Below are 72,089 nucleotides of genomic sequence, written 5' to 3'. Positions count from 1 at the left end.
AAACATATCAATATTATCCTGTCATAATATCACAATACATGAAGAAAAAAAATCACTTGGTCACAAGCTGTGTTCAGATAGTGAAGTATATTGAAAATAATTATTCTGAAGTTTTGCATGAATCAGAGATCTTATTTGTAACTGTGACACAGTTTTTACAGAACTAAACAAACTGAGACAACAGTGCTGAAAAACACAGTATTTCACAGGTCTTCACAAAACGCAGAATCACAGAAGCAGTATCAGCCTGATAGAAGTAACTAAACAGCAGAACTGGGAAGTCTGTTTTTCAGTACAGTTGACAGCAACTTTGATAACAGCAAGAGAAGAGGCAACATCCATCTTGGAGATGGATATCAGAACAAGAGGAGAGGAACTAAACATTTTCATGACAGTCATAATTCTCCTTGGCCTTATCACCCCTATTCTGCTATGGTAAAACAAACAAACAAAAAAAAATCAAAAAAGTTCTTCAAAAGGGACTTAATGTTATTCTACATGTGAAAGGCTGTAAACACCAAGACTACTAAGAAGTTTTCATCCAATTCCAAAAGTAGACAAGTGGTTTTAAAAATTCCTTCTGAGTACTCTGTAGGATGCTTGCAACAACTCCAATTTACATGCAACCCTTGGCTATTTTAGAGCTACAATCATAGAATCATAGAATCGTTAGGGTTGGACAGGACCTTAAGATCCTCTGGTTCCACCCCCCCCGCCGTGGGCAGGGGCACCTTACGCTAAATCATATCACCCCAAGGCCTCATCCAACCTGGTCTTGAACACTGCCAGGGATGGAGCATTCACAACCTCCCTGGGCAACCTATTCCAGTGCCTCACCACCCTAACAGGAAAGAATTTCCTTCTTATATCCAATCTAAACTTCCCCTGTTTAAGTTTTAACCCATTACCCCTTGTCCCCTCACTACAGTCCCAAATGAAGAGTCCTTCTCCAGCATCCCTATAGGCCCCCTTCAGATACTGGAAGGCTGCTAGGAGGTCTCCACGCAGCCTTCTCTTCTCCAGGCTGAACAGCCCCAACTTCCTCAGCCTGTCTTCATCTGGGAGGTGCTCCAGTCCCCTGATCATCCTCGTGGCCCTTCTCTGGACTTGTTCCAACAGTTCCATGTGCTTTTTATGTTGAGGACACCAGAACTGCACACAATACTTCAGGTGAGATCTCACAAGAGCAGAGCAAAAGGGCAGGATCACCTCCTTCGACCTGCTAGTCACACTCCTTTTGATGCAGCCAAGGATACAGCTGGCTTTCTGGGCTGCAAGTACACACTGCCTGCTCATGTTCATTTTCTCATCAACCAACACCCCCAAGTCCTTCTCCACAGGGCTGCTTTGAATCTCTTCTCTGCCCAACCTGTAGCTGTGCCTGGGATTGCTCTGACCCAGGTGTAGGACCTTGCACTTGGCATGGTTAAACTTCATGAGGTTGGCAATCAGCACACCTCACAAATGTGTCAAGGTCCCTCTGGATGGCATTCCTTCCCTTCAACGTATCAACTGAACCACACAGCTTGGTATCATCGGCAAACTTGTTGAGGGTGCACTCAATCCCACTGTCCATGTCAGCGACAAAGATGTTGAACAAGACCGGTCCCAACACCCATCCCTGAGGGACACCACACGTTACTGGTCTCCAGCCGGACATTGAGCCATTGACCACAACTCTTTGTGTGCGGCCATCCAGCCAGTTCTTTATCCACCCAGTGGTCCATCCATCAAATTGATATCTCTCCAATTTAGAGACAAGGATGTCGTGTGGGACAGTGTTGAATACTTTACACAAGTCCAGGTAGATGACATCAACTGCTCTACCCCTGTCCATCAGTTCCCTAGCCCCATCATAGAAGGCCACCAAATTGGTCAGGCAGGAGTTCCCCTTAGTGAAGCCATGCTGGCTGTCACCAACCACCTTGTTGATCTTCATGTGCCTTAGCATGCCTTCCAGGAGAATCTGCTCCAAGATTTTGCCAGGCACAGAGGTGAGACTGATTGGTCTGTAATTCCTTGGGTCATCCATTTTCCCCTTCTTGAAAATGGGGGTTATATTTCCCTTTTTCCAGTCATTGGGAACTTCACCTGACTGCCATGATTTCTCAAATATGATGGCCAGCGGCTTTGCAACTTCATTTGCCAGCTACTTCAGGACCCACAAATGGATCCCATCAGGACCCATGGACTTGTGCACGTTCTGATTTTTAAGATGGTCTCGAACCAGTTCCTCTCCTACAGTGGGCGCAAGGTCTTCATTCTCACAGTCCCTGTGTCTGCCTTCCAAGACCTGGGTGGTGCAGTCAGAGCCTTTGCCAGTGAAGACCGAGGCAAAGAAGTCACTCAGAACCTCAGCCTTCTCCAAATCCTGTGTAGCCAGTTCTCCCAAGAGCTTCCTGAGAGGGCTACGTTCTCCCTAGTCTGTTTTTTATTTGCTATGTACCTGTAGAATCCCTTCCTGCTATCCTTTATATCCCTAGCCAAGTTTAATTCTAACTGGGCCTTAGCTTTCCTAACCTGGTCCCTAGCTTCCTGGACAACATCCCTGTACTCTTCCCAGGTCGCCTGTCCTTGCTTCCTTGCTTTTTATAAGCCTCTTTTTTTCATTTGAATTTTCCTCAGGAGCTCCTTATCTATCCAAGGAGGTCTCCTGGCCCTGCTGCACTTCCTTCTAGTCAGGACACAACACTCCTGAGCTTGTAGTAGGTGATCCTTGAATATTAACCAAGAGTCTTGGGCCCCTCTGCCCTCTAGGGCTGTATCCCATGGAATCTTACTAAGCAGGTTCCTGAAGAGGCCAAAGTCTGCTCTTTTGAAGTCCAGGGCAGTGAGCTTGCTGCACGCTCTTCTCACTGTCCTGAGGATCTCAAATTTGAGCATCTCATGTCACTGCATCCAAGGCTGCTCTGGAGTGTCACATTTCCAACTAGCCCTTCCCTGTTGGTGAGCACGAGGTCAAGCATGATACCTCTCCTTGTCTGCTCCTCTATTACTTGCAGAAGGAAGTTGTCTTCCACACAATTGAGGAACCTCCTGAATTGCTTTTGCTGGGCTGTACCTTCCTTCCAACAGATGTCAGGGTGGTTGAAGTCACCCATGAGAACAAGGGCCTGTGAGCGTGAGGCTTTTCCTATCTGTCTATAGAGTGCTTCATCTGCAGGTTCTCCTTGATCAGGGGGTCTGTAACAGATCCCCACACTAATGTCTCCTATAGCTATATTCCCTTTAACCCTGACCCACAAACTCTCTGTTGACTGCTCACCTGTCCCCAGACAGAGTTCCATACTCTCCAGCCTATCCCTAACATAAAGGGCAACTCCCCCTCCCCATCTGCCAGGCCTGTAAAGAGCCTGTAACCTTCCATTCCAACACTCCAGTCATAGGAGCAATCCCACCATGTTTCTGTGATGCCTATTATATCATACCCCCGTAGACGTGCACACATCTCTAATTCCTCTTGTTTGTTCCCCATGCTACGGGCATTTGTATAGAGGCATCTGAGCCGAGCTCCAACTGAAGCTGGCTCATTGGCTGGAGCGGCTGGGATATCTCTACATTGCTCCAAGCATTTACTATAGGTTCTGGCAACTGACTGGGTGTGTTGGAATGGAATGTTGCCCCCCCCCCCCCCCCTCAACACATCTAGTTTAAAGCCTCCTTGACTAGTCTGGCAAGCCTTCTACCAAAACTGCTCTTTCCCTTCTTTATCAGACCAGCTCCACCAGCCCCCACTAGACCTGGCCTACAAGCCTGGGTCCCGTGTTCAAGGCACCCAAACCCCTGACTATGACACCACCCTTTTAACCAGTTATTAACCTGCCTAATCCTCCTAGCTTTTTTTAGGTCCTCCCCTGTACCTTGGAGAATTGGTGAAAAGACCACCTGAGCTCCAGAGCCCCTAATCACCTCTGCCAGGGCTCTGTAGTACTTCTTTATGTTCCCCAGGCTACTACTATCTATATCCCTAGCCCCCACATGTATCACCAGGAGTGGATAATAGTCCATGGGACTTACTAGAGCAGGCAGCCTCTCTGCCACATCCCTGATCCATGCCCCTGGTAGGCAACACACCTCCCTTGAGATGGGGTCTGGCCAACAGATGAGTGCTTCTGCCCCTTTCAGCGTAGAATCCCCTACTACTACAACCCACGTCTTTTTCCTAGAGACACCAGTAGAGATCTTCTTTAGCAGTGCATCAGCTGGCTATTTCTGGTGCAAGTGCGTTTCCTCATTAGCCCCCTGCAAAATGAGGACAGCAAAGCGGTTCTGGGTGGGGACAACAGATTTAGGAGGAAGCTCCTTGCTTTTGGTTGTCCTTTTCCTTCTTTTTTTTTGTTGTTTTTTTTTTTTGTCACTAATTCCCAGCTTCCCAGGTTAACGGCCTCTTTCTTTCCTGCATGAGGTAGAGGTGAAGCTCGAGGCCCCTGCACAGTCTGGGCCAGGAGCAAGCATTCCTGCTTCCTCTCAGCTTCCCTGACATCTTGCAGCCTATTGACAGCATCCCACAGCTCAGCTCCTGCTGAAGGAGGACCTCCACCAGGGAGCACCGAGTGCAGCCCTGCCCATTTCACACCCTCCCCTCACCAGACCAGTGCAGGCACTCTCTACACCCCGAGCTCTGCACTGCAGCCTCCCCTCTCATCGGCTCTGTCTGGGTGCCTACGCTGGCCACTGCCGGGGCAGCCAGAGCAGAGCTCCCGGACCGGGCCCTGATCATATGATGAGTGCTCACCATCCCGCTCGCCTGCCCCCACAAACTGCCTCGCGGCACTCCCTGGGGCAGGTTTTTACCCAGTCAGGACTGGTGCCGCTGCTGCCGGCTCCTGGGCAGGTCCTGTCGAGGACTTGAGGCTCCCTCGGTGGCTCTTATCACTCTGAGTTGAGGCTCCTGGATGCTGATCTCCCCCCCGCTCCGGTGTTGAAAGCTTCCTCTCTTGAGCTACTCACCTCAGCAATTGACCCAAATCACTCACAAAACAGTTTATCATGTTCATGCTACTCAGTAAAATGTTCTACTTATTTTTCTAGGGTCACTATGATTCTCAAAGGAGCTCGTTAAAGGACACTTCAATACAGAAGTATCAAGATACATTGAAGACAGAAGTTTCATACTAGAATTTGTAAAACCCATTTCATGAGCTTTATCTGGATTCTCTTGACTAAGCATCATTGATTTCATCCTGATGAAGCTCAACAGTGTTGTAGCATGTTAAGGCAATTCCTCATAAATATTGCGCAAATACTTCTAAGCTCTTTTCTGGATTTTCAATGGTAAAAAAAAAAAAAAATACGGTGTCTATTTAAAAGGCTCCTTTATTAAATAAGCCAACACTTTCAAGAGAGGCACATGTGAGTACACTGTAAGGTGTGTTGCAGAAAAATCTAAAAGACCTTTTAGGAAAAAGCCTGAAGAGGTAAAGTTTATGAGGTAATGTTGAGATTCAATTTCCAAATGATAGTTTGTAATACAGTCAAATTACCTCTTCCACAAATTAATTTCATATTTTGAAGCACAGCCTACCAGTTTTTGCTGACCACTGGTGTACTGATAAAGACAGAAGGATGAAATATTTTCTCATATAATGGGAACCTAAACACAGTTCTCCTACACTGACAACATGAATCACATCAACTTGCTAATACCTCAAAGGAAAAGAGTCATTCTGTATTAATTTACATATACTGTATTATTCAAAATATGTTCTAGATCAGATAATTGAATAGTGTAAACCTGATGATGTCTATTTTAATATACATATTTCTGTAATATCTGGAATACCATTTTACTTAAACCAGCTCAGTTTATATTAAAAAATAAATTAAAAAAAAAAAAGTTGGGTAGATTTATGTGCTAGGAGCATTGACAAGAGTCAAAAATAAGCCCCAAAATACAGAGCACCATTTTGCCTCAAAACAAATAGTTCATGAATTTGACACAACAGCAAAATGAGGGTTCCCAATACCTGACACAAAAAAATTTGCATTTTCTTCTGGTGGCACTCAAGTTTAATAAGTGAATAATAAGAATAAAAAAGGTGCAATTTCACATACTACACAGTATGCAAAACTGCCCCCCAACCAAACCATGTCGTGGTTTAAACCAAACCAGACAACTCGTTCACTCACTTCCCCTCGGTTCTTGCCCTCCTTCTACTCCTGGAGGGACGGAGAGTCAATAAAAAATGCAACTCCCAGTTACGTCCTGGCCATGACGTGCTGTGGTATGGAATACCTCTTTGGCTAGTTTGGGTTAGGTGTCCTGTCTCTGCTTCCTCCCGGCTTCCCCTCCTCCCTGGCAGAGCATGAGGCTCACAAAGTCCTTGGCCAAACCAAAACATCCTTGTTATCAGCTCTATTCTCAAGCCAAAAGTCAAAACACTGCACTGCACCAGCTACCAAGAAGGAGAAAATGACTGCTACTCCTGAACTTAGGACACCATACCAGCCCAAACCTGCACATCTACTGTTGCCTTGGCTCTCATCCGCTTTGCTCCAGGGTACATGGCCAGGCAGGTGTTTAGCCATTCCAGATACGAAGTGTAGAGAATGTTGGAAACTGGCTGTGACCCTCCTGAACACATTATAGCACTTCTTCTGTACAAAGTGAGGTGAATTGACTCAGTGCAAGCAGAGGGAGACAATCACAGGGCAGGTGAAACTGGGTGAACTAGTAGTGAATAAGTGTCCCCTTATGGGAACCAGGGCTAATTCTGTTTCAGCATGCAGAAAGAATTCTATCTGAGAGAACAATTGCCAGTGAAAAATATTCTAAAAATTATTTCACTTCATCCTAAGGCAATTTCCCAGGCACCCAAGCAAGTTCTATATTGTTCCCAATGCCTCTAGTGATTGCACTGGATCAAAAGATTCAGTGAAAAATATTCTTTCTTTACTGTTCAAAATATACATCCAAAGGGTAAAATGTAATAGATATTATTAATTTCAACTGTAACGGTGAATATCATCATGGAAAGCCAGTCTTCCAAAAGATACTACAGCATATGCCTCTGTTCATTCAAAGTCTTCAGCCACTTCACCATCATGAAATAATTAGGTATTAATTATATGTCATGTTTCTAAGTCAAATATGTTATGCCATGTTGAGTACGATACATTTAGATTCAGGATACCTAAATGAATGCAAGAAAACCTACATGGTAATCTCAAAGTAGCCAGAAAAATACCTTTTATGAGGCAGTCTTCCAGACAGGTGAAATATCAATGAATTGTCTTCCTGGTTCACATAATCAAATCTTCCTTGATCAATATTCCTGCATGATTTTAATGCTCCTCATTAAAGAGATAATACAAATCATACTTGTCCAAAGGCCTTCACAAAGCTGGTACAACACAGAAAGTCAAATGTTTAAGATCAGTGCTCTGTTTCACCTTCGCATTCTTGCTTTTGAGGGATTACCATTTCTTTTTCCAACACAAATTGATTGAGGGTTTTCCTTGTTTGGTTTGGGTTGTTTTTTGGTTTTTTTGTTTGTTTGTTTGTTTTTTTACTGGGGAGGGAGGGGGTGCGTGGGTTTTTTGTTTGTTTTGTTTTGTTTTTTCCCACCCATACAGAAGCTATTAGAACCAAACTTTCCCCAAAGCAAAATCGAATTTGCCAGTGTTTTTCCTCCAGGTTCTACCCTTCCCTGCACTAGTGCATTTGAGTTCCTCTTGCTTTTTTTCTTATTGTCCCAAATGTAAGATTTTTTTTTTAATTTATTTAATAATTGCCAAAGTATAATTTCCTATAACTGCATGACAATGTATAAACATACACTTTATCTAAGGTACGGTAGTTATGTGCTTTATGTTACATTTAATTCTTTATCACACAAGTAAGAGGGTCCAGGTATCTCCTGAAGATAAATATCTTGTAAAGCATGTTATACTATATGTCTTGCTATACTAGAAGATATTAACTAAAGCATGATATATATCTTTGAAACCAATCACGACTTTAATATAAAACAGACTATGCTGAATAGGATGGACGCTAATCAAGTAACATTTTTATTTGTATAGTCAGTTCCTTAAGGAATCACTGAGGTTTAAAGTTGTTTTTCCTAATATTGAAGACCTTCTAGTATTGTCACGGTGTTAATAGTTTTACTGGCAAATAACACTGTCATAAAATATCTCTGCACATGTCTCATATGTCAGATAGTATTGCTTTATTTTAGGTTCATATAGGCTGATGTCAATCTTTGATGATCCTGTTTCTTTAACTGCCTGTATATATGCTCAAACACTTGTCTGTGAATATTGCTAACTTTTTCAGACAGAAAAAATAATCATACACATTGATCTCAATTATTTTCAAAATTTAAAAAAAATAACAAACTTTAAAAAATGCTATTGAAAGGGAAGAAACTTGTTTCTCTACGTTTTCCATACCCATACATTTTTGAACCCTCATTACTATAATAACTAAATTTTGTTAAATACATTTTTAGAAAACAGATAAATTATGTTAAAAAGATTTTAACAGTAGAAGCGGAAGCCAGTATGCAGCAGGGAAATCATTACATAATTGCAATCACAGAAACACAGTATAATGATTCACATGGTTGGAGTGCTGTAATGAATGGCTACAGGCTCTTCAGAAAGGATAGACAAGGCAAAAGAGGTGGAAAGGCTGAGTTGTATGTCAGGGAGTGCATCAACTGCCTTGAACTCAATGTTGTGGGTGAGAAGGCTGAATGTGGCTGAAGATCAGGGGGAAGGTCAACCAAGTAGATACCCTGGTAGGAGTATGCTATAGACCAGGTAGTCTAGGTAACCAGGATCAAGCTACAGATGAGGTGTTCTTCAAACAACTGGGAGAAGTTTTGTGATAGCTAACCCTTGTTCTTGTGGGGGACTTCAACCTATCAGATGTCTGCTGGAAGTACAACACAGCAGAGAAGAGATACCCAGGAGGCTCTTGAAGGGTGTGGAAGGAAGCTTCCTAACCCAGCTGGTTACTGACGCAACTATGGGAGGTGCCTGGTTATATTTGCTATTCACAAAGAGAGAAGAACTGGTGGGTGATGTGATGGTTGGAGGCCATCTTCAGCAAAACAATCAGGAAATGAATGAATTTTCAATCCTTGGAGAAGTCAGGAAGAAGGTCAGCAAAACCTCCACCTTAGACTTCCAGAAGGCTGATTTTGGCCTGTTTAACACACTGGTTGGCAACATTCCTTTGGAAACATTACTGAAGGACAAAGGGGTCCGGGAAGGCCAGACACTCTTTAAGAATGAAATCCTAAAGGTGCAGGAGCAGGCAGTCCCTATGTGCCAAAAATCAAACTAGCGGGGAAGACCAGCTTGGATGAACAAGTAGATATTGCTTGAACTCATGAAAAAATAAAAGAGAATTTATTACCTGTGGAAGAAGGGACTGTCACCCCATGAAAAGTACAAAGATATTGGTAGGTTATATAGAGAGAAAGTTAGAAAGGCAAAGGCATGGATGGAACTAAACCTGGCCACTCTCAGAAAAGGTGTCAAAAAGTTCTTTTACAATGGTATTAGCAATAAAAGGAGGACCAAGGAGAACCTCCATCCTCTACTGGATACTAGGGGAAACCTAGGGAATGAGGATGAGGAAAAGGCTGAGGTACTTAATGGTGCCTTAATGCCTCAGTCTTTAATAGTCACACCAGCTAGCCTCAGTGTATAAAATGGATGAGTTGGATGGCAGAGCAGGGGAGCCGACTGAAGTTCCCATAATTCAGGAAGAAATGGTTAGTGACCTCCTGCTCCACTTAGATGTATACAAGTCTATGGGACCTGAAGGGTTACACCCAAGAGTGCTGAAGGAGCTGGCAGAGGAGCTTGCTAAGCCACACTCCATCATTTATTAACAGGTCTGGTCTAGTGGGCAGGTTCCAGAGGTCTGGAAGTTGGCCAACATGGTGCTTCTCTACAAAAAGACCAGGAAGATGACCCTGCAAACTACAGTTGTCAGCCTGATCTCAGTGCAGGGTAAGGTCATGGAGCACATGATCCAAAGAGAGATCATAAAGCATGGGCAGAAAAATGGAGGGATCAGTCTCAGTCAGCATCGGCCTGCAGGTCATGCTTGACCAACCTGATCTTCTACAATAAGGTGACCCACCTGGCTTATGAAGGACAGGGTGTGGACATTGTCTATTTGGACTTCAGTAAAGCATTTGACACTCTCCCATAGCATTCTCCTGGAGAAATTGGCTGCTTATGGTCTGGATAGGTGTATTCTTCACTGGAGTAGAAACTGATGGATAGCTAAGCCCAAAGAGTGGTGGCAAATGTTATCACATCTAGCTGGCAACTGGAAACTAGTGGTGTCCCTCAGGTCTTGATGGTGGTGTCCCTCAGGTCTTGATGGTAGGGCTAGTGTTGTTTAACATCTTTGTTGATGGTCTGGATGAGGGGATTGAGTGCACTCAGTTGTCTTCCACACAATCGAGGAACCTCCTGGATTGCTTGTGTCGAGCCATGCCGTCCCTCCAATAGATATCAGGGTTGTTGAAGTCACCCATAAGAACAAGGGCCTGTGAGCATGAGGCTTTTCCTATCTGTCTATAGAGTGTTTCATCTGCAGGTTCTCCTTGATCAGGCAGTCTGCAACAGATCTCCACAATAATGTCTCCCATAGCTATTTTCCCTTTAACCCTGACCCACAAACTCTCTGTTGACTGCTCACCTGTCCCCAGACAGAGTTCCATACTCTCCAGCCTATCCCTAACATAAAGGGCAACTCCCCCTCCCCACCTGCCAGGCCTGTCTTTTCTAAAAAGCCTGTAACCTTCCATTCCAACACTCCAGTCATAGGAGCCATCTCACCATGTTTCTGCGATGCCTATTATATCATACCCCCATAGACGTGCACACATCTCTAATTCCTCTTGTTTGTTCCCCATGCTATGGGCATTTTCCCAAATAACAAGTGATGGGACAAGTGGTAAAGACCTCAGGTTGCACAAGGGGATCTTTAGACTGGATATTGGGAAAAAATTCTTCACTGAGAGGGTGATCAGTTATTGGAACAGGCCTCCCAGGGAAGTGGTGGAATCACTATCCCTGGAAATGTTGAAAAACCCTGTAGATAAGGCCCTCAGTTATATCACAGTATCACAGTATCACAGTATCACAGTATGCTAGAGATTGGAAGGGACCTCGAAAGATCATCTAGTCCAATCCCCCTGCCGGAGCAGGAACACCTAGATAATGTTACACAGGAATGCATCCAGGCGGGTTTTGAATGTCTCCAGGGAAGGAGACTCCACAACCTCCCTGGGCAGCCTGTTCCAGTGTTCCGTCACTCTCACTGAGAAGAAGTTTCTTCTCAAGTTTAAGTGGAACCTCTTGTGTTCCAGTTTGTACCCATTACCCCTTGTCCTATCATTGTTTGCCACTGAGTAGAGCCTGGCTCCATCCTCCTGACACTCCCCCTTTATATATTTATAGGCACTTATAAGGTCACCCCTCAGTCTCCTCTTCTCCAAACTATAGAGACCCAGCTCCCTCAGTCTTTCCTCATAAGGGAGATGCTCCACTCCCTTAATCATCTTCGTTGCCCTGCGCTGGACTCTCTCCAGCAGGTCCCTGACCTTGAACTGAGGGGCCCAGAACTGGACACAATATTCCAGATGCGGTCTCACCAGGGCAGAGTAGAGGGGAAGGAGGACCTCTCTCGACCTACTAACCACCCCCCTTCTAATACACCCCAGGATGCCATTGGCCTTCTTGGCCACAAGGGCACAGTGTTGGCTCATGGTCATCCTGTCGTCCACTAGGACCCCCAGGTCCCTCTCCCCTACACTGCTCTCTAACAGGTCGTTCCCCAACCTATACTGGAACCTGGGGTTGCTCCTGCCCAGATGCAGGACTCTACACTTTCCCTTGTTACATTTCATCAAGTTATTCCCTGCCCAACTCTCCAGCCTGTCCAGGTCTCGCTGGATGGCAGCACAGCCTTCTGGCGTGTCAGCCACTCCTCCCAGCTTAGTGTCATCAGCAAACTTGCTGATAGTACACTCAATTCCCTCATCTAAATCACTGATGAATATATTAAATAATACCGGTCCCAGTACTGACCCTTGAGGCACTCCACTAGTTACAGGCCTCCAACTAGACTCAGCCCCATAGACTACAACTCTCTGGCTTCTCTCCTTCAGCCAGTTCGCAGTCCACCTCACTACCTGATCATCCAGGCCACATTTCCTCAATTTAGCTGTGAGGATGCTGTGGGAGACTGTCAAATGCTTTGCTGAAGTCAAGGTAGACCACATCCACCGCTCTGCCATCATCCATCCACCATGTTATTTCCTCATAAAAGGCTAAGAGATTGGTCAAGCATGATTTCCCCTTGGTGAAGCCATGTTGACTGCCCCTCATCACCCTCTTATCCTTGATATGCCTTAAGATGGCACCAAGGATAAGGTTTTCCATCACTTTCCCAGGGATGGAGGTGAGGCTGACCGGTCTATAGTTACCCGGGTCCTCCTTCTTGCCCTTTTTGAAGACTGGAGTGACATTTGCTTTCCTGCAGTCCTCAGGCACCTCTCCCGTTTCCCAAGACTTGGTAAAGATGATGGAGAGTGGTCTAGCAATGACTTCCGCCAGTTCCCTCAGCACCCGCGGGTGCATCCCATCTGGACCCATGGATTTATGGATGTCCAGATTGCTCAACTGGTCTCTAACCCATTCCTCATCGACTAAGGCAAACCGTTGACCTGACTTCATCTAAGGTCTCAGGGGTACAGGGCTCTTCAGGACTGCCTGCAGCAGAGTAGACAGAGACAAAGAAGGCATTCAGTAACTCTGCCATCTCTGTATCTTCTGTCACCAGGGCACCCATCCCTTTCATCAGTGGGCCTACATTGCCTCTGGTGTTAGTTTTGTCTGCCATGTATTTGAAAAAGCTCTTTTTGCTGTCCTTGACCCTTCTCGCCAGGTTTAATTCTAAGGAGGCCTTAGTCATCCTAGCTGCCTTCCTAAATCCTCTAGCAGCAGCCTTATATTCCTCCCAAGTGGCCAGCGCCTCCTTCCATGACCTGTAAACTCTCCTCTTCCACTTGAGCATACCCATCAATTCCCTATTTAGCGATGCAGGTCTCCTGGCCCTCTTCCTTGACTTCCTACGTGTCGGGATGCTCCGATCTTGAGCTCGGAAAAAGCAGTCCTTGAATGCCAACCAACTATCTTGGGCCCCTTTACCTTCAAACAACCTTGCCCATGGGATTTCCCCTAGCAATTGCTTGAAAAGGCCAAAGTTTGCCCTGCTAAAGTCCAGGGTTGCAATTCTACTTGCTATTCTTCTGGTCCTACCACACAAGATCCTGAACTCCACCATCTCGTGGTCGCTGCAACCAAGGCAGCCCTCAACCCTTACTGCTTCGACCAGATCCTCCTTGTTAGTGAGGATGAGATCCAGCAGCACTCCTCTCCTGGTTGGTTCATCCACCATTTGCAGGAGGAAGTTGTCATCCATACACTGGAGGAACCTCCTGGACTGTGGCTGGGTTGCTAAGCGGTCCTTCCAGCAAACATCAGGGAAGTTAAAATCCCCCACGACGACCACAGCCTGTGACTGTGAGGCCGCTCTCAGCTGCCTGTAGAAGGCCTCGTCAACTTCCTCACCCTGATCTGGTGGTCTGTAACAGACACCTACAACAGTATCGCCCCTGCCAGCCTGCCCCTTAATTCTCACCCACAGACTCTCAACTCGCTCGTCATCTGTCCCTGGACAGAACTCGGTGCATTGTAGTTCCTCCCGCACATAAAGAGCAACCCCACCACCCCGCCTGGCTGGCCTGTCTTTCCTGAAAAGGACATAGCCCTCCATGACTATATTCCAGTCATGTGAGCTGTCCCACCACGTCTCTGTAATTGCCACCAGATCATAGTCTCCTGACTTAACAGAGGTTTCCAACTCCTCCTGTTTATTTCCCATGCTGCGCGCATTGGTGTACAGACATTTCAGGGAACGAGCTGAGCACACCGATTTCACCCTAGGATTGTAGGAGGCCTCCCAGTCTTCATTAATTCTGGAGCGCTGCCCCACTGAGGCAAGCCCAGCTACAATCCCATCCCCCTTCGACTCTAGTTTAAAGCTCTCCAAATGAGCCCTGCTAATTCGTGCCCCAGCATCCTTTTGCCTCTGTGAGACAAACCTTTCTCACTTGTCATTGTCCAGACTGGTGCTCTATAAAACCAGCTGTTATCAAAGAATCCAAAGCCCTGCCTGTAGCACCAGTCTCGAAGCCAATTGTTCATGAACTGAATCTTCCCATTCCTTCCCACATCATCAGTGGAAGGTGGAAGGAGTGAGGAAAAGATCACTTGAGCCCCAGACTCTTTCACCATCCGCCCCAAGGCCCTGTAGTCTTTCTTCATCCCCCTCAGACTGCGGGAAGCAGCTTCCTCCCCACCTGTCTGGAAGACCAGCAGCGGGTAGTAGTCTGTTGGGTACACCAGGCTGGGGAGCGCCCTAGTGATATCCCTGATCCGGGCTCCAGGCAGACTACACACTTCCCTATGATGAGGGTCAACTCTGCATATCGGGCCCTCTGTTCCTCTCAGAAGGGAATCTCTTACTACAATGACCCTTCTTTCTTTCTTATCAGAGGCAGTCTTGAGGTGTAAAGTCGATCGCCTTTTCCTATGTGGCCTTGTGGGCTGGCCTTGCCCCACATTCTCACCTACCCCTCCTTCAAGATCCAGGGCCTCGAACCTATTACGGAGGGACACCTGGGGAAGCAGGGCAGGAAGGGGGGAGGGTTTCCCACAACGTCGAACTGGAACTCGCTTCCAACCCTCGTCGTCTTTTTGATCCCCTACCTCTGCGCAACAGCTACAGGGCAGGGGCTGTCTCGGGCCATCCGCCTCTGTGTGAGAAGGCAGGGGGTCCTTCCCATTTTGAGGGGGTATCTCCCTGGAACCGTTCCGACTGGCCCACCAGGGAGTTACTCCACCAGTCGATCTCCCTTTCACATTCCCTGATGGTCCTCAGTGTCTCAACCTCCTCCTTAAGTCTTGCCACCAGGCTAAGCAGATCTTCTACCTGCTCACACCTCACACAGGTGGAATGCTGTCCTCCCTCCCCCAGCAGCAGCAGGCTCTGGCACTCCCTGCATCCAGAGACCTGAACAGCCGCGGTTTGGGACGGGGTCTCTGAGTTGCTGCAGTCACCTTACTGCAAGCTCTCTTTCTGGAGGCAACCATATTGGTCCGCAGTCGGACACCAGCAACAGGTCAGCAACACAACCTGCTTGTTCCTCCCTGCCCAGTTGGCAGCGTTGCTGCCCTCTCAAAGGCTCTTTCAAGGCAAGGGGCAGGGGGGTGGTCACCGTCATCGTGGGAACGCCCCCCGCCACGTCAGCCTCTCTCTCGCAAGGGCTGCTGGGGCTTCGGGGATCGGGAGATGTCGGGAATCGCAATGTCTCTGCGCTCTCCCCTCTGATTTTCCTAATCTCCGTTGACCCTCACGGTCGCTGAAGCTTGCCGGCTGTGGCTCTAGCTAGGCTAGCTCCAATCAGCTGACTGAATCATATGCTTTAACGGTAGTCTTGGCAATCCTGGGGTAATGGTTGTACTGGATGATGTTAAAGGTCTCTTCCAGCCTAGATGGTTCTACGATTCTATGATTCTGTTAGTCTTTACAACACCAATCTAAAGTAAAACAATGATATAATTTCTGTTTTACAGCTGGGAAACCAGGGCACAGAATATCTACACAACTTTGCTGTACCACTGGGTCAGATTAAGAGAGGACTCAAGTCTTCATAGCCATGGGTAAGCCCTCTCCTGGATTTCTAGCAAACCAGTAATTTGCCTTACCAAATAGCAACACAAGCAAGTGGGTGAAATCTCAAAGCAAAACCATTTGTCAGAGAATGACAAATGAGAACTGAAACTTTGCACATATAAATATTAGCTTTACACCAAAAGCTTTCTGAAGACATATTTTATCCACATGGCTCCACAACTCTTACAAAAGAATCTGTAGATGTATTACGCAAGCCAAAGAACAAACTTCTATTTTAATACACATCTAGTTTCTCTCATACACCTGTCTTCTTTTCCTGCATCTTTAATGTATAAAGGAAACATGGGGAAGACTGGGAAAAGTGCAGTTTTTAAAGACATCAAGAGCACACCAAATGCAGGAAATTTTGTATCTCAATGTCAGTCACAAATAACCACATACACCACAGGAACTGCTCTGTGTACAGATGGCCCTGAAGGCCTGATAAATGTCACTGAAGAAAAAAGAAAAAAAAAGAGAAAGGTAAAAATTTCTTTCTGGTAGCATGAAGAAATAAAAAGAACTAGAAAATTATCCTGCACTGTAATATAGCATGCAATCAACACCATCTTCCACTTACACGTGGTCAGGAGACACTCAATATGGCTGTTGCAACACTGTTTTCAAGACTGAGAACAGGACTGAAAAAGCTGCAATTGGTTCAAAACGCGTCACCTCACTTATCTTCCCTGTGTAATCTAGGATATTTTCAGCATCCCTCCCATGACATTTTAAATGCTAAACGTCTCTTCACTGAACACCAGATAATATTTAGACTTTTTACCCATAATTTTCAGCCTTGTAACTGCTAAAATTTTCACGAGTAATTCTTCAGTATTAATACACACACTCGGAGAAGAGATACTACTTCATTTTACTCTTTTATAAGTCAATGGAACAGAGAATGAATGCATCTGAAGAGTAAAAAAAAAATCTCTTCTTCACTTAGAAAATTCTTTTAGCAAACACTTCAAGAGGTTTCCAATGAACTAAATACTTCCTACCAAAACCAACTTAGTAGAAAATCCAAATTTCTTCTGAAAGAAAAGACTTGATTGGTAAATACTGCCATTTTCAATCTATTTTATATGAATATGCTTTCATGTGTAAACAATTTAAACCTTAAAGATTGAGAATGATTTCTGAATGGTATTAGTGATACCTACCCTGGAAATGGCTGAGTCTGATATATCTTTCTGTCTGGCCTGACTTATTTTTAGGTAGCACATAAAGGTATCTTCATTCTGATTTTGGGGACTTTGTTCTAGAATGGGACAAATTAAAGAGTAAATCAAAGGAGAAATTTGAAAGTGAGCTGAGGAGAAAATAAAAAAATAAAAAAATAAAAGAGTGAGAAGCTATGCTAACACCTCAGCTCCTGAAGGAAAACCCTTCTCTACAGGCCCATGTTTCACCCAGAAGGGCATAGGCTTGTATGCAAGCAGCAAAGACTATAGCTTCTGTCTCTTCCTAGGTAACACTTACCTCAAAGGGAGCTTGCATGAGCAGTAGTTGAAAAGATTAGCATATCCAAAGTCAGCCCTTGAGCTGGACACTTAAAAACAAAACAAATTTCTTTTGCCTGCTTTCTTTCTTACCTCCCATGAGCCTACAGAACGCAGAATCACAATCCGCTGTTCTTTTGAGAAGAGGGAGCTTAAAAGTCAGCTTCAAAATTCAATGGTAAGCACCTGCTGTGTGTTTGCTCTAAAATACTTATCACATGAAACCAGTTTCAGTGGACTGAGGTTTAAGGTATAAGCACACTGAGTGGAAACAGATTGCTCACAGCTTATTTCTACCTAAACATCTTTTGATTACTTTTGCTTAATATAGAATTAGAGACCACATTGCTCTTTGCAACAGTACCCTCAGGACCTGTTCTTTTATTCTTACTTTATTAGTCCAATTTGTTCTTTGAACCAGTTAAAAGCCTAACCTTTCAGTTTGTGCCAAATTACTAGCAAGATACATTTCTTTTACCCATTATTGGGAAGCATGTTTTTTGCTTCTGATTCTAAAAAAGTCCTAAACTCCAAAGCAGATGCTTCATTATATGACGACTTTATAATAGTACCCATGTTGCTATAGGAAACTCAGCTTCTTACACCTTTGAAGTAATTAGGGCTAAAGCAATTATTGTTGCTTATCGTAAGACCTGGTTGTATAATGTTTGTCAAACAATTTGATGAATTAATCCATAATAATCATTCGCATGAGCTTAGGGTTGCTGGATTTCTTATTTGTTGAAGTGTGACAAGAAATTCAGTATCATACAACAAACAATTATGACAGTCTCTGGTGCAGAAGTTTAGATCAGAGAGAGATCAAAACTGGGAGAAGACACAATAATGCTGAGGGAGTGAGATAGCTTGCTTTATGAAACAGAAATGATCATGATAACTTTAATTTTTATGCTATATTTACTATTTTTAAGATTACAATATTAGAATAAAAGATTGCTACAAAAGGAAAGATTCAAATATATAAAGAAAAATATATGCTGAAAACAGAAAGCAGTGCTTTTTCCAAAAGGTCTACAGGACTTAATCCATTCTGAAGGTAAGTCAGAGTGAATACATGCCTAGTTACCTTTGTCTTTGAAAACACCACCTATACCTCAAACACAAAATTAAGAGTTTCATTGTCATGCAGTCACAAATCTGACCATTGCTGTGGTTTGTCTTCTCACTCTAGGATCGCTGAACCTTCTCTTATAAAATCAGAAATTCCTGAATGCATTCTTTGGATTTTTGTTTTTTCATTGGTGAGTATTTGCTTCACTAATCATTAACTTGATCAACATCCACTGTAATTTTTTACCACCGATTCTATGAAGATGATCCTTTACCTTTGGTTGCAGACACTGTACTTTGCATCGATACAGCAAGTTACCTCTCCGTAAATTAATGCAGCATTGTCAGTGTAGGAGCAATATGTGCTCAGTTGCCTAAATAATGCTTCAGGATACCAGTAAGAATTTGTCACCTGGATCAATTCCAACTGGATTCCAAGTCAAGATACAGGTTCAGGTCCTGGATTTCCTAAAGATTTCTTCTGTGAAACCAAGAAAATAGTTTCATTTTCTCTGTTCAAAAGTTCTTCATAAGCAAATGGTAGGGATAATATCCTCCTCTTACCAGTTGTCTGTCTGCTTCTCATTAAAGTTATCCTACAACTAGACCAACTGAATGTACAAATTGGCTGATACACAGTTAATCTTACAACGATATTTATGGCATTATTACCATTATTAGAACACCTGCATTGGAGGATTTCATTCTCTGGAATTGTAAACATTAAATTCATGTTGAACAAAAGCCCTAAATATAGCAAGAATGCTGACTTTGTTCCCAGAGGAAACATGAATCTAGGTTCTTTTCTTTCACTGGAACTACTGAAAGTAGCACAGACATTTGTCATTAACCCTGACACTATCTCAGAGAAAATCAGCGTATCTGTAGTCTTACTTTTGAACAACTGAGATTGCCTTTTATGAAAAACAAATGGTGGACATGCTTCAAACCTTAAAAGATTTCCAGACATGACAACACTAGATTATTTACTACTCAGGTAATTGATTTGATGTAAGGGCTCTAAATGAACCTAAAACTAATGTTGACGTCCAGTATAAATGGAGGAAAGAGAGGTAGATTAAAACATAAAAATCACTGGAGAAATACAGAGGCTCAGGAAGCCTTATGCTACCAATATCATAGAAGACAAAACCTCCAAGACCCCCCAACATTAAAGAAACACCTAAGGGACCCTTCTGAGACTACATTTTGTAGCCAGTTATATGGGTTGACAGATGTAGGAGAGGAATACTGAACACTTATTGCATTGAATACAGCAATACTATACAGGTAGTTCACCCTTCTTCCTCTTGATCAGTACAAGAAATAAGTCTCCCTCATTCTGACTTTAAAATTTGGGTGGGCTGTGCAGATTGTTGTCCCTCTCATACTAGGCTGCAGCAAAAAAAAAAAAAATGCTCCTGGGCTGCATCAAAAGGAGTGTGACCAGCAGGTCGAAGGAGGTGATCCTGCGCCTTTACTCTGCTCTTGTGAGACCTCACCTGGAGTATTGTGTGCAGTTCTGGTGTCCTCAACATAAAAAGGACATGGAACTGTTGGAACATGTCCAGAGAAGGGCCACGAGGATGATCAGGGGGCTGGTGCACCTCCCATATAAAGACAGGCTGAGGAAGTGGGGCTGTTCAGCCTGGAGAAGAGAAGGCTGCGTGGAGACCTCCTAGCAGCCTTCCAGTATCTGAAGGGGGCCTATAGGGTTGCTGGGGAGGGACTCTTCATTTGGGACTGTAGTGATAGGACAAGGGCTAATGGGTTCAAACTTAAACAGGGGAAGTTTAGATTGGATATAAGGAGGAAATTCTTTCCTGTTAGGGTGGTGAGGCACTGGAATAGGTTGCCCAGGGAGGTTGTGAATGCTCCATCCCTGGCAGCGTTCAAGACCAGGTTGGATGAGGCCTTGGGTGATATGGTTTAGTGTGATGTGTCCCTGCCCATGTCAGGGGGGTTGGAACTAGATGATCTTCAGGTCCTTTCCAACCCTAACTATTCTATGATTCTATGATTCTATGAATGTTTGAAGTCAGATTTTTGTTCTAGATACAGCTGAAAATTAATCCTGGATGTTAAAGTGCTTGGTTCTGCAGTTTAAAAATTTCCACTGGTATTTACTGATGCAAAGTACAAAGATAAAAAATACTTAGGCTTCACAATTCTATGTTTTTACGCGTAATATTCATAGACTCACAGAAACATGGAATGGTTTGAGTTGGAAGGGATGTCATCTAGTTTCAACACCCCTGCTACAGGCAGGGACACCTTCCACTAGAACAGGTTGCTCAAAACCCCAGCCAACCTTGTCATTGAACACTTCCAGGGATGGGGCATCCAACTTCTCACGGCAACCTGTTCCACTATTTCACAACGCTCATATTAAAGAATTTTTTCATAATGCCTAATTTAAATGTACCTTCTTTGAGTTCCCTTCTCACTACATGGCTTTGCAAGAAGTCCCTCTCCAGATTTCTTGTAGGCCTCCTTTGGGTACTAGAAGGCTTCTCTAAGGTCTCCTGTGAGCCTTCTTTTCTTCAGGCTAAATAAGCCCTCCTCTCTCAGCCTGTGTTGGTAAGTGAGGTTCTGCAGCCCTCTGATCATCTTTGTGGCTCTCCTCTGAACTCACTTGAGTAAGTCCATGTCCCTCTTATGTTAGGGACTCCAGAACTGAATACACTGTGGGTGGAGTCTCATAAGAGCTGAGTAGAAGGGGAGAATCAACTCCCTTGACCTGCTGGTCACACTCCCATTGATGCAGCCCTACATACGGCTGGCTTTCTGGGCTGCAAGCGTACACTGCCAGGTCAAGTTGAGCTTCTCATCAATTAGCACCCCCCAGGTCCTTCTCCTCAGGGCTACTCTCAATCCAGTCTCTGCCCAGCCTGTATTTGTGCTTGGGATTGCCCCAACCCAAGTGCAGGACCTTGCACTTGGCCTTGTTGAACTTCTTGAGGTTTGCAGTGGCAGAGCTCAAGCGTGTCAAGGTTCCTCTGGTTGGCAGCTCTTCCCCCCAGTGTCTTGGGGCACCACACAGCTTGGTGTCATAGGCAAACTTGCTGAGGGTGTATCCCAATCCCACTGTCCATGTCACTGACAAAGATCTTGAACAGAACTGGTCCGAGTACAGACCCCTGAGGGACAATACTCATCACTGGTCTCCATTTAGACATAAAGCCATTGACCACAACTCTCTGAGTGTGACTATCCAGCCAATTCCTTATCCACCAAGTGATACTCCAGTTTAGAGACATGAATGTTGCCCAGGACTGTGTCAAATGCCTTTCCCAAGTCCAGTATATGATGTTAGCGCTCTTCCTTCATCCACCAATGCCATGGCCCCATCATAGAAGGCCACCAAATTGCTAGGCATGGTGTGCCCTTAGTGAAGCCATGGTGGCTGTAAAGAATCACCCCTTATTGGCCATGTTCCTTAGCATAGTTTCCAGGAGTATCTGCTCCATGATCTTGCTGGAAAACAAGGTGAGACAGACTGGTCTGTAGTTCCCCATTTTTTTCCCTATTTAAAGATAAGGGTTATATTTCCCCTTTTCTGGTCAGAACGAAATTCACAAGACTGCCATGACTTCTCAAATATGATGGATAATTGCTTAGCAACTACATCCACCAGGGCCCATGACTGATATTATATATATTGCCAGGAGTTTATAAATCTTAAAAGCTTCCTTATAACAAAAAAAAAAAAAAAAAGGGAAAAAAATTAAAAGCCACAATAAAAGGTGGATAAAGACTATAAATCTCAGTTAATAGCTGAGCATCAAGAAAAAACTAGAGAGCTTAAAGGATAAAGGTGTTTTCAGTATCAGTTTAATTTGCATGTGTTCACACTGAATCATACAAGACAGATTTTAAGCGTTGTAGACTAACTTCAAAAAGGAATCTCAAATGTATTTCATTATTTTTTAAATTATTAGATAAGTATGCATTGTAGTTTTTATATTTCTCTGAATTTTCATGGGTTTTTCTTTTTAGCTTTATTATCTTATTTTTAGCTTTATTTTAGGTACAATGTTCTTCTTGGATGAATGGTCATACACTCTAAGAACTAATTTTACCCAGTTACTAAGTTGATCCTTTCACCACACTTGCATAAATAACAGACAGAATTGTAGGGGAAAGGATTATTTTTTCTTCTTTACTCACATATGGCTTACAGTTATCTAATTACACCACTTCAACTTGCATCAGGTTTGTCCTTAAAAAATGTAAATAGAAAATACAGTTCACTTAAAAAGAAGCAGAATCCAAACAAAAAAGAAAAAACTTATAAGCCAATGCGAAATAAACTTAATCATATTGAAAATGGCCTATGCTAAAAATAACTGAGAAAATAAAAGGCACTATGGCAGTTATCTCAAGTAATGTGACCTATTCTGAGTGGGCAAATTAAAAAAAAAATTGTTTAGTCAAAGTCAGTGTTAATAATATCTGAAAACCTTAGGCTGATTTTGATCTTCTTTTTCATTCTTGTTTCAGTTTTAGTATTTTTTGTATAAGTGTACATCTAGCTAATGAGGCCAGATTTTTTTTTTTTTCAGTTTCAAGCATCGCTCTTTCTGAAATACAGCTCTTCAAGATATTGGGTATAATTGCACGTGATTTTTTTTTTTTCATTTATGTTTTTGCTTTCATTTATGGTTGGAGAGTGATTTTCTAATGTAGCTAATGTCTGCTTATCTGCTGCTCTTATGTTGTCTCGTTGATGAGATTTTCTCCTTTTTTGTGGACTCCTTTCAACATAGAATATGCTCTTCCTAAAATACATGTATATTTAGAAATCCTTATATTGAATAAATACTTATGGGTCAAATCCTCAAAAATGCTGTGGGCTTAGAGAAGAAAATCATGAAAGGGAGCTTTTTTGGCAATATCCGGACTTTTCAAGGCAGTTAATACCAGGAAGAAACTGTAGAAGCTCTTCAGGAACTACATTGCCTGCAACTTTAAAGGTTCAAAACCCTAAATATCTTTTCAATACTTAGCTGGAAAATTTATAGTTTCCTTTTTAAGTTTTTCCAAGGTTGCCTATTTGAAAATTATTACTTTTCTATGAAAATGAATGCAGAATGAAACAATGAAATCTGGAAATGCTATTTAGAAGTACCTTGTGGTCCCTTGTAGGAAGGGAAAAGAGGACATCCTCTGACTTCATTAAAATCCATTCTTAATTACATTTTGTTTCCCATAATGTATCCTGATGCAAATTCTTTTTAGGAAATAAATTACTTTCTAAACTAAGCAACTATGAACATTATACAGCTAGTTCACTCAATAATTGGAAAATTCTAATATAGGAATCCAAATTTTGCCTTCCCAAAGTAATGTCATATTTCTGAATTGAGGTTCGGCGTATGGGATGCTACCATTCCCCTTTTTTAGATGCAGTTGCACTATTTATGGGGTACTCTAATATCTTCATCAAAGATGAAACTCTACGGTCTAACCAATTAGCTATTAACCTAACTGGACATCTGAATTATATGTCCTGGTTTAAACTGATAGAATCAACTATGATTCTCTGATTCTATCACTTTAAATGAGGACGTACAATTCAGATAGTTAGTGTTCATTCAAATATACTGTGTCAACAAAATAAAAGCAGAGCATCCCTGTTCTGAAATATCCTAGAGCACCCTAATTTAAGCCTCTGTGGGATTCAGACAGAGAACAGATGTGAAAGATGTCTTCTATAACCTGAGCGAGTTACCAAACTACAGACTAATAGGCAAAAGCCAGAAACTAACCTAGTGAACTTTAGGAGCTTCATTTTTACTGTCTTTCCTTCTACTGAAAGTACCTGAAATAAAATACTCAAGCCTTGTTTTATGTTAAATAAAGCCTATTTTTAGTAGGAAGGTAATTTATTTATGTGTCCTTTTCAGTATAGGCACTCCCTTCCTGGCCAGACTCTTCCTTCACAAACTCATAGAAAACTGGTATCTATCCCACAGTCATGGTAAAGGCATCAGAACCAAGAGTGGTTTTGCAGCTGTTCAGAAACTGTCAAAGTGAAATGGTTTTACAGCTTGCTGCTGCTTCGTCTCCAAGCTTGCTTGATTTTGTTCTTTTCTAGCTTATATCATGTCAAACAACATGGCTTAACATATTATACTCAGAATTTTGACTTTTTCTAGTGTTCATTTTCACTCCCTTACTGCCCCCTCATGTTGCAGTTTCACATTTCTTATACAGCTCAATCTGCACAGCTTTGGAGACAGTATATTCTAATGTGCAGTAGTACACACTAACGCTGGGTCAGCTCTAATATCACACAAACAAGCATTAGAATATTATTTTATCTTCACAGGTTTCTGACCATTATTCCACAAGAACATAAAATGATAACAGCACAGTCAGCTGAGAAGGAATTCCAAACAAAATGGGTATGTAACAGTCTACACAAAAAAAACTGAGTACTGAGTTGAGACAAAATGTTAATTTTTATTTTTATTTTCATTTGAAGAAAATGATAGGTAGAGAACCGAAGAGCTCATCCCATCTGTGTTCTTCTTTCTTTTTCTGTATTCCTTATGGATGCAATTGAATGTCCTAGCACTGTCAGAGGTTTTTAGGGTTCAGGGCTCTTGTTTTTCCTTCCCAGTCATCATAATTTTAGATGGTAATTCTGTACAATTTTTAATAAAAACCTCTGCATTCCCTTGCAAATATTGCTTTTCAGTACTGAATGTGCAAATTCAAAGAAATGCGTTAAATACCTTCTCTTCTCTCCAAAAGAGATGCTTATTAAATTGGCAGTGATAGAATGATGGCACATCTCATGCATTCATCTATTCAGTGAAAAGATCTGGTGTAGCATTTGGTGAGAAAGTAATTACAATCTATGTTAACACAATATGCATGGTATGCCACTGATTGAACGTTGAATTATGTTTGATGTCAGTCATTTCTGGATTTTTTTTCCCCTTTACTGGCTGCATATATTACCAAAGTACTAGGTGAAAAAAAATAAAAAATATAAAAAAAAAGAAAAAGAAGAAAAGAAGATAAAATAAAAGAAAGATTGTAGGGTTTTTTTGTTTTGTTTTGTTTGGTTTTTTTTTAACAGATCACAGCAGTTACCCATTTTAAGGCAGGTAGAAAGAATATTGTTAATACTGGCAATAAGTAACGTTTAATGGTTTTCTCTGGAAGATTTAAACAACAATTGAAATCCTAAGACATTATCCCAATGGAGGAGGCACTCTACTGTGTGGCACTGTAATACTTTCTTGTTTCCTAGACACTACATGTGGCAGGGTCTTGTAGCTGGAACGCTTTGAAATAACTCTCTGCATCTTGGGAGAGATGCAAGGCTGGAGAGGTCTGCATCATGGGAGAGACATGCAAGACTGTAGGGATACCATTTCCAGTACCTCAGAATGGAATAAGAATTTTTCTCAGAATCAGTACCTTCATTCTTATTCCTTAAAGATTTTTGCTATTATCAAATTTCAAATAATGTCTCTTTACTAATAGGCACACTTTTAGCAGTGCCTGTTTATTTTATCAAGATTATTTTACCTGGCAATTTCATAATAAAACCATCATCATGCACACCCACTATTTTGACACTGAATAAGTTTTCAAATTAACAATTTCAAATTATATAAAAAAAAAAAATTGTGAAAAACTAAAGCATCTGTCAGTTTATTTTAACTGAGACCTGGTTCACATTTACTCATAACAGATGGAAACATTTAATACTATGTACCTTTTCAAGTTTCATATTGTTTAGACCAATGAAGTCTTTTCAGGGTTTTCAAGGTTATATTTGCTTTCTTAAATACTATCAATACCTCTGTGGTCAGCTGATTCTCAGAGGATATGTGAGGAGCTGAGAATGGATGTACTGAAAGCTAATGCCTCTTCTAGCACTGAGATGGTGACATGGTTTATCGTAACATTCAAAAAATATTTCTGAAATCTGATAATACTTGGGGTTTTTTTGTATTTTTTTTTCCATAAATATATACATTTTTTTCCAGTTGTGGGGGTTTTCTCTTATAAAAAAAGAGTTTTTTTATTAAAGCACCCCTCGGAAAATAAGAAAGTCTGAAACCCAGCAAAAAATCCTTCATTCTCAATGTACTCAGAATAATGTGGATTTTAAGCAACCGGCCCCAATCCCCAGCTGCTTGAAAAGTCCTTCAAGACTCCTTGGCCAGCTGTCATTGTGTACTGCTTTTGGCTGAAATAGAGTTAGTTTTCCTGATGGTAACTGGTATGGGGCTATGTTTTGAATTTTTTATAAAAACAATGTTGATAACACAGGGATGTTTTCCCTATTGCAGAGCAGTGCTTACACTGAGCCAAGAGCCAAGGTCTTTTCTATTTCTCACTCCACCTCACTAGCAAGTAGGCTGGGGATGCACAAGAAGTTGGGAGGGGACTCAGCTGGGACACCTTGACACCAAATAACCAAGGGGTTATTCCATAACATGTGATGTCATGTTCAACATATAAAGTTAAAGGAAGAAAAAGGGAGGGTGGGAGATGTTTGAAGTGATGGTGTTTGTCTTTCCAAGTAACCATTACGCGTGAGGGAGCTCTGCTTTCCTGGAAATGGCTGAATACCTGTCTGCTGACAGGAAGTGGTGAGTTGTTTCACTTTGCTTGTGTTTGCAGCTTTTGCTTTACCTGTTGATCTGTCTTTATCTCAACCGACAATTTTTCTCATTTTACTCTTCCGATCCTCTCCCGCATTTCACCGGGGGGAGTAAGTGAGCAGCTGGGTGCTGCTTGGTTGTTGACTGGGGTCAAACCATGACACATTGCTAGCTTTACCATATAAGGGCATTTCTTGTGTATCATTAAACTCTACTCTCTTAAGACAGATTTACGGGAAACAGGATTTTTTTCTGCTTTTTTTTTTTTTTTTTCCTGTACCTGGGCATTTTTCCAAATATGTAGCAGGGTGGATTTTCAAACTTCCGGGAAAACTGGTGAGCATATTTTCATAACAGTCCCGAGCATGTGCAGAACATACAGTTAAACTGACTGTACTTTCTTACTTTTTACATAGCACATAGTTCATTCATCCTGTGCAGAGAACAGAAGTCCTAATGCTGTGCTGAGAACATCCAAAATTCTTGGATAAATTGACTTGTTTTTCAACAATTAAGATTTATGATTCTTCTTGTTACTCAAAATAAATCATGTCTAATCTAGTTGAGAATGAGCATATCTATATAAACTCAGAACTTCTAGAATGCTCCTAAAAGGTGAGTTACTTATCAGACTATGTACCTTTGATAACAGCAAATTGTCCTCACACACACATACATATATATATATACATATGCATATGTACGTTGGGGTTTGAGGTCCCTGTTAAGAGATATGGAGAGTGAATTTGTGTTATCTTTGGATTACTTGTGCATAAGAACCTAATTGTACTGCGATTAACTGCCAATTTGATTTACCAGTAACATTACTGTTAAAAAAAACAATTCCTCTGATTTTGCAATTCTATTTGTTACAATGACAGGTGGAGAAGGCTAGTAAATTTGGCTATTTGAGTATAGTAACAGGCAGCTTTTCCTGGAACATTGTATTGCCATTGTTCCTGGACACTATTTCCTTCCATCTTCTGCATTTTCTGTTCATACCTGTCACTGTAATATCTTTAGTCTTTCAGAACAGAATGCAGTTCAGAAAGCTGTTTCTGAGCAGCACAAATTCCAAGAGCTAAACAATCATTTTTTTCTTGGGCAACACGTGCATTTATATCTCTACTGCAATTTTACTTACCTCCCTCACTCTAGTATGACACACAGCTGGTTTTCTCAGACTTAGCTTTTCCTTCAAAATATATTTCTTACTGTTTATTTACCATTTGGTCATGACTTTAAAAATGTGGAACCTCAGTTGCTGTGCAGAAGATAAATGTCCCTCCACATCTTCCAGGTGTTGATTATGATTTGTACTGTATAGGGACTTGTAAGTGTGAATACATGTATTTTAGAAACACACGTACATAATTACAGATATGTACGGAAGAGAGGAAGCAAGTGCAGTAGTGCAAATACCCAGAAATGGTAATTGCACTGTTGTTATTTCTACCATCTACTTTAAAAGATTCATCTAGGCCTCCCTATGTCACTTCAATGCATGGTGCAAGAATGTACAGTCACATAAATAATATTAAAGACCAAATTGCTGAGAAAAGCAGTTCCAAGTGCTGGCATGATTTGTAGCTGAGCACTCTAGTGTGGTGCACAGCGAGGTGTTCCTGTACTGGGGAACCTCAGGGGAAGCCCAGAAACCTGACAGGAACCTACAGCTCATATGACAGAAGCTGACAGGGCTTGGGTGGGGCCAGGATCAACAGCAGCCAAGTGCCCCCAGAAGGTATAAAAGAAGTTCTTAGGGAGTGCTAGCAACCAGGAGTGCTATGAACAGGGTGGGCAAACAGGGCATGGCATGTCAGCAAGAGCATGGTGCTGCATTTTGCGTTGCAGTGCAAGTGTGTCATGGTTTAAACTCAGAACCACCCAGTCTCTCTCTCACTCCCCACCCTCTTTCCCCCACCCTGCTCCCGGGAGGGATGGGGAGGAGAATCAAAAGAATGTCACTCCCACAGGTTGAGATAAGAACAGTTTAGTAACTAAGGCATAATACAAATCACTACTGCTACCACCAATAATAATAATGATAAGGGAAATAACAAGGGAAGAGAATACAACCACTCACCACCTGCCGACCGATAATACCCAGCCCTACCCGAGCAGTGATCTAACCCTTCCAGTTAACTGCCCCCAGTTCTACATCCTGGGCATGACGTGCTGTGATGTGGAATACCTCTTTGGTTAGTTTGGGTCAGGTGTCCTGTCTCTGCTTCCTCCAGGCTTCCTCTCCTCCCTGGCAGAGCATGAGACTCAGAAAGTCCTTGGTCAGACTAAACATTACTGAGCAACAACTAAAAACATCGGTGTTATCAGCATTGTTCCCAGGCTGAAAGTCAAAAACACAGCACAGCCCTGCACCAGCTACTACTGAACCCAGGACAACGTGGAAGGGCATGCAGGAAGGGCACTGAAGCTCTCTCAACTCATCCAGGGAGCAGTGGTATTCACCTGGCAGAAAGCCATGGACTGCACCCACAACTGACTCAGCTTCGCAGAGAGAGCTCTGGTGGGAACATGCTGCCACCCAGGTGTGAGGTTGCAGGCCTTACTCTTATGTCAGTAGTGGACGTCAGTAGTGAGCATACCTGTGGGAGGTGCACCCAGGTAGAGGAATTCTTCCACTTAGTGACACCTCCTCCAGGAGGAGGTATGTTGAGGAGTATCAGGAAGATACTCCTGAGGAACTGGAAGCCATTGTGTGGCAGGAAAGCTATGACATAGTTGCTGTCATATAAACATGGTGGGTTGACTCACACAACTGGAGTGCTGCAATAGATGGCTATAAACTCTTCAGAGTGATAGGTATGGAAGGTGAAATAGTGGGGTAGCCCTGTATGTTGGAGAGTATTTTGACTGTCAAGAGTTTAATAATGGTGATGATAGGGTTGAATGTTTACGGGTAAGAATCAGAGGGAACGCCAAGAAGACAGAAATCATGGTGAGAGCCTGTTATACCAGGATGAAAAGGCAGATTACATATTCTATAAGAAGCTGCAAGAAGTCTCATGATTGTTAGCCTTTGTTTTCATGGGGGACTTTGAGCCATCAGATATCTGCTGGAAATGGAAGGAAAACAAATATAGGAGATTCTTGAAGCGTGTCCAATCACATCTAGTTGGTGACTGGTCACTAGTGGCTTCCCTCAGGTCTTGATGATAGGGCCGGTGTTGTTTAACATCTTTGTTGATGGTCTGGATGAGGGGATTGAGTGCACCCTTAGTAAATTTGCAGATGACACCAAATTAGTTGGGAGTGCTGATCTGCTGAAGGATAGGAAAGCTCTGCAGACGCATCTGGACAGGCTGGATCAATGAGCTGTGGCCAATGGTATAAGGTTCAACAAGGCAAAGTGCCAGGTCCTGCATTTGGGCCACAACATCCCCATGCAACGCTACAGTCTTGGGGAAGAGTGGCTGGAAAGCTGCTGGCAGAAAAAGACCTGGGGGTGCTGATTGACGGGTGGCTGAACATGAGCCAGTTTGTGCCCAGGCAGCCAAGAAGGCCAACAGTATACTGGCCTGTATCAGAAATAGTGTGTCCAGGAGGGCCAGGGCAGTGATCATCCCCCTGTACTTGGCACTGGTGAGGCCACACCTTGAATCTTGTGTTCAGTTCTCGGCCCCTCACTACAAGACAGACACTGAAGTGCTGGAGCACATTCAAAGAGAAATTAAGCTGGTGAAGTACCTGGAACGCAAGTCTTATAAGGGGGAGCTGAGGGAGCTGGGGTTATTTAGCTTGAACAACAGAAGGCTGAGGGACAACCTTATTGCTCTCTATAACTACCTGAAAGGAGGTTGTGATGAGGTGAGTGTTAGTTTCTTCTCCAAAGTAACAAACAATAGGACAAGAGAAAATGACCTCAAGTTGTGCCAGAGGAGGTTTAGATTGGGTATTAGGAAAAATTCTTTCACAGAAAGAGCTGTCAAGCATTGGAAGAGGCTGCCCAGGGAAGTGGTTGAGTCACCAAACCTGGAGGTATCTAAAAGACACAGATGTGGTGCTTGGGGGCCTGGTTTAGTGGTGGAATTGGAAGTACTAGGTTAACAATGGGACTCGGTTGCCTGAAAAGTCTTTTCCAATGAAAATGATTCTATGATCCTATGATTTTAATTTTGTACAAACTGCAGGACAAACCACAACAAACCGAGTACCTTTGCAAACAGTAGAACACTGTTGGTCCTTTTGTATTTTGAGCAGTATGAAAATATCAATACAATTTGATCACTATGCTACTGATTCAGATTACTTTGCTTATTCAGAACAAAACAGCTAAGATAAAGAACAAATGAAAAGCAGCTAAAAATCAGATTTTGCCTTATACCTTATTAAAAATCTATATTTGTGCAAAGTGTTGATAAAAATTGTCAGGCTGAGAATGCTGATACCTTCACAAGCTGCAAGACAGCTAAATTGCTCTCTGATATTTTCCTTGTCTTTCAAATATTCAAAAGATTAAGGCAGAGGCGGGAGTGAGTAACGTGGATATTATGTTTGAAATTTTTGTGATACACAGATATTATCCAACTATTCCTGTCAAAAGTTTGATTGTCTCAGCTAGTTCTCAGCTAATTTAACCACAGTGTTAAAACTGTCAGTGGTACCCTTTGTGCAGTAATTGAACAGTACTAAGGAGCTTCATGACCTTTGAAAATGCCAGCTTCCAACCAGGGCCTGATGTAAAGTCTTTGCAAGCACACATATCCTTCTACAAGATGTAACTGCTGCAGCTGTCACACTCAATTTTTTTCTAATGTCAAAATCAGTTTGTCTTGTGTTTGGCATATTGAATTCTGTGCATACTTGTATATTACAAGTGTTCTTATTTATTTCATTTAATTGTTTTTAGAGATATAATCAAAACCATGGTGTTGAAAAGCTTTTGACTAAAGAATGAAGGATAATGTCTTCTTTTTAACTACCTCCTAAGGCTTATGTATTAGTGGTCATTGCCTGAAATGTCTGGGAGTTTCCACTTTCTGTTAGAATGTTACTTCACTGAAGAATTTCAGCATTTATTTCACAACAACATGTAATGGAATAAATTATCTGGTTCCTAAAATGTTTTATGTTCCTATTATAATGAAGCTCAAGAGGGCTTTTCATGATGAAGAGGTGTTACAGTGAAAAAGATCTATTCATGATCGTATTGATGAGCATCACATGCATATGTTTCTCTTCATTACTATATAATAAACCAGTATTACTACATAGAGAGTAAAATACAAGGTTATAAAAGAATATGAATCATAGGTAAAAGGAAGTGGTATTTCACACTTCAGATTCTAAATTCAGTGAGAACTGTCTTAGGTAGTTCTCATGAATACTGAAAGAGTCAATCCCTATTCTTACACATCTGACACTGAAAAAATATTATAATACACCCTTCAGAAAGAATGAAAAGAAGTATGTGTATTTAACAGCAAAATACATTATCAAGAGAAATCTTCTGTCAGTATGGGCAAAGGTCTGTGATGGAAGACAGAAAAATATACAAATGTAAACAGAGCCAGAGAAAAAGAACTGCTGTTTCTCAAAATTATTTAAATAACAGGTTTCCTGTCTATCCAAAATTTAAATTATTAATTTGCTTAAAAAATATTCAAATTAATATTAAACATAAATTTAATTTTACTCTTCTAGTTATTTGTTTGGTGTGTGATTGTTTTTCGGGCTGAAAACAATGAAATATCATCTATTAATAATATTTTAAATTAATTTTCTTCTTTGGTCAAGAGGTGATATTTCCACAAGAGTATCTTATCAGACTCTGGCCATTCAGAATGGACTCTCCGTCAGCCTCTTCTGCTGGAACTATGTTATATTAACTAAAGTACCTTCATTTAGGTAAGAGGAAGACAGAGAATTGTAGCCTCAGAAATAGGACAATAGTTTGAAGATATTTCAGTTCCAGACAATGATGCAGGAACAATTTATGTCAAATAGACAATGTCAATAGGCATGAATACAGTACCTTATCCAGAATACCTTGTTGTGTGTGTTTAGCACACTTCATTAGAAAGTGGGAGCCATGGTCTCAGATTCTGTGAAGAGAGGCGGTAAGTTTCTGAGAACTGAAGAGAGAGTAAAGAATGGCACAGAATTATAAGTTTCTTGCAAAGTACAAAATAGGGAGTAGAGTTTGTTTGCTCTAGCAGTATTATTCAGTAATTTTTCCATACCTGTGATGAATGCTATGATTACTGAAAATTTATTTTTCAGAAAATGATTGCCTTTATAATTTCAACAAGTTAATATATTCAGGTTGATCAGCTGACTTTGTAGTATTTGATGATTTCTATTAGGAAAAGAATCTAAAACAGGCCAATTCTAACATTTTTACTTCAGGACTTAAGTAGAAGATGAAAAGATAATATAATAACATAAAATAATAATAAAATCTCCTTCAAAAAGCCCAATACATTTGATATGGCAAGTGGATTTCAGTGGAAAATTAGACAGCTACAAATAAAATTTTCCTTATCTTCTCTCCACATAATGCCTTCTCCAAGCAAATAATGGAAGCACTTTACATATGTAAAGTACATACAGCCTTCCTAAGACCAAGTAGTATCTCAGTTTTTTTCATGACCACAACCTAGAATTCCAATAGCATTTCACAAGCCCTCAAAATACCTTACAGTCTATGCAAAAATTTGTTTTTTTCCATCCTAGCTCTGCTTAACTATGTCTGCACAATTCTAAAATTGAAAATTACAGAACAGCTCTTACATATTGTTGCTATTGTATTGCTTTTTGTCTTTGTAAGGTATTGACTGATTAACTCTTTAGGATAAAACAGATTCATGCTCAGCTTTCTTCCTTATGGACAGAGAGGCTGAGGTTGAGTCTTGGAATTGTGCTACCCATCAATGACCTAACCATGCTCATCCAAATCTTATTGACAGCAGTGCTGTTTCTTAAAAGTATACTCTCTCTATTGAGCTGTTCGGCAGGCTGTCTTCAACCAAAAAATATAAAATCATGAAATATTTTTCAGTCTGAACAAAATCAAGAAAGACTGCAAAGCATTTAAAGAAACACTTTCAAGATAGGGAACTATGTAACCTTTAAGCAATCCATGCCTTGCTCTAACAGTAGCAAATTCCTTCAGGAAAACAGGTTTTTGGTTGAGATTTCTCAGCTGTCTTGTTGTCAGCTGGGTTAGAAATTCCTACTTGAAATTTCCTCAAGAAAACAACTTGTCTTCCACATATATATTCCTATGTTGGATGTATAATAGATAATGCCAAATAGATTTATTTATTCTGTCTGAAGCTAAAGGAGAAATTTATTATTATTTTGCCAGATTGCCTGTATATGTTCACACGTCATTGTATTGTAGTCATGGTATAAAAAAATGTGTCATGCTGTGATCAAAAGAAGGGAGAACCAAGGTAAAGTCTGGAACTGTACTCTGCTCGAGAAAGTTTCTGATGGAAATTAAAACTTAAATAACTATCACCTTCTTGTTCCTTACAATTCTGTTTTTCTTTATACATCAAGGGTGTGGGAAAACTTTGTTATTAGAGGTACTCCAGTGTACTAAATAAACATGGACAGTAAAACTTAATCACTAACTCAAATACTCTGTCTTCAAAATAAAGCAAACACAAAAAGAGTTCAGGAACCAGAAAAAAAAAATCTCAGCTACAATCCAAGCAAATCTGAAAAAACATCAATAGAGAGAGAGAAGGAATAGTGCAATGTCACTTACAGACATAAAGGCAAGCAGAAGAGACATGGCTTTAGGGTTTTATTTATTGCATTTTCTAGCAAGCAAGCAGCATATATGATGTACATATAGGCTTTTGGTCTGTACTGACCTTGCAAAGAAGCAGTAGATATACTAAAACCATGAATTACTATGATGGCATGTATCCAAAGTTCTGGCCTGGATTCAATGTCCTGAATATTTCCCTAGTTTCTTCTCTAATGCACTCAAGGCTAGAGAAGAAATAAAACATAAATCTCCAATGCAGACCTTGAACACTGAGAACCTTTTTTGGATGCATTCTGAAGTATTATGGACCAAATAACTCTTAGAATGTTCATAATAAGAACATGAATATAGCTCAAATACAAGAGTGATTTACAATTATGTTAATCAGTCTTATTTTCCATTAGGAAGATTTTTAAACTTGTTATTCGATTTCACTTATATGAAAAGTGGCCCACCCCCCAAAAACAAACAAAAAGTTAGAAAAGTCCAGCAGTTTTGCATACAGGCACTTGCATAGACTTCCTCTGCCAGAACAAACTATAAAAATATAAAATGAAAATCATCAGGCTGAGGTAAAGTACAGTTTGTCATGGAGCAAAGCTAGCTTTTGTGCATCAGCAGCACAGCTTTGTGAACTAACGATGGAGCAAAAATTATTTCTATCTCTTAACAGTACAGGCCTGATGAAAAACCAATTAAAGTTAATAAAAAAATCACCCATTGATTTGAGTGGGTTTTTGGTTGGTCCCTTTGTTTATATAAGGAATGCTCTCATAGTTTTGCTGGTAGTCTTTGACAGGTATTTTGCATGTTATTTATCAGAAAGGTTGATATATTAAAATTATTAGTTTCTTATTAATTTAGTTTGTAAGATTAATGAACAGTAAAATGTTGTGTCATGGCTACTTCTTCATTAATGTCACACTTTATACAACAGTTGCCGGTAATAAAATGCAAATTGTACTTTCTGGGCCTGTATTTTTACATTGTGACATCTGAGAAGTTAGTGGACTGTAGACTGGAATTCTACTTCTGTTGTTTTGCCAAGAGATTATTGTTCTGGTGCTTCCCACAACAGTGTTTGATTTTTTTCTTTTTTTTTTTTTTTTCTGGACATTAGACATTGCCTTTGTGAAAACAAAACAAAAGAAATAGATATTTTTCCAAGAAAAGACTTTAATGTTTCAGAGAATTTTAGAAAGAAATTTGCATTTCTTCATCACCTCAGTGACCATTTCCTGTAAATTATACCTGGCAATCAAGACTACCCTCTGAAGGCAATCATATTGCATTGCTGGTGGTCTGAAAGCCATAAAGATGAGAGTGGAGGTATAAATTATCTGATTAAAAGGATTCTCCCTGTGGAGCACACAGGTAAACATCATACCCCTGAGAATTTCTTAAGAGGTGACTGCAGAGGTAAACTGCCTGCTATTGAAGATTTATTTTCTTTGAACTTGAATTTCCTTGAAATATTTTTTCTCTCTCACAAGTTTAGATTTGTAGTTTTACAGTGATTCTTTCTTGAAGCCCTCTTTAAATTGTTAAAAAAAAAAAAAAGAAAAAGGTGGTACATTTGCAAGCAGCACTAAGCCCAGTATATTAAAGCTGTGTAACAATCAAAAGTTGCTGGGTCTCTGCCCCTGGATTGCATTAGGTGATGCAAGATTACTGGCTAGTGTGCCCCTGGATTGCATTAGGTGATGCAAGATTACTGGCTAGTGTGCCCCTGGATTGCATTAGGTGATGCAAGATTACTGGCTAGTGATTGGCTTCCTGGTTCTGCCTGACTCTTTTGGAATAATACAACACAAGAATTCTAAATTTTAGGATTGTCTTGACAAAGGCACATTTTCAGTCATTCTAAATTAGAAATATTATGATTGTCACAGGTGCACATAAATCATTGCTGACTTTTTTTGTCAGGCTCCAAAATTTTGAGCAAGTTTTTGCTTGCAGTCTTAGCAAAATTGAGTTCTACATAAAGAGCTACACATCTAAGGTCAAAACAGTTTTTCCAACTCTAGCTTTGAATGACTAGTTGTAATCTGAGTTAATGAATATGAGATGAAGTGCAGCAAAAGCAAAATCCAAGCACAGCAAAACAGGCATTGTAATTGCTCAGAATATGAAAATGTTACTGAACTAAAATTTTCAGTCACCTATATGGTGCTGTAACTTTACATCTGCTAAAAATGCACATGGATGAGCTGTCAACAGTGATTATAACAATGGTTCTTTCCTTACAGTGCCTTATCGCCATAATATTTGCTATATGTGACCTGATACTGTCTGCTAAGAATTAATCTTGCTCCACTTTAGAAAGTCATTTGGGGCCACTGCTTTTTGCAGAAGACTGTTAATCAGCAGCATGGGTGCACCAGATTCACCAGTGTTTGTGTTATGCTGCAGAAAACATCATCAGGCATTTGTTTACAGTTAGGGGTATTTCTTTCTTTTTTCCAGCAATTTATTTTTCTGCACCCTTAAGACGTGAAGATTTATGAGTTCTGAATAAAATCACTCTTTTGTTTTGGAATGACATGTGACTAGTTGAATTAGCATTTTCATGGGTCAGATAGAGCTTGTATATTAGTAGCATCCAACTCAAATTCTTATTTTTTTTTCATAAAGTCTATTATGAAAGGGGGGAAGAATCGAGTTGTACTTCAGTTCTAAGGCACAGAAATATTTGACAGAAAAAAAGGTTACACAAGGATTGACTAGAAGTAGCTAAGCAACAAAACCCTCATGGCTTTTAAAACTTTTAAAACTTTTTTATCAGCCCTAAAAAATACTTCCTTAATTTGAAAAGTAAATTAAATATTTTTTTATGAGTTGGAAAGGAAGGAATAAACATAAAGAAGTATAGTTTGTCAAGTTTTTAATGATTTTTATTCCTTCAATAAAGAGTGAATAATTTATCTTCTCTGAACTTTAAAAAAAAAAAAAAGGAAAAAGTTCTTACTAAAAGAGTTGGCAGTGAATTAACTGTAATGTAACAGAGACTATTACAGCTTCTGTACCAGTCTGTTTAACATGCACCTGTGAAAGACTGCAAAAAAATTTCGTTTGTCATTTACCACTACACTGGTCCCAAGTAGTCTGAATGATCTTTATGTGAAGACATAGTTGACAAAGGGGATTGGAAAAAAGGTTTTTTGTTTTATTAGGTGGTTTTCTTAATTATTGCATAGAAAAAAATGATGATTTTATTAACTGTAAGGTCTCACTAGAATAGGATTTCCATGGATATATGAAAACCAGCCAGAAAGAATATGCATCTTTTAGCTGAAAATAGATATATTACCCTAAAATAGGTGAAATTTCTAACATTGTTTACAGAAAATCTTCATAATCAGTTTAGAAGCACTAAAAAAAGAACATCAAAAACAAAGGGAAAAAATAAAGAAATGGAAGAGTAAGAATGCATTAAAAATAATTATTTCCAAACTTTTAGAAGTGTATTTGATTTCTTATGGTGAAAACTTGAAAACTGACTTTATGATACTAGTAAGAGTATAAAGTTGAAACATACAAGTCATAACTGCAATGTCAACCTTTAACCTTCTTGGATGAAATGACTTCAAAGTAAGTATTCACTTGACTGATGCAGAACCTGAAAGCTAAATGGGTTGAGATCGTTCTGGCTCTAATGGCCTAAAAGGGGCATGCAGGTCATTCTCCAGCATTCATTTGTTAATAAAGCTTCTTAGCACACATGAAACTGTGGGCACTGAAATCTTAATCTCAAAAAGAATTTTCAAAATTCCCCAAACTGACTGAGTTTTTATGGCTCATTTACTCTGTTTTCTTGCTCTGCACAGAGAAAGATAAGTAGAATTCATGGAGAACTGTGCTATGCTATCAATGAAAAGTGACTCTCTTGGACACAAAGAATACTTTCCTTTAAGGTTTTAAAAGCCAACTGCATTTTTACACTCAATATACATTTCCTGCCACAGCATAGCCCCTATTCATCCCTCTATTTGGTAAAGCACTTACGAGTGGGGGGAAAAGGGTCTGGGAGGGATATCGGAATAAGGCTTAAGGCAAGTGAGATTATCTGCCTTCTTATAAGAGATGGTTCTGATGTTGGCTTCATATGTTAACTGATGCTTTAAGCAGCATTAAATTATATATCTTGCTCCCTTCTTTGACCTCTTAGGGAAAGCTGGTAGAAATAAGAGGCTAAGAAGTGAATGTGTGGCAGAAATCTTTTTGTGGGTGCAAGCCTATGGGAATTCTTATGTCATATTCTGTGTAACTCCAATATATAGGTGCCTGAAACCACATGTCAAAAACCACTTACACGTCTAAAACAACATTTCTCCATCCTGGGGAAGAAAGTGTGGTTTTACTTTTTTACAGGCTCTTCAAGAACTGGTGGTATAACTAGTCTCAGAGGTTCAACTGTATTTGAGCTAAATTCGGGTTTTGATACAGCATAGCTAGGTAACTTTGGCTCAGCCCTCTGAGGAAATGGTAAGTTGTGATATAGAGCTGTGAAGTCTATAGACCAGAGATAGCCAAACAAGAAAGGTAAAGTTGTGGAAAGAGGTAAGACTGTTGAAACAGCAATAGTTAAATGCACAAGGATTTATGAGGAAAAGCACTGACATGAAAATATATAAAATCAGGGAAAAAAATATATAAAAATCAGGGAAAAAATTAGGGAACCCTAAGACGGCAACTCAGCAACACTGTGAATGAGCCCATTCCAAGGAGTATCAGAAATTAACCTTTCCCATCAGTGTGATGATTGCTTGGAAAGCAAAGGCTCACCTTTAATAGTAACAGTTAGTGTAATAGCTCATTAGCTCTAACTATCTATTCATAGAATCATAGAATACTTAGTATTGAAAAGGACCTTAAGATCGTCAAGTTCCACCCCCCCCGCCACGGGCAGGGACACCTCACACTAAACCATGCCACCCAAGGCTTCATCCAACCTGGTCTTGAACACTGCCAGGATTGGAGCATTCAAAACATCCCTGGGCAACCCATTCCAGTGCCTCACCATCCTAACAGGAAAGAATTTCCGCCTTATATCCAACCTAAACTACCCGTGTTTAAGTTCGAACCCATTACCCCTTGTCCCGTCACTACAGTCCCTAATGAAGAGTGCCTCCCCAGCATCCCCATAGGCCCCCTTCAGATACTGGAAGGCTGCTAGGAGGTCTCCACGCAGCCTTCTCTTCTCCAGGCTGAACAGCCCCAACTTTCTCAGCCTGTCTTCATCTGGGAGGTGCACCAGTCCCCTGATCATCATCGTGGCCCTTCTCTGGACTTGTTCCAACAGTTCCATGTGCTTTTTATGCTGAGGACACCAGAACTGCACAATACTTCAGGTGAGATCTCACAAGAGCAGAGCAAAAGGGCAGGATCACCTCCTTCGACCTGCTGGTCACACTCCTTTTGATGCAGCCAAGGATACAGCTGGCTTTCTGGGCTGTGAGCGCACGCTGCCGGCTCATGTTCATTTTCTCATCAACCAACACCCCCAAGTCCTTCTCCGCAGGACTGCTTTGAATCTCTTCTCTGCCCAACCTGTAGCTGTGCGTGGGATTGCTCCAACCCAGGTGTAGGACCTTGCACTTGGCATGGTTAAATTTCATGAGGTTGGCATCAGCCCACCTCACAAGTGTGTCAAGGTCCCTCTGGATGGCATTCCTTCCCTCCAGCGTATCAACCGAACCACACAGCTTGGTGTCATCAGCAAACTTGCTGAGGGTGCACTCAATCCCAATGTCCATGTCAGCCACGAAGATGTTAAACAAGACCGGTCCCAACACTGATCGTTGAGGGACACCACTCGTTACTGGTCTCCAGCCGGATATTGAGCCATTGACCACAACTCTTTGTGTGTGGCCATTCAGCCAGTTCTTTATACACCCAGTGGTCCATCCATCAAATTGAGGTCGCTCCAATTAAGAGACAAGGATGGCATGTGGGACAGTGTCGAATACTTTACACAAGTCCAGGTAGATGACATCAACTGCTCTACCCCTGTCCATCAGTTCCCTAGCCCCATCATAGAAAGCCACCAAACTGGTCAGGCAGGAGTTCCCCTTAGTGAAGCCATGCTGGCTGTCACCAACCACCTTGTTGATCTTCATGTGCCTTAGCATGCCTTCCAGGAGAATCTGCTCCAAGATTTTGCCAGGCACAGAGGTGAGACTGACAGGTCTGTAATTCCCTGGGTCATCCATTTTCCCTTTCTTGAAAATGGGGGTTATATTTCCCTTTTTCCAGTCATTGGGAACTTCACCTGACTGCCATGATTTCTCAAATATGATGGCCAGCGGCTTAGCAACTTCATTCGCCAGCTCCTTCAGGTCCTGTGGATGGATTTCATCAGGACCCATGGACTTGTGCACGTTCAGATTTTTAAGATGTTCTCAAACCAGTTCCTCTCCCACAGTGGGCCTAAGGTCTTCATTCTCACAGTTCCTGTGTCTGCCTTCCAAGACCCGGGTGGTGTGGTCAAAGCCTTTGCCAGTGAAGACCGAGGCAAAGAAGTCATTCAGAACCTCAGCCTTCTCCAAATCCTGTGTAGCCAGTTCTCCTGAGAGCTTCCTGAGATGGCTACGTTCTCCCTAGTCTGTTTTTTATTTGCTATGTACCTGTAGAATCCCTTCCTGTTATCCTTTAAATCCCTAGCCAAGTTTAATTCTAACTGGGCCTTAGCTTTCCTAACCTGGTCCCTAGCTTCCTGGACAACATCCCTGTACTCTTCCCAGGTCACCTGTCCTTGCTTCCTTGCTTTTTATAAGCCTCTTTTTTCATTTGAATTTTCCTCAGCAGCTCCTTATCCATCCAAGGAGGTCTCCTGACCCTCCTGCTGCACTTCCTTCTAGTCAGGACACAACACTCCTGAGCTTGTAGTAGATGATCTTTGAATATCAACCAAGAGTCTTGGGCCCCTCCATCTGCCCTCTAGGGCTGTATCCCATGGAACCTTACTAAGCAGGTTCCTGAAGAGGCCAAAGTCTGCTCTTTTGAAGTCCAGGGCAGTGAGCTTGCTGCACGCTCTTCTCACTGTCCTGAGGATCTCAAATTCGAGCATCTCATGTTCGCTGCATCCAAGGCTGCCCTGGAGCGTCACATTTCCAGTGAGCTCTTTCCTGTTGGTGAGCACGAGGTCAAGCATGGTACCTCTCCTTGTCGGCTCCTCTATTACTTGCAGAAGGAAGTTGTCTTCCACACAATCGAGGAACCTTCTGGATTGCTTGTGCTGAGCCATACTGTCCCTCCAACAGATATCAGGGTGGTTGAAGTCACCCATGAGAACAAGGGCCTGTGAACATGAGGCTTTTCCTATCTGTCTATAGAGTGTTTCATCTGCAGGTTCTCCTCTCTGGTGCTTGGTCAGTCTGGGGGGGGGGGCGATTTATTGGTCTGCTGGTGGTGAGGTGTTGTATTCTCTTCCCTTGTTATTTCCTTTATCATCATTATTATTGGTGGTAGCAGTAGTGATTTGTGTTATACCTTAGTTACTAAACTGTTCTTATCTCAACCCGTGGGAGTTGAATTTTTTTTCAATTCTCCTCTGCATCCCTTCGGGAGTAGGGAGAGTGCAAGAAGGGGTGGGGGGAGGTGAGTGAACAAGCTCTCTGGCTGGGTTTAAACCATGACACACTGGAACCCTGAGCTGAATTCAGGAGTGTCTGCATGCTCAGAACTACTGAAGAACATGTCAAGGATTCAGAAATCTTACTTGAGACTCGGAAAGGTATTTTGCATCTAGATGACCCTGAAGTAAAAAGGAATTTTATGCTCTCAATGGTAAATTCCATGAAAAATAAGGGGGAACAAAAAGGAAAACAAAAATAAGGACTTTCTCTTTGAAACTTGCATGTTTGTTTACTATTGGTAAGCTTTTTGAAAATTAAGAATTTAACTGCTTTTTGAGAGTCATTTTTTCCCTGCATGTGTTTTAGAATACCATTAGGATACATCCTCAGTTTCTGAGGAAACAATGCAATAGATAAGCTTATCTCTAGTGATTGTATATTATTTGCTTCCCACTTTTATTGCGTGATAGCACCAGGTTTAATGACTCTTGTTTAATATATAATAAAGTTTTGTAAGTTCCTTGGGACTGCTTCTTGATTGTATTTCAGTTTCTTCAGAAAAAAAACTGATGCACTCATTTTCCATATAAATAGGGGTTTACTTTTATGCTAGCTCCAAGAGTTGATCTTAACCTCTCTCAAAAAGTCTCCCTCTTATTACATTTAAAAGAACTGCAAACATTAGCTACCTGAGTTATGTAATGAACTAAAGTTCAGAAAGCAAGCACAAGGAAGTGGAAATATGGATAAGCCACAAAAGGGTACCCTAATAGCATTCTTTGGACACCCAGCCATGATGACAGGAAGGCCTAAGATGGAATCTGTGACACTATCTGTGATGAATGTTACAGAAAAACCTGAAGTACTCATTGACTTTATTCCTCCCCACCAATTATTACAGGTAAACCCTGCTTCCAGATTTCTACATGAGGTCCTGTTGTGAATTGTGAAGGAGAGGAATACCCAAAAGTTGCAGAATTAACACTTTAGAACTACTTAGAGAAGATAAATGCGCTTAAATTCACAGGACCAGTTGAGGTTTACCTAAGGGTGCTGAAAGATAGGGATAGTGAAATTGCTGTCTCTTATCTAAAAAATCTTGTGGCAATTGAGGTAGGATCCTGATCTCTGGAAAGTTACACCTTTCTTCAAAAAAAAGTTAAAAAGTAAAAAAGTTAAAAAGTAAAAAAGACTTTGGGAAGCTATCATTCAATTAGCTTCATTTTACTACCTGGAAAGGTTATGCAGCAGGTCCTCATGGAATCCATTGTAAAAAAATGTAGAGGACAAAAAGTTTATTAGAGCTAGTCACATGGTTTACCAGGTAGAAATCATGCCTATTCAAACCAATTTGATTGCCTTCCATGATGAAATGACTAGCTGGGTGAAGAAGGAGATATATTGTAATATATTTTGACACTGCTAAGGCTTTTGACTCTCCCACACACTATTCTCATTTCGAAGCTGAGACAGTATAGGCTGGAAGAAGATGGTTAGGCAGGCTGAAAACTGGCTAGACCCCTAGGCTCTAAAGAGAGGAAACAATAACTTGATTATCAGCTATTGATAAAGTGAATACTCCAGTGGTCAATAGTGAGGCTTATGTTGCTTGGTATCTTCATCAACGACCTGGATGACGTTACAGGCTGCATTCTCATCAAATCATTGGATGACACTGAACAATCCTCAGCCCTGAAGGGTCTTGAGAAACTTGTGGGTCAAGGTACAATAAATTTCATGAAGTTTAATGAAGAAATGAAAAGTTCTTCATCTGGAAGAGAGTAACACCATGCATTAGTACAAGCTGGGAAAAAAATGCTGAAAAGGACCTAGAAGTTGGGATGAAGAGCTTGCAAATAGTGTGTTCCTCTCACAAACCAGACAAGCCACATGCTGGGCTACACTAAGAAAAAATATCAGCAGATCAAGGAAAGTTGCTGTCTCTGCTTTGCAGCACCAGTGAGTGCCATACCTGGAACATGTATCATCCAATCCCAGTTCAACCAGGATGCTGAGACAATTGAGATACTTGAGGGTTTTTAATATGGTCAGGAGCTGTGAGTTCATGTTATATAAAGGTTTGAGAGACTTGGGCTTGTCTGCCTGTCAGTCTGTTTGTTTTGTTTGTTTTTTTGGCAAAGAAGGCAATTTAATAATCTAATTGAAGGTTAGACAAATGACATGCAAAACACTTCTCAGGAGCAGTATGGCACCATATGACATATGGCACAAAGGGAAATCAACGTCTTTTCTGTGTTGGGAGGTCTTTAAGAGAAAATGAAGACATTAAGAGAGAAGCTCTACCTGCTCTACTGGGAGAGTAGTGCAGTGCTGTAACAGGCAATGCACAGAAGCTGCAGGATCACCGTTCTCAGAGGACTTCAGGATTTGGCTAGACAGTCTTGCCTGACCTGACCTAGTGCTGGCCATAGGCCCACCTTGAGCCACAGGTCTGACAAGATATCCTCCAAGATCCCTTCTCACAAACATTTCCATTAAATACACAATACAGGTAAACTGGGTGGTGTATATCAGTTGTCTGTCGTACAAAATGCAGAAAGGAGAGCAGATTGTAAGCAGTGTTACTGCTCTTTTACTTCTCTCCAAACATATTTTAAAGTTGATTGCTGTCCATCAGTTTGCAGATCAATATGAAAGCTTGGCAATGACACCATCGGAACTAAATATTCGTGGTCTGAATCTCTCCTTCCAACAGTCAAGATTTCACAGCATATATATTAGATTTATCCTTACCACCCCACCCTCTTTTTTTATAATGTCCTTCATGCCTTAATCCTTTCTGACTTTATTCTGTCCTTCCAAATCAAATAATGACAGCAGAAGGTTAGCTTTGAAGTACACTGGTTTCTAAACTATTTTTTCACCACAGAAGCTTAACCTGAATGTCACAGTCTACAGTTAAGAAAACTCTGTATGTGTGTATATATTTGAAACTTTCTTGACAGAACTGAAAACTCTATCAAGTATCTAGAGGAGCAGTGGGATTTTCTCCTTTAAAATGGCAGGAGGAAAAAAAAAATCTAGAACACTTGTCATCCTCCAATGTGTCAAAGTATTGAACACATTAATTTGATTCTTCAAAAGCCTGATCTGTAACCTAAAGAAGCAGAAATCTGCAAGTGAGTCAGCCCACAAACTGACAACATAGTTGTCAGATCCACTGTCTACAATATCATTGGTTACAAGATGAGACCAACTTGCTCTACCAGAATTTGAAGTGCTTTTGAATAGTTTCAATACTGCATTATTAGTGCCCTTTGCAGAATAGTTTGTTACGTTGTTTTATTTTTGTTGTTATGTTTTCTTTTTTTAACAGCAGCTAGTAAAAATAGCATGCTTACATGCAGAGAAGAATCCTCATAAGTACTGGAGGAAACCAAGGTACATTTCTGTGCTAAAGCATACTGTCTCCCCTAAGGCACAGGCAAAATAAACATATTAGAAGATAGTTACCCCCATTGGATAAAGAGTACAACTAGTAGCTACAGTTGTAAAATGGTTAAGAGTACATGTGTTTGGTTTGATCAAAATTCAATGGCCAGATACAAAAATTTGAACAAAAAGATTAAAAAACCAACCCAAACAAAAATCCAAAGGATAGTATTGTAGCAGAGGAAGCAAGTAGTCAACAAAGGAATGTATTCCTTGGAAAAAGACTGCCTCATATTGTTGTACGCTGACATCATCTACAGTCTTGGCATCATTCTTCTCACACAATGTGACTCACGATGTAGTCATACTCCCTGAGACAATGTTTTTTCCCTTAGGCTGGATAAACATACATTTTAATCACATAGAGAAAAGACTTCTTAACAACTAGAAACCACAAGGCTAATTCAAGTATATTGAAGCATATTGTGTGGCAGATATTGTGCGCACAAATATTCAGTCTCTTTGAGGAACTTACTGGTTGTATCAACTCAGGAGGTGTTCAGATATCCCCGGTCATGCTTTTGGCACCTTGTAAAACAATGGTAATCCAATCAGTAGTTCAAAACTGGTAACAATTCTCATACAGATAAATGAGATGACATACAAAATCTTCTCTAAACAAGGCGCATCCATCCTTGCTTCTCTGAGGTCTTGCTTCTTCTGAGTCAGATCTGATAACGAGGAACATCAGGCCCCAACTAGTGGATGTCTATCCAGAAGAAAATTAGCAGTGGTTAGGTAAAAGGTAATTTTGGCAGGGATAATCAGGATTAGAGTCTCATGATCAACCTATGCAAGAAACCCACCAGCTCAAAAGAAGAGACAGACTGATCATGAGTGCCTGATTAGCATTGAGAGACAAGAGAGCCTTTTAACCAATAAGGGGTAGAATACTAGTGAACGAACAAATTGTGTAACTCAGCTCATGGGTATTGATTTCTTTCTTTGTCAAAATATATAAATAGCTTAAAGTTACAATCATGGGAGTGCTTGATTTGTGAAGACTTCCACCGAGCACTCACAGCAGAATAAACAGCGTCTTCTTTCTAAACTAGACTGTGTCTTTGCTTAGAAAGCCCCAAATGTCAACGTTTTCTGTCTCACAGTCTTCTGCCCCATCCCTGAAAGTGTTCAAGGCCAGGTAGGATAGGGCTCTGATCTAATGAAAGAAGTCCCTGCCACGGCAGTGGGTGTTGGACTGGATGATCTTTGAAGGTCCCTGTCAACAGAAACCATTCTAGGGTTTTAGGATTCTAGTCTGGTCAGCAGCCAGTACTGGATAGTAAGGTTAATCCCCACAGAAGAGAAAAATCTCAGCTTCATTTTCAGAATATTTAATGTGAAATGATTTTTTTTCCTTCTTGTTGTAACCTGAATGTTCTAATGTGTACCGGGTGCAGGTGCCCATGTGCTGTCAGCACCAAAAGCACTGAGGTGATGCCAGGGCGTCCCCTGGCGGAGCGGCCAGTGCTGCCCAGTGCCGCACACAGCCGGTCCCAGCCGGCTCCAGCGGCCCCACCGCAGGGCAGAGCTGAGCCCCGCAGTCACGGGCGGGCGCCTCGGGGAAAGCCTGGGTAAGGAAGGGCAAACGGTGCCCGGCAGCCAGGGCTGAGGGCCCTGAGGGTGAGAAACAGCCCTGCGAGCCCCGAGGGCAGAGCGGGAGGAGGGCAGGAGGGACTCCAGGTGTCCGGCACAGATGCCCCTGCGGCACCAGGAGGGACCCCGGTGGGGCAGGAACAAGTCCTGGATAAAGCTGCAGCCCATGGAAAGCCCATGCTGGAACAAGCTTATCCTGAAGGACTGTAGCCTGTGGGAAAGTCTCATACTGGAGCAGGGAAACGTGAGGAGGAAGCACTGCTGGAGAGGAGGTGCTCTGGACCAACGGCAGTCCCCGATGCCCTTAGACAGGAGGAGATAGAGAAGTCACAAGTCGTGGACTGAAGTTGAACTCAGGAGGAAGAGGAGAGAGGGGAGGTGTTTTAATGCTTGTCCTTTTTTCTTACCCTCCAACTGTATTTTTATTTGGCAATACATTAAATTAATGCTTCCCCAAGTCATGTCTGTTCTGCCTAAGAGTGCCACAGAAAGCTACTGCAAACTCCTTTCAACCTACCTTTAATTTCAGTGAAACAATGTTAGAACAATCAAAGCTAGCAGATAAATACCAGGATTCATGCAAATGTTGGAAGACAAAGTTAAGTACATAAAAACAAAAATGCAAACAGGAAAATTTCATGACTAGTCCCGTTCCTGAAATATATCCCAGTATACTGAAATCTATACAACATTTTCAGACAAAATGTTTCCAAATATTTCAGGCCTACCCTTACAATGAAAAAGTTCTGAAGCTGGTCACCTAAGCTGTCCCAGGTCATCTCAAAAGCTGACCTGTTCGCAAGAAATGACTACAACATCTGAGAACCCATTACCAGTTTATGGAAACCTGGGGAGTTGAGACCTGAATTCAGGCCTGGACTAAATCAGAAGAGGAAGGCGACACAGAACCTGAGGAATTAATTGTGTTATTTGTTGTTGAGACCTGAAGGTGCAGGGAGAGAAAAGAGTACACTAAGTATCTCAGCCCTTCCCCTCAGTCCTTCATCTTTTACTAGTACTCACCATGCTTTAACTGCTGTTCAGCTTTACAGGACTGCTCCATCCTTTTCATGGGATTGGACAACTGGTAACATATTTTGAAAGATCCCTTGCCAGTGTGTTTTGAAATACTACTTGCCAGCTTCACTTTAAGTTTCAAATTAGAAGTAACCCCGTTTTTTATTTATGGCGCTCTATATCTCAGTTTGGTGCTGCTATTCATGTTCATGTTACATTACTTGCATTATGAATGACATCTCTCTTGGTGGAATTAGGATGTCTGATAACAGAATGACTATACAGCAACACAGCAAAAATGCTATCTGGAAATAAAATATTACTACAACTGGATTTGTAATCATTAGTTTAAAAAGCACATTTCAAGCACCTAGATGTTACAACTCAGTCAAAATGTAGCTTTTTTTGTTTTAGGGAGCTAAGACTCTTGTGACAATCATGGCAGCACATGCAGTTTCTTTCTGTTATTTTTAAGCAAAACAACTGCAGTGTTTGAGGCATTCGGCAGAGAACTAGGAAATTTACAGGTAACCCAAAAATAATGGAGGGCTTGATTTTATATGATTGTGGCTTGCAGGAGGGAAGAGACAACAGAAAAACCTGATGATGTATTAATAACAGCTCCACTGCACAGCTTCTAAATGTCCTGCCTGTCAGCCAAAGCAAGACCCACAAGAAAGAAGCAGAAAGTAAGCACATAATTTGTGATTTTTGTTTATCTTTAAATCCTTAGGAGGACTTGAGTTCATACAGTGATGAATGTTTAGACAAGGACACTATTTCCACAATGCATACTGCAAAAATGCAGGGAGTTCTACATATATTTTAACTCTAAGTGAACCTGCTGAGGACTAGAAGCAGTCTAGCTGTATAGGCACTGAGCATTGTTCTGGCAAATTTACCTTGTTTCTCAAGTAACTTAGCTTTTTCATAGTAAATCAGAAATGTAAACTGTAAACATCTGCAGAGATAGTATTCTGAGGAGCTCATAATTTGACCCATACCTTTTATTCTTAGTTTATTTACTGCTCCATTTCTTTTGCCCTGTTACTCAGTGACAAGATCTATGAAACAGACATTTCTGTTCAGAATATATCACAGCACAGAGGAATGAACAAGCAAATGACCATTTCTAATGTCATATTTGTAATATAATGCACAAAAAGTTCAAGTAATGTTGCCCAGGGGATGCATCTAGTTTTTAACAATTCCATTTAATGGTAGCTAAGCACATGTTAAATGGAACACACTTATCCATGTCCCTTGCCTTTACAGGCAAGATCAAATTAGTCATTAAGATTTGGAAGTGCTTGGATTGACCATACTTTTACTTTCACACAATATATCACATTTTGTCTTTAGTCCAGAACAATATCCAATTTTACTTGTTTCTAAGACTTATGAAGTTCATCTTACCTTAGCTAATCCAATGTGTATTTTAGTATTATGCTGCTTATCAGTGAATTTGTTTAGTTGTGGAAGTGTGGTCAAAGACATCAGTTAATCTGCCTATGTGGCCTGGTTGAATATAATGAAATATTTTGGTTCTGATGGACTGATAACAGGTAAAGTCCTGAAAATTTTGCAGTTAGTGAGATTTCAAATCAAGTTAAGACAGTCTAAAACAGATTCACTTTGCAGTCAAGCAACATGTTGCCTAAAATGTCTAACTAGCTGAGAATAACTAATATTCACAACCACTTCAACAAACACATGGTCATATATAGAATGAACAATCATAGCTGTGAACAGGGATAGTCAGTAGATCAAAACCTGAACTTTGATTTATCCTCTAATTCCAATTTCTCAATTTCTCACGATGCACTAGTGGCTCAGGATATATAACCATACTGAGGAGGTATAAATCTTATGGGTGTATCTGTGCTTTCAGTTGTTCTCTCATTCACACATCTCTGAAAAACAAAGTCACCCAGGAGTGAAAATGGTGCAAGCTACATATGGTATTCTGGCTTTTCATTAGGCATTTCTGCACTTCTGAAAATTGCTTTGACATCCATTATACAAAATTGCTTTTAATATACAGGACAATTTAATCAGGATTGTGAATCTAATAGTTATTTTTTTCAGAATTTGGTGATAGCTTCTTTACTTCTGAGTGGTTCTATTACATGGTATCTTTTGCTTTTGTCAAAGTAAAAAGCTAAAATAGCAATTTCGTGCTTACTGTGTTTAAAAAAAAAAGTCAATGAGGTTTGTTTAGCTGTTGTATTATCTTCCTGCAATTATTTCAATACTTCTTAAAAATGGTATTTAGAAGGTCGATTTTTACATTTAATTAAGTTTTCCTTCAGGAGAGATGAAAAAATTTGAAAGAGAAAGATAGCATTGACCACTTAAATATTTTAGCAAGTGTCTAAATGCAAGAAAAAGAAAATAGGTTCTTTAGAGGCAGTTGTGGGAAATAGGACAACTAGGAGTCCTCTGAACAAAGAAGGCGTTGCATTTTTTGTTAGCTGAATAATAAGACAATAAAATCTTGGTATGAATTAATCTGTTAGAACACAATGTTGTTTCCACTTGGAGGACATTTTGATAAAATATTTATGAGGTAAGCTATTCTGACAGAAAGGGTTTTGATAGTAAGGGCTGGAAAATGGAGAAACTAAAGCAGGCTTTGACAGAAGAAAAGAGAGCAAGGAGAAAAAAGATTAAAGTGGGAAAGAGGAATCATACTGTATTCTGGAAAAGGAAAAAAAAATCGAAATGATGTGCAGAGAGATAAGGGTATAGGAATGAGTTATAAGAAGTGAGTAAAGGACAGGAAAAACCCAGCAAGGGATAAGGATATGAAATTCAATTAAGTTAACATAGTACACACTGAAGCAGCAACACTGAAGGAGGTATGAACAAATATATAGAGTGTATTTTTCCTCACAGTTTTCTGGTCTTTGATGTGAAGGAGTCCTGCAAGTAAAACAAAAAGAAATATTGGAAATTATGAGTTTGTCAAACCAAGTTTTTAAAGGAAAAAAAAAAAGACATGAAAATGTCAAGACATAAAACATAGTTAATTCTAAAGAAAATCAGCCATATTTATGGAAAAAAGACAAAAAGAGAAGAGAATTGAAAGGAAAAAAAAACTACTAGTAGTGCTGTATCAAAACCAAAGAATAATGAGAAACCAAGGGCAATAGAAGTCTATGCAAAACCATCTACCCTGGGCAATGAGAGTGAAACCCACAGATCTTTTGTAAGGAAGAGCAACTATTAGCCTTGTTTGTATTGAGGCTTTCTTATAAAGGTTTTCTTGGTTTTCAGCAAGTGGAACCTGTCACAAGGCTGCAGCTTGGGTGACATTTCAAATGCATGAGACTTCCAGTCAGATATTGGTCCTGCTACAAATTCCACCACACACTTCCTGTGTGACTTTAAACAAGTAATTTCACTGCAGAGGTCCTATGTGATATTCTATTTAATTTTATGAAGTGCTACAAGATTTTCAGTTCAAGGATGAAATAAGAGTGCAGTATCATTTATAGTATTTTGCTGTTTCACTGAGGCTGTGAAGAGCTGTTTAATAGTATTATTTCTTACTTGGAGAAGAACTTGTTCATAGGCTTTATAGTATGTAAACAGAAGAAGCAGGTAGGACAAGTTGGCAGGAGGGTTAGCCATATGGAACAGTTATCACATTTTAAAGTGTAAACGTAAGATAACTAAAGTCAGCAAAAAAAATTTCCAGACACTATAGTTATTGCTGGAAATCAATCATGTTCTTGTCCATAAAAGGAAAAAATAGGTAATCAGCAATACAGGTATTGCAAAACAGATATTCTTAAAGAACTGAGGACCAAGTTTTGCTCATATTTATATTACTGTGATTTAAGCAATATGGGAGACAAAAGTAAAGCTCAGTTTTACCTTAGCATAACTAAGCCAGAATTTACTGTCCTATTCACCCTTTTCTCTTCTTACAGCCACAAATGTCTCAGGAATGTTGTGAACTAGCAACTGACTATATTCTTTCAATTTTTGAAGATGGCTATCTCAAGAAGAGATTCCACAAGAACAGGGAGGATACTTCTATGCTATCCTCCATAGGAAGTGAGGACATGTAAAGTTGTCCTTTACATGCGAGACAGTCTAAAGTTAACTGCATTTTCCATGTGTTTAACACACCCTTTTTAAAATAGTAGCTAATAACAAGAAGTAAAAAAACCCCAAAACAACCCAACTTTTAAAATGCATGTCTTAATTTTGCAGCTAGGAAACCATAATATATCATACATGTGTGACCTAACAGCTGCATTTTTTGTGCCCCTTTGTTCTATCACTGACCTTATGAATATGTATTCATGCCTATACAGCACTAAGCACTCGTGATTAGAATTAGGTTTTGTGCATATTTAGAACTCATTAAACAAGTGCAAAAAATTAAAGACCTTTGTTAAAAAGACTATAGCTTAAAAGTCACTTCAGTTGTAAGGCAGAAATATTCAGTGGCTTGGGGTGACAACCTGCACTTTGAAGATATTTTTAGAATTATGCTAATTTGACAGATAGCCATTTTTTCCTACTTCTGTAGTTCAATAATGTTTTATTTATATACTTATATAATAAGTAAATATTCTGTTTAGAAATATGTAATTTAAAAATAATATAATCTATATCTCCTCACAGTTTCAGAATTTTGTTCTTCAGTGTATATGTTAAAGGCCAGGTGATGGTGAAAGACTGCTAGAAAGATACATACCTAGTTGAGGTGATACAGTCAGGTTGACACCAAACATGTAAAAGATTATAGAGCTAAAAATGAAACATGCCAAAAATCACTTTCATCCGCATTACTACAAATATACCTGTATAAAATAAGGGAAAATGTACTTTAGTGTTAATTTAAATAGCATGAAGGAAAGTCCTATTTCTGCCTGTGATGTGCAGATGTCAGAAAAAGCAGAAAGGCAAAACATGTCTTGTTTTCTCCTTGCAGACTTTAAGTTTTGTGACTAATATCATTATAAGAGTTTTACTGTAGATTATTAATAATGTAGTTAATTAAAAGGACATCCCTTTATTCCATACAGTCAGGCTTGCTTCTCCACTTTCTTCTCCTAGTTATAAAGCAAAGAAAAATGTATGAGGTATACCCTGTACTGGAGAAGAAATAAAAATCCTGTTGCAGACATTCATCTGTGGAGTTGTCATATGGTTCACTACAAAACAAATCAGCCAATTCATCTGGCTTTTTGCAAATCAATCCAAATTCATCAGAGCCTTTTTTCGTTACTTTAAATAAATGCTAAACTATTTGAAAAGTCAACTGTGCCCTGTAGGCTGTTTCTAACTATTTTGTGATGGCTTTTGGTTAATCATTACTCATTCTGTAATTAGTCATTGAAGTGTACACGTCTGTTGATGTGTACATCAACTGGTGACTTAGGCAGCTCAGACCGCGAAGTAGAAGTAAGAAATAATTTATGAAATTTTAGCAACCAGTGCAAAAACTTCACCCAACTTCAGATGCAAAACCATTTTTAAAAATACATCCTTAATCATCTTAAATAGAAGCATATCAAATGCTAGAGCTCCATAAATAGCTGAATATAAAGCATATAAAGTCATATGTGCATAAAGGTGATTTGCTGTTTCATTTCCTCTTAACCTGTAATCCCTTATCAATAATACAACTATACATATGCTACATAATATATATAGCTGTGATATGTAATTATTATGTGATTTTGTATGGGGCATTCTTCATCTGCTTAGCTGCTTGTAGTCAATGGGCTGTAGCAATCTTCTTTAAGAAAGTGTTTAGAACTAACCCTCCTATGAAGTACTTTCTTTTCTACCCTAATATTAAATAGTGCGTAACAACTTAGTTATGAGTGCTGCTTATGGGACTGGCACAACTGAATGGTATCCCTTACGGAAGTGTTTTATAAACACCTGAAACATGACACTGGTGTTGAAGACTACAAACACTAACATGAAGCTGTCTTGTAATATAGTCTTTCCTTTAAAAAAAATACCAAACATAAATTGTGTGAATGGTCGGGGGCAGTACAACACCCTTGTAGGTACTATCACAGTTTCTACACATTCTTGCTATTTTTAACATACCTTCATGAAGATGAAGTTACTAACCACTGTATCGTTGAATCCACACTAGCAGAATGAAAGAAAAGATCAGCTGGAGAAGCAGAATTCAGAAAAGCTTTTATAAGAACTTGGAAGTGATGTTATTGTATCCTAACGCTTCTATATTTATTGAAGTTTGATTTTGTTTCACCTAAATCCCTTTCTTATTGTAAATAAAACATCAGTATGATTTCTGACTTTAGTTACTCATAGATTATTGCATCCTTAAAGGCATTATTAAACAAACTTAAGGCTGTTTGGTATATATTTACCACAGCATACCCATCAGGAGCTTCCATTTGATTTTTACTGTTTTTTAAGGTATTGACTTGAAAGTAATTTTCCCTTTTTAGTAAAAAAAAAAAAGTAAAAAAATATTTGGATGTTATTCCCTCTGAAAAATTGCAATTCTTGAAGGAGTTCACAGAAAGCAAATTTTTTATACACTGTTGAGCTGCTTTTTTTCTGTTTGGCTGGCAGGAAATATCTACAAACACAAATCAATACATCAGTCTGAGAAAAATCTGTAAAGATCAGTCTATAATCAGTTGGGTTGAGAACTGCCCTTGCTCTTCCTGGGCCCTGTGCTGTCAGGAGATTTTGGGGCTGGCCAGAACTGCCGCAATGCTCCAGAGGCACTGGGTGCCATAAGGGGCATTGCAGGAGAGAAGGGGTGGCTCATACTGGTCATTCTGTGACCAGGGGCTGCATCTATCTTCCTTGTTGGACCTCTCTTCTGCAGGGCTTTGTGACCTTTCCAGGGACCTCTTTTTTTTGGGTGGGATGCCAAACATGGCTGTTTTGGAGCCTAGGTTCCTCCTCAAGCCTCATGCTTCTCTGTGTGTGCCTTTGTGTGTGTGCAGCACAACTGTCATGCCTGGGTTGAGACAGGAGAAAGGCTGTGCTGAACCCAGACTCACAACTGCTCACCTCAGCTGCAAGATTAAGAAGACGAGGTGGAAGATGACGTCAGTAAATGTATCCCCACAGTCAGATGCAGATGGCATGTAGCCTGCAGAGGGACAAGCCTATGGAGGAAAATGGGAGAGAGCAGCTCCCAGGGAGAAGGAGTCATCATCCAGGCCCACAGAGCAATGGGATTGGAATGCAGCTGTGTAAGCAGTAACCTGCCAAGGCTGGAAGGTTGGTGCCGTATGATTTGTGGCTACTTCCACTATGGATGACCCCATAAGGCAGGACCTTTGATCCCATCTGCAACAGTGAAAGTACTGTGTCCACCTGAAGACAGGAGGTGGCTGTTCTCCCTCCAGGAATAGCAGGGCCTCCAATCATTTTTTCCCTGCTACTCCAGTAGAGGACAGCAGCTCCTTGCCCTGTGGAGATGAAAGAGTGCAGACCATCAAACCCACCTCCAGATGTGTCCATGAGGCAGATAATGTGAGTACTCCCATGCCCTGTGGGAAGGCAGAGGAGTTACCCCCATGTCAAGACCTGCAGCTCCAGCTCTGTCCAAGAAGCTCTTGTCTGTGGGGGTACAGAGGATTGGGGCAAGAGCTATACTTCCAGGTATGTCCAGGATGTGGAAGGTACGAGCACTTCCATGCCCTGTGAGGAGGCAGAAGCCCATCTGCAGAATCATAGAATCATAGCATGATTTGGGTTGGAAGGGACCTTAAAGATCATCTCGTTCTAACCCCCTGCCATGGGCAGCATCACCCTGACTAGACCAGGTTGCTCAAAGCCCCAGCCAACCTGGCCTTGAACACATCCACAGTTCTCAGGGCAACCTGTGCCAGAGTCTTACCACCCTCACAGTGAAGATTTTTTTCCTAATATCTAATCTAAATCTCCCTACATTATATTTAAAGCCATTATTTCTTGTCCTGTCACCACATGCCTTTGTAAAAAGTCCTTCTACAGATTTCTTGTAGGCCCCCTTAAAGTACTGAAAGGCTGCTATAAGGTCTTCCCTGAGCCTTATCTTCAGGCTGAACAAGCCTAACTCTCTCAGCCTCTTTTCATAGGAGAGGTTCTCCAGTCCTCTGATCATTGTGGCAATTCTCTGGACTCACTCAAAGAGGTCAACATCCCTTTCGTGTGGGCACCCCAGAGCCACCAGTACTCTAGGCGTCTCACAGGAGCTGAGCAGAGGTGGAGGATCCCTTCCCTTGACCTGCTGACAAGGGCTTTGACCTGGTCAGTGCCCACACTGCTCAGGGTCAGGCAGCTCCAAAGCAGACTGACCACCTTCACTCTCCACAGCACTTGGCCTTGATTTCCTCTCAATCCAGGGAAATGTGCGACTTTTAGAAATGGTTTCAAGGACTAGTTGCTCCACCACCTTCCCAGGAATAGCAGTGAGATTGGCCAGCATGTAGTACTCTGGACCTTCCTTCTTCTTCCTGAAGAGTGATTTCTACTTTCTTCCAGACTTTCCCAAGTCACCATGACTTTTGACACATTATTGAGAGTGGCCTTGCAATGATGCAGTCTGCTCCTTCTGTACTTGTGGTTCATATCAGGAGATCCCATGGCCTTATGCATGTCAAGTTTGTTTAAATGTTCCCAAATGTTCCTCTATCGAGAAAGATAGGTGGGTACAAAAATGTGTTAGAATAAAATAGCTTAATTTCACAAAATTTCTAAAGTAATTTTTGAAGTTTTGTTCCTAGAAAAATTTAAGTAATTTAAATTGCCACTTATCCTTTTGAGACAGGACAAAATTGGGACCTGAGAATACAATTATATTTAATACAGGTTTTCCTAGTACCTGTTATCTCTCACAGAAGTCAGTACTCACTGGTGGACATTTTGAAATCAGTCTGTGTATATACTTAAATATGGTTTTTTTTTATCATCTGTTTTAATAAGGTTGACAAAATAAGATATCTTAAAGTGTGTTAGAAAAATTGTGGATCTCAAAGAACAGCTGTGTTTCAAAAAATAACCTACTTATACCAGCCATTATCTTCCTCTGCTACCTAACTGTGCAAACTTTCAAATGTATTAATTACCAATGAAGATAAAATATTTCAATTTTTATATAGCAAAAGTGAACGCTAGTAGCAATACGGACTGATGTTGTGAAAATGCAAAATTATGATAAAATGACATGGAAATAGATTTTAACAACAAAATGTAGAAATAACACACTTTGGCTATTACAAAACAGATGACAATTTGTGTGTGATCGTGTGAATTTCTTTTTACCATGATCTTTTTACAAAAGCTGAAGTTAAAATATTTCAAAAAAGTCTAACAAATCAGTATATTTCTATGTTAAAATTATTTTAAAATAAAATTGTTTAATATCACTTATTTAATACTATTATTCTCAATATGTCTATAGTTTACAGTAACTAGTTCACAATTTATATTGACATGCTTTTCTTAAATTAATCTAATAGGGACCAACATAATTAAACTTACATATGTTTCAATGTACTTTACATAGATAATACTAGAATGCAATGTAATTATTACTCTGCATGTGTGTGTATATAAATACACAAATGCAACATTCCAAATGTTCAAAATAAGATGTTCTTAACCCTGGCCTTGTATGGTGGAAAAAAAATTAACCTTGTAATTGAGTGTTGTTAGTGTTTTCTTTTGTTTCTTTCCAACAGTCGACCTTGAAACAGGTTGCAGGTGACTAACATTCAAGCAGATCAATTAAATCATAGAATGGTTAGCGTTGGAAGGGACCATCTAGTTCCAACTGCTTGGCACATGCGTGGATGGCTTCCACTAGACCAGGTTCCTCAAAATCCTGTCCAACCTGGCCTGGGCAGTAACTACCTTCCAGAAAAACTAGTGACAAATATGATGTGACTGGTTCCAAGTAATATTTATAACGATTTGTTTCTTGAAAGAAAATGTTTTTTCAAATGTCCCTTTTCTTCTTGATGGAAGAATTTTTAATTGGACTTGTCAATATAGTTGTTTTATAGGAAAATAATTTCCTTGATAACATTTTAAATAAAAATAAGCAACCCCCAAATGGATCTCTCACTAGTCATACTTTTAATAATTTCAGTACAATTTTTTATATGCACTCCTACATTATAACAATAAACTCATCTGAAAGCCCTTCTCACAAGGAAATGGCAAAGAGGAAAGCACAGAAGACACTTGATTTAATTAGTGATATCATGATTGAGTTTTGGCTCCTCAGTAGTCTGAATCTTCAATGTTTTCTGTAACTGAACTAATGTTTTCATGATATTAAGATATTTCACCTAATAGGAAGGTTAACTATTTTAATGATAATATATATATTTAATGTTAATGTTTTGTTGTCATAGAAGGCTATAATCAAGAGGAACAGCATAAGCCAGATGCACAAAAATTCTTTACTGTCTGGTTTCTTCTTTTAGTTACTGGGTGTGCAGTCCCTTACTACCCCAGATACTGTCTTAAGTGGAGCAGGTGTTTGAAGCTGTTGAGATGGACCACAGCTGCAGTCATAAAACCGAAAGTACATACTTGTCCAGCGGGTCTAATGGGTATCATCAGCTGGGGAAAGTCTGTGTTGAAATCAAGTCATTCTCATAATCTCCATCTGAAGACACAGAGTGATTGGTTGGCTAGAAATACACCTTTAAAGGCACTGCAGCAGTGATTCTAATGGATTTGTCGTAGAGAGTTTTAGTGAGAGGCTAAAATTGACTGTCATTTCACAGCTTTTGAAAAAGAAATGAAATCCTTTGGTAGTTTAAATCTTTTGATTTTGTTTAAAAATAACATCAAGCTATTGTTTTATAAAAGTGTATGCTTGCATCTTTCAACTGGCTTCATAAATATTAACATTTGTAATAATTAATTTAAGGAGGGGAAACATTAGAAGGCAGCATAGAAATAGAATTCATATCTTTTAAACTGTTTCTGTGTTACACTAGTTACTTGATCAACATCTACTCAGCAAAACAAAAGTATAACTGTAGAAAGATTAATAAGGATATTATTAAACATACCAGACAGAACATGTGTGGAAGATTTTTATAGGTATGCAAAGGTACTTAAACTAATAAAAATCATAGAATCATAGAATAGTTAGAGTGGGAAAGGACTTTAAGATCATCTAGGTCCAAACCCCCTGCCATGGGCATGGACACCTCACCCTACACCAGGTCACCCAAGATTCTGTCCAACCTCGCCTTCATGGCACAGCTGACAGATATGGAGCACTTACCACTTCTTTGGGTAACCTGTTCCAGGGCCTCACCACCCTCACAGTAAAGAACTTTTTTATATCTAACCTGAACTTCTCTTGTTGAAGTTTAAAACCATTCCTACTTGTCCTGTCACTACAGTCCCTGATGAAGAGTCCCTCTCCACCATCCTTGTAGGCTCCCTTCAGATACTGGAAGGCTGCTGTGAGGTCTCCACGCAGCCTTCTCTTCTCCAGGCTGAACAGACCCAACTTCCTCTGCCTATCTTCATACAGGAGGTGCTCCAGTCCCCTGATCATCCTCGTGGCCCTCCTCTGCACTTGTTCCAACATTTCCATGTCCTTTTTGTGTTGAGGACACCAGAACTGTACGCAATACTCCAAGTGAGGTCCCACAAGACCTTATTCCTATCCTCTCCTCATTCCTATCACTACATTCCTTTGTAAAAAAGTCCATCTCCTGCATTCCTGTGGCTCGTAAGTCTGTTAATTTTTTCAGTTGATACTTTTAGGTTCACATAAATTATTACTAAGGAGAAATAACTACTTTAAAATAAAATCAAGGTAAATACTTGTGTTTGAGAAGTGATACATTAATACAATAATCTATCTGCTACCTGTTTCTCTACTTCAGTGATCTCTGCAGAGAACCAACATTTATGATAATCATGATCAGATTAGAATGAAAACTTAATACAATAGTACATAGCAGTTAAGTTCTGTCATATTCTCATGCCACAATCTGATACTTAAAGCAAACAACTACTGTAACTTTTTTTTTTTTCCTTTTGATAATATGTTATACCTATATAAGGATCCTTCAGTTTTCATATGAAAGCTCGTTTAATCCTGCTAGGACAAAATATCAAAAAACAAATTATGGTCTATTTTATTTCATTTTTTTCTTGTAATCAGAGGATGTGATTCGTGACAACTTTTTGTATTATAAGGAATGTGGGTTTTTTTAGCTTTACTTAACTGATTGGAAAATAAAATTACTCTAACTTAATTTGAAATGCATATCCCATTCAATATTTTCCTATGGTCTTAGAAAAAAGGCAGCTATTATTTTAAAAAATCATACTTATTCTTAATGAAAGTGACAATAATGTTGGAAGATTAACTGTCATGAATTTTGCAACAAAATCATGATAACCTTTGTATCTAAATAAAATTGTGTGGAATATGGGGTAGAAACTGATAATTCAAAATACTTAATAAAGAATAACAGGCTTTCTGTAGCAGGACAGTGTTTTCATTTGGTTTGGCTTTTATAGAAAACCATATTTTATCGATGAATTGCTCATTACAGAACCATTGTACCCATTCTTTACTTTTAGACTAAATAGAATTCAAGTGAATAATCCTGTAGTTATTAGTGTATTTCTTGTGTGCATATCGGTGGGGGTTGGAACTAGATAATCTTTAAGGTCCCTTCCAACCCTAATCATTCTATGATTATTTAAATCCTTTGTAAAATCTTTGCTAGTGCTAAAGAATCCAAAGAACACTTTGCTAGTTAAAAGTTGCTAACTTGCACCCAGTCCTAAACTTTTCATTCTCTACAGTTCATGTTCTACAGTTCAATCTCATTTGAAATATTCCTACTCAAGGCCGTGTCAGCCTTGTTCCTCTCTTGCTGTTTTCATGTTTTGTTGTTGTTTCAGTAGGTGAGTTACGCAACTTCTCATAGTTTAAGGCTAAATAGAACAATTAACAGAAGTTGCATAATGAAAGGGAAATCAATAGAAATGAAAATTGTAAGAAAATATTAAGAAAGTAAAGCGTATAAAGCTGAGTAAAAAATAGTTTTTAAGTTCTTTAGGAATTAATTTTTCAAAATAAATAGATAATATTTCTTATTCATATTTCAGTTGTTCATCCAAATGAAACTAATGTTAGTATCTGGAAAGTTCTGCTCCACTGGACTAAAACTTTGCTGCTGAACTTCACAGCTCACAGTCAAGTTAAAAATAGGCAATATGTTTAAGACTTTCCATGATGTATTCTGTATTTGCAAGCCATTTTTCACACACTTCTTCACACTGTTCACATACTTCTTTTTTCATCTTCCTATATTATGAACTTACTTACAGATATGAAGTGTGTCGTACCTTACTTTCCTGAGCTTGGCTGATACAGCCAGTTCAGTTTCTATTCCCAAGGGTACTTGTATTTGTAGAATAAAAGAAGTGAGGATTTCATGAGGACTCTTTCAATATTTCATGGAAGGGTCCTTTTTTTTTGAAGCAAGTCTAAGAAACACTGTAATTCAGATAAACACTTACTTGTTTTTGTTTAGTAGATTCATACACAATTTTATACACAAATATAAAAAAAAAGAACAAATATGAAAAAAAAACATGAATAAATATGACAAGTATGAGCAGTATGAACCTCAAATATGACAGGACCCTTCAAATGACAAATCAATTTTCAGTGACAGGACTGCTGTGGAGAAAAGATTTTGACCTTCTAAGTTATTAATGGTTTTGAACACACCAAACCAAAAACATGCTCCCTCTGAAAATCAGATCCTATTAAGCTTTCTCAAAGACAATATCTTCAAAGCATTTGTCATTTTCAAAAATTCTGATTTTTCAGTTTACTTGTCATTTAGTGACCCTGGCATTAAAAAATAACAATGAAAATAAGAGAGAATTCTCAGGTAGCAGAATCAGAGAGCATACCTACAGTAACATAGCACAGCACAGACATTCCCATCTATGTTTGCAATCACAGCAATGTAACTAAGTGAAGCACTACATGATTTTATTTCAAGGCCTAAACTAGTATCTGTGCTTGAGATTGCCCAGATGTAGCACATTACCTAGGTGTAGATTTACTAGGAAGGTTAGGTGCGGCTTTTGTTTCTAAAACCTCAGAACTATGGATTAGATATAAGAAAGACAAAGCTATGCTGCTGTGCAGGGACTGAAAATAATGTTGCTCTTCTACTAAAATTCATCCTGCAAGTTTACCCCCTCATTTGACTTAAAACAGGGGCATGACCCTATTGTGACTTGCGTCACAACTCCAGTCTCCTGTGATGTAGCTGTACCAGCCTGCTACAAGCTCGTGCAAGAATCTCTGACACAGAGTACACTGTGCCTGATGTGCCCTGAATTTTAATTTCCAGGTTATTTTGGAATATATGAAACTTAAAAAAAAAAAGACTTTAAGCACACTGAAAATGATAAAAGCTAAAAGAACTGCAAAGCAGTCACACGATTATATCTACAGTTATCTATCACACAAGTAAATCTACAATTATTTATGGGTATAGAGTTCTATTTACTGCTATAGTTAACTGTCCTAATTAAAAAGACAGCTCTGCTGATGTTTGATTCACATTAAAATTAATAGTGAAAGAATAAACCACACCATATAAAAGTTAAGGAATAAATTACACAAAACAGAAAAGTTTACACCCATGTTAATGAAACTGCAGTCCAGACCAAACTGGGTTATAAAATTTTGCTCTGCATCTGCCAGGCAGGCTAACTCACTGAAAAACATACGTGGTTGAAGACGTGCAGTGACCACCAGAATCCGCTGGGAACCTCTGTGTTGAGTACACTGACTGTTTTTTTCCCTTTCTTTCTATGCCTGCCTTTGAGACTTCTATGCTATTTACTTTTCCACTGGCTGCACTGGGTGCTTGCCAAGTTCAGGCACAGAAATAAGATCAAGCTTCTACTGCTCTTCCATAAGGTACATATAATATCTTCCCCAGATTTTCCTTCTCTCCCATGTGATGATGGCTTAAGCCTCTATAGATCTCTGCTAATTCAGCAGAGGCAGTAATATATTAACCTGAATTTTTTTTAATCAGTTGTCTGGATGCTGGTAAATTTCTAATTCTATGTGCCTGGCAGGCAGTTTATAAGGGGGGGAAGAGGAGAAAAATAAGGAAGAGACAAGGAATGCAGTAAGAGAGAACAGCTGAGAGAAAATTATTTATCAGTTTGTGACAGCTTTTGGCTTCTTTAGCTTACAGAATGGAACATGCTAGGCAATCCTAAGAATATTTGGAGGATCAACAGAGATATTAATGCAAAAGTCGAAATTTTAAGCTTATACAAAAAAATATGGTCTAGGAAGTGGCATAGTGTCTTTCGAGTACATAGAAGCATTGGTCAAGTTTATTGCTCTGGGTCTGGCTGGGATGGAGTTAGTTTTGTTCACAGCACCCTCTGTGGTGCCATGCTTTAGACTGGTGACCAAAACCATGCTGTTAACACACCAGTGTTTTATCTGTTGTTGAGCAGGACTTACACAGCGTCAAGGCTTTATTTGGTTCTCACTTTTTCCCCACAGGAAATAGGCTGGGTGTGGGCAAGATTCAGGGAGGCAACGCAGCTGGGAGAAATGACCCACATTGCCTAAAGCAATGTTGTCTACCATACAAAAATCAAGCTTAGCAATAAAAGAGGGGTGGGGGTTAGTTTTTCTAAAGCAGCTGCTGCTTGAGGATAGGCTGAACCTTGGTCTGCTGGGGGTGAGTGATTGCTTCTTCATTATTTGTTTCTTTTTCTTCTTTTCTCTGTATTTATAAACTGACATTATCTCAACCTGTAAGGTTTTGGTTTTTTTTTTCCCTCACTTTTGTGAGAAAAAAACTTCTGATTCTCTCCCCCACCCTGTTGAAGGGGAGTCAGCAACTGTCAGGGTGGGAGCTTCCCTGCCAGACAGGATCAAGCCACAACAATTCAAATTATCTTTCCCAAGGCTAAGCAATCTGTCATGGTTTAAACCCAGTCAGGTAACTCGTTCACTCACTCCCCCCCCCTTCTTTCCCTCCCCCTACTCCCAGAGGGATGGAGAGGAGAATCGAAAAGAATGCAACTCCCACAGGTTGAGATAAGAACAGTTTAGTAACTAAGGTATAACACAAATCACTACTGCTACCACCAATGATAATAATGATACAGGAAATAACAAGGGAAGAGAATACAACACCTCAGCACCAGCTGACCGATAACTCGCCCCCCAAGCCCGACCAAGCTCCGACCGATACCTCCTCCAACCCTGCAGTCTCCCAGCCCTTCCGGCTAACTCCCAGTTACATCCCGGGCATGACGTGCTGTGGTATGGAATACCTCTTTGGTCAGTTTGGGTCAGGTGTCCTGTCTCTGCTTCCTCCTGGCTTCCCCTCCTCCCTGGCAGAGCATGAGGCTCACAAAGCCCTTGGCCAAACCAAAACATCGGTGTTATCAGCTCTGTTCCCGAGCTGAAAGTCAAAACACTGCACTACACCAGCTACCAAGAAGGAGAAAAATGACTGCTACTGCTGAACCCAGGACATTATCCACCCCTTATTCCATACCATTCACGTCATGCTCAGATCCCACATTTTCAATATACCATCACTCTTATCTCAGTGCACTCTTATCTTAGCGCATGGACCAGTCCCTATAAAGCTGCTGAGTCCATCTGGTCCATGATGTCAGGCTCCATCTCTTGTAACAGTCTTCCAGAGCAGGAGAGACTGTGTGCAGTGTTCACACTTGTGAATAACCTGGGCAATAGTGTCCATTGCGAAATCCACCCCTCGATCATGAGTCCATCTCTATGTTGCATCTCTGCTCTGATGGCCTGAAGTGCCATGGGCCCACCAGGCTCAAAATAATTCACTGTCCCCTTCAGCAGTTTCTGCAGCTTGTTGCTGGGGACTCCATACAGCTGCCTTCCATCTCTGATGCTTCCAAAGCACTGGAGGGGCCCAGTGGACTAGATACTTGCCCATACTCTCCCACACACCCTGCCACTCATGACTGTCCAGCCTTGGGGAAAATCTCTTGGTCCCCCTATATCCTCGTCTAACCCCAGACAAGACCCAAACCTGACTCTGCTTAACTTCTGAGATCAGACAAAATTGTTGTGGGTAGAACACAGCCTGTGTGTGTGCCAACATGCTGATCCCCATCACAATCAGCAGGCAGGTCCCAAGGATACCCAAAGGCCATTCAAAATATTCAGAACTCTCAAACGATGCTGCTGTACTTGTCACTGGGGCTGGTGTAGCTGCTGTGCTTGCCGGCTCTCCCACCACCAGCTTCTCTTTTCCTGAGTCCAGATCTTCCTCCTCTGCCTTGCTGGGAAATGCTGCGCGGTCTTCTGCATCCTCCTGGGGCTCGGCGGGCGGCTTCCGGGGAATGCTCTCGGCCGTCGCAGGGCTGGGCTCGGCCGCGGGGCTCGGCTCCTCCGCGGGGCTCGGCTCCTCCCCGCCGCCTTATCCCGCTGCTCGGCAGCCGCCTCCTTCCTCTCCTCGACCGCCCCGACTTCCTCCACCGGCAGCTGTCCCCTCGCGGCCTCCGGCCCCGCTCCCGCCGCCGCTTGGTGCCCGGGGCCGCTCTCCCGGGCCGGTTCGGCTGCCGCCGGCTCCCGGGGCCGCTCCCCCTCAGCTCCCCGCAGCCTCACGAAGATGGAGAGTAGGGTGAGGGACAGGACGGTGAAGAGCAGCCGGACGGCCAGGTACAAGTCCACGGCCACGTCCGTCCCGCCCTGCTGCTGGAGCCCGCCCGTATTACAAGCCATTGCCATAAAGCACAGTGAGACAAGAACCTTACCCCAGGCCCCACACTTGATAAACACTAACACAGCGAATACCGGCTCTACGTAAGTTACAACGGTCTGAAGCTGTGAAATCAAAAAGAACAACTCTGAGAGCCAATAAATCAGCATTGTGACGAGTGACTATTAATCCAGTCAAATCTGTTGTTATCTCAACCCTTCGTGCCCCACGTTGGGCACCAAAAGAACTGTCGTGGTTTAAACCCAGTCAGGTAACTCGTTCACTCACTCTCCCCCCTTCTTTCCCTCCCCCTACTCCCAGAGGGATGGAGAGGAGAATCGAAAAGAATGCAACTCCCAGGGGTTGAGATAAGAACAGTTTAGTAACTAAGGTATAACACAAATCACTACTGCTACCACCAATGATAATAATGATAAAGGAAATAACAAGGGAAGAGAATACAACACCTCAGCACCAGCTGACTGATAACTCGCCCCCCAAGCCCGACCAAGCTCCGACCGATACCTCCTCCAACCCTGCAGTCTCCCAGCCCTTCCGGCTAACTCCCAGTTACATCCCTGGGCATGATGTGCTGTGGTATGGAATACCTCTTTGGTCAGTTTGGGTCAGGTGTCCTGTCTCTGCTTCCTCCTGGCTTCCCCTCCTCCCTGGCAGAGCATGAGGCTCACAAAGTCCTTGGCCAAACCAAAACATCGGTGTTATCAGCTCTGTTCCCGAGCTGAAAGTCAAAACACTGCACTACACCAGCTACCAAGAAGGAGAAAAATGACTGCTACTGCTGAACCCAGGACACAATCAAAAGTAACAAATTATAATCCTTGCATTGCCAATATCTGATGACTTTTTGTAACCTAGTCAATAAAGATTTCTCTGCCTCTATTTTCTACCTACAGATGAGACCTGACTAGATGAATCCACAGATCCTGAGGGGACTGACAGACGAAGTGGATAAGTAAATATCCATCTATTTAAGAAGTCATGGAGGTCTGGTAAAGTTCCTGCTGAATGGAAAAGGGGAAACATAACCCTCATTTTTAGAAAAGGGACTACAGGCCTGTCAGTCTCACCTCAGTTCCTGGCCAGATCATGCGGCACAACCTCCTGGAAACTCTACCAAGGCACATGGTGAAATAAGCACCCTAGACCCTATTCATCACAGAGCTCTGCTGCTTTTGTTTCATGTGGTACGTAGCAATTACATTCATTGGCCTACAATAATACTGAATAGTAAGAAAAAAATGAACATGAGCCAGCAGTGTGCGCTCACAGCCCAGAAAGCCAACCGTATCCTGGGCTGCATCAAAAGGAGAGGGACCAGCAGGTTGAAGGAGGAGATCCTGCCCCTCTACTCTGCTCTTGTGAGACCTCACCTGGAGTATTGTGTGCAGTTCTAGTGTCCTCAACATAAAAAGGACATGGAGCTTTTGGAACAACTCCAGCAGTGGGCCACGAGGATGATCAGGGGCCTGGAGCACCTCCCGTATGAAGACAGGCTGAGGAAGTTGGGGCTGTTCAGCCTGGAGAAGAGAAGGCTGTGTGGAGACCTCCTAGCAGCCTTCCAGTATCTGAAGGGGGCCTATAGGGGTGCTGGGGAGGGACTCTTCATTGGAGACTGTAATGATAGGACAAGATGTAATGGGTTACAACTTAAACAGGGGAAGTTTAGATTGGATATAAGGAAGAAATTCTTTACTGTTAGGGTGGTGAGGCACTGGAATGTGTTGCCCAAGGAAGTTGTGAAGGCTCCATCCTTGGTGGTGTTCAAGGCTAGGCTGGACAGAGCCTTGGGTGACATGGTTTAGTGGGAGGTGTCCCTGCCCATGGCAGGGGGGTTGGAACTAGATGATCTTAAGGTCCTTTTCAACCCTAACCATTCTATGATTCTATGGTTGATCTCATTGTGAAAAATTTTCCACTTGTGTCCAATCAGACTCTCCCCAGAATTAACTTGTTCCCAGTACCCCTCATCTTTTCCTTTTATAGGTACTTACCTTTACTTCAGAAGGGTTTGGACACTTTTTGCAAATAACCACCTGTGCAGAAGTCTCCTTCCTTACCAGTTCTGTCTGGGTGAAAGTATCAGACTTCCCAGGGGCTTTCCCTGTAAAAACACTGGTTTTGGCTCTAAAGTGAGTACCCAGCCACCTGGCAGAGACCTAAAGTAATCTCAGGACTGTGGTCCAACCAGCATGGTGCACTGTCCTGCTGCACAAACTTCCGTGTCCTGGTCAGGTCATGCTCCCCAAGGGTGTTTAAATGTCCTGTGGTTGACCTGGCAACCCCCAAGCCTCATGAGAGCTCTGATTTCCCTGGGTCTAGGAACCCCCTTGTCCATATATTTTTTTTCTATCACTGATAGAAGACTACAGGCTATTAACATTGCCCTGTAAGCTATTTACACTGAGATGAAAAATTACAAATATTTGAAAAAACCTAAAAGTGATGAGAGTTTTCCCAGAATATTGATAGTTTTTTTTTTCTCACCTAGTTGCTAGTTTTCCTACAGAATTATAAGACTTTACAGCATAACTCCTAAAGAAACTGTCTATCCATATGACTCTGCCCTTCTACTCTTGTTATTCACTGGCTGGTATCAAAGCAAGTTGAAAATGAGCATGAAGTTTCATAAATATGTTTTCTGTTAAAAGTTGTCTTTAGTCAAGAACATGCCTTGTGTTATTACATAGTTCTGCTGTGCTCATACAGGTTTATCTTGATTGTTAGATTGGTAGTAGTTTTTAACATTTCAGCAAAATGTCTAAATTCTATCTAACTGGCATTGTTTTATAAATTACTTCATTAAGGCTCCTAATATTAATGTCAGTATATTTGAAAATGTCTTTTATTACTACAGATAAAGCTAAAAGACCAAAACACAAGAGGAAAACCAAACACAAGAATGATTATTGTTTGATGCTTAAAACAAGCAATTTCCTTCTGGAAATCTAAAGTACTGTATTTTGGTCATAGTATAAATTTTGTTTATGCTAGATTACACAAAACGAAGCAAGGGAAAATAAATCTTATCAATCTTAAACAGATGGGTGCTTACTAATTCCAAAAAATATATAGTCTGGTGAATGGTACACAAAATACTTCCAAAACCAGAGGATAATTAGCCAAGTGTATAATTAGTGCCTGTGTATAATCTCCTAATAATTTCTACTAACATTTTATGTTAAATGGACACATTTTTACTTCCTGAAATTGGATAGGAGTATGATATTTTATGCTAGTTTTACCACATGAAAGTGATAAACTGAAAACAAATGATGATTTAAAACTGCTACATGGAACATGATTAATGATAACTTTTTTTTCTCTATTGTGGAATCTCTCACTTGTCTGGGTTGGTTTTTGGTTTTTTTTTTGGTTTTGTTTTTTTTTTATTCAAGCCCTATTTGTTTTACTGACAAAAAAAGATTAAAAAAAAAAAAAGTCACCTGCTGAGTCATTGAGTAAATTCAGAAGCTGGGTGACTCCATCATTTTCATATACTAGAACAAGTGTAACAAAGAGTTTAAGTGTATATACTAATAGAACAGCTGTTCTGGAGTGTGTCCATAGTTGTTTCATGAATTTGCTGAACTTGCTTACATGGAAAACTCATGTTAAAGGTGCAACTAACTGCAAAGATTCATGAAAGAATGCAAATGAGTCCAGATTACCTTTCTTTTATGCACATGCCTCCTACCCTAATTTTTTTCTTATTCTGCGGTGACTTCTGCCAGATGCTGGAATTCTCTTTTCAAGTTTGCCACGGGAGTTCTGCACCAGCATTTTTTCAAATGTACTGAAGACACTTTGTTTTAAAACATCACTATATATTGTTGGACTTTGCTTGTAAATCTGCTTGTGACTGTGCTCACTCTGGGTTAGGTCTGTTTCTCTGCATCTTTCACAGCACTGTTCCCTTTTTCATTCAGATTAAGAATCTTTGTGAATATTCCGCACTCTTTTCTAACCTGCAGACTGAAATTTCATTTACATGGGAACATATCAAGCAAGAAAGCATAGGACATAACTCAGCCTCATCTCAATGAAAGCCTAAGGCACACAGATCTGCAGGACCTGTGTAATGTGTAATGTGTTTAGGTTCCATAGCAACGATTGCTTATGTGACAACCTATCTGTCTGTAGAGCTGAATCATCAAAATGGAGGTAGAAGAGAGTACAGTATCTTTTATGCTCTCCTTTCTGACACTGCCTTTGCAGAGCTCCACTGAATGGGACAAAGACCTCCAATCTGCCAGTCCTTCACTCAGGAAGACAAATAAATATTAGCATGCTTAATGCATTTATATTTAAAATTGAAAAAAGACAATATGATTTTTGAAGATTAAAAAATATATACAGTGAAAACAGTCACTATGACAGACAGATATATTTGTTCCTCTTCATGAGCCAGTCACAGTATTACTGTAGAGTAGCTAGGCATTCTGCTTTAAAGAACCCCAAATTATTAGCAGGATGAATAAAGGCTGTTATCCCAAGAGTATTTGCTTGTGCATCTGACCCATCACAGGTGACATTGCACCATTCATACTTTTGGACAATGATGGAGCTGTTAATCAGTCTGCAAGAGAAGACTAGAGTAACAGTCTTAAAGAGGAGAATAGAAGAATGGAAGACTAGAATAACTCTTTTGAAGAATCATACAGCCTTCTCAGTTTAACTATCAGGCCATGTATGTACAAAATCATGACACGGATCACATGTGTTCTAAAATATCTAATGATTTGAATAATGTAATCAGTACTTGTCAAGAAACTCGGATAAATTGCTGCTATGAATCTAATGTTTTTAAAAAAAAAAAAAAAAAACACAGCAGCAAGCTAAGAGATTAACTCTCAGATGACCATCAGAAGTTGCACAGAAAAACTCTAGGACACAGTAAGCTGCCAGTTATGGTTTCATAAATTTATTTCCTTTAGAATTAAACCTAAATAAGCCAGATCAGAATTAGGCCTCCCAGATCTAAAGAAAAAAATTGAGATATAGAAAAGGGAAATATTCCCTGAGGATAAACAACTAACTATCTATAATGAAAATCAGAAAGCTTTGTTGTTGGGTTCTGGAGAAAAGGATTCATTGTCTATAGAAATGACATTCCTGCTCATTACAGTTTCAACAATGTAATCACATTGATAAACTTCTGCTTACATGCTTGCTAGTATAGTCCAACCCTCAGCAAATTAATACACTAATTGTTTGATACAGATAGCTATAAAGTACTCTAATTATACAGATTGTTTGATGAGAAAAGAAAATGATTTCATTCTGCAGCAAATGTGGAAAAGATGCTTAAAATTGATGGCTTTGCTTAGTGCAGAACATAATAGGAAAAAAAAAAAACGGTTCAAATTTGAAAGGCAGGGAAGTAGAAAAGTAATAAAAGCAGATGTTCACACAATTGCATGGGACTGCTATAAAGTTTACACTGCTGTAGCTGCAGTAACTATTCAGTGTCACTTGTTGCAACCTACCCGATGCACTGCTATAATTTATTATAGCAAGAGGCATGTTCAGTTTTCACAGGAAAACTGAGAAAGATTCTGGGGTTTTCTTGTAAGTCAGAAATTCAGCAAAATACCCCTATGAGTTTGTGAGACAGAGAACACAATACATAAAAATATTATGTCTTGTACTGGGCTAGATATACTGCCATTTCTTATCAAGTTGCAGTCACCACCATGCAGGCTAGATAATACATGATGTAAGATTGAGAAGTATATTTAAAAATATGTCCATGTCTTTCAAGTCTATTAATGTGGTATAAAACCAGACAAAACTCAGAAGTTTTGTTGGGGATGTTGGCTGTTGTCTTGTTTTTGTTAGTTTTGAGGGGTTTGGGGTGGGGTTTTTTCCTTCTTTTCAGATGCTGAATATTCTTAAATTTAACCCTCTAATTAAAACAGGGTAAAAAAAAAAATAAAATAAA

This window comes from Pezoporus flaviventris, unplaced genomic scaffold, assembly GCF_033815535.1.
Source record: "Pezoporus flaviventris isolate CSIRO_AGI_PZ_B2104156 unplaced genomic scaffold, CSIRO_AGI_Pfla_v1 ptg000007l, whole genome shotgun sequence".
Classification (NCBI taxonomy): domain Eukaryota; kingdom Metazoa; phylum Chordata; class Aves; order Psittaciformes; family Psittacidae; genus Pezoporus; species Pezoporus flaviventris.
Note: the sequence above shows the minus strand (reverse complement) of the source record.